Genomic DNA, 72,089 nt, shown 5'->3' with positions numbered 1-72,089 from the left:
AGAATGACAACTGAAGGTCTACATTTCATTTGTTCCAGGACTTTTTTAGCTTAGCTGTATTCCTTAATCTTTCCTCCCTCCCAGTCAGCTGAAAGAGCTGCAAGCCTTTCACACACGCTGTATCCTTTATAAGTTTAGCAGTGGACCTAACAATAGTGCCTCCTTGCAATGTCCTTGCAAGTGTCCCAGTACACACTGCCTAGTTTATCTGAATGTCAACACTTCGAGGCAGGACAGGAAGAAGGTTCCATTTACGTATCTGTTGTGGTTAATGATAGAGTGACTACAGCAGCTAACTAACATTGTGCTAAATGTGTTCCAAATACGTAAATCATATAAGGGGAAAATGTCACTATATTTTCAGGTAAATAAATTGGGCTTAGACTGTTAAGAAATTTCCAAAGTCACCCAAGTAGGAAGTGACAAGTCAAGGACTTAAACCCAGAAGTGTATGGTTTCAAAGTACAGACTTTTAATGCTCACTGTCCATTTCTGCCCATATCCCTGTGATATATCAACTGCTGTGCTGTACACTGGAAACATAAGAATGATTAAGATATCTCCTTGTCTTGTGAGATTTCAAACTAACCAGAGACACAAATATTAACATGTTGCAAAAGTATGTATTATAGTGTGATATTTGTTAATGATAAAAAGTATGTGTACAAATGGACCAAAGAATGATGATTAATTCTTTCAATAAGGAAGGAAGAAAGATTGGGGAAGGCTTCACACAGGAACATTCCAAAAATGGGATTTTATGATTCAACTTCTCATCTATTTTGAGTATGTATTCTTTAGCCATCATCTGTCCACACTAGTGTCTATTGAATGAGTCACCCATCATTTGGGCAAGACCCAGAAAAAGGGGCCCTGTCTCTGAGCCCATGGTTCAACAAGTATCACATATCACAAGCATAAAATAAATTATTATACTGAAGAACAAGAGAGTGCTTCTTTTGCTCAGGATCCAGAGCTCAGCATTGGTAACACAACTGGGAACCCTAATCATCCACCTTGTAACACCAACCAGGCCCCAGGAAAACACTTCTCTATATCTCATGTCTGTGTCTATGAATCAAAAGGAAATTGTACTCAGATGCCATGAAATTTTGTGAGTTGTACTGCTGCCAACATTGGAGATAGACACCACCCTTCAAAAGGTAGGTAGGATCTGAGCAGAAGACGCACTTATATAAGGATAAAAGTAAATTAATTAGCATATCATACTCTTACTGCAGTTAGCATGAATGCAACAGATTCATACAAAGTAGAGTATACTTTCCTAGCAGCACTGAGTGACTATTTCTTGCTTCTGTGTTCCAATTTGTGGTTCTGGAGGCACTCAAATTTAAAGCAGTATTTACAACAATTATATATGATTGCTACAAAATATATTGTAATATTAATTAAGACATAGTATTTTAAATTTGGGTATCTGCAGGTGAATCCATAACACATAGGAAACAAACTGATTCTTAATGTTGACTTTACAGCAGATCTTAAAGCTAAAATTGTAGTTGTGGTTTTTGTTGTTGTTGTTATTTTGTTTTGTTTTGTACTGGGATTGAACTCAGGGGCACTCGACCACTGAGCCACATCCCCAGCCCTAATTCATATTTTATTTATTTAGAGACAGGGTCTCACTGAGTTGCTTAGCACTTCACTTTTGCTGAGCCTGGCTTTGAACTTGTGATCCTCCTGCCTCAGCCTCTCAAGCTGCTGGGATTACAGGCATGAGCCACCATGCCCAGCTAGAACTATAGTTTTTGTTTTATAAAAATACTTTAAAGATTTATTTACATATTCAAAAGATTGTTTCAAAACAATTTTTATCCAAGTAATTGTTGATTTTTAAAGTTGATATGAACTTATTATAGTTTACATTCTATCTTTTAATTCCAACATTGTTTTGCAACTTAGTCATGTCAATATTTTAGTCATATAAATATTGTCATACGAAAACATTAGATAATGCAATTAACTGAATATTTGTGTCCTGTCAAAATTTATATGTTGAAACTTTAACCCCAAAGTGATGGTATTTGGTTGTGGGGGGCTTCAGGAAATAATTAGGTCATGAAGGTGGAAACTTCATGAGTGGGACAAGTACTCTTATAAGAAAAGGGCAGAGAACTAGCCAGCTCTTTCTGCCATGGGAAGGTGCAACCCAGAGTTAATAGCCTACAACCTGGAGGAATTCAACCTGCTTTCAGACTTCCTGCCTCCAGAAATGTGAGAAATTAATGTCTGTCATTTGTAAGCTGCTCATCTATGGTACTTGGTTATAGTAGCCCAAACTAAGGTGAATCTCATTCTCCACTCCAGTCATACCTCCCTGGAAACCCTTCCTGGGCCAGCAAACAGTAGGTCAGCCAGGTGTAGAGCCTGTCCTCAGTGCCTGGCTGAGCAGGAAGCATGTAAAGTTCTTCCTGGCTGGGGCAGGAAGACCCTCAGTTACAGGCTACCTTAGCTGCTGCTAGGTACACTGTGAATGTCCTCCCTCTGTCTTGCTTTGATTTTTTTTTTTTGTACTGGGGATTTAACTCAGAGGGGCTCAACCACTGAGCCACATACCCAACCCTATTTTGTGTTTTATTTAGAGACAGGGTCTCACTGAGTTGCTTAGCATCTTGCTTTTGCTGAGGCTGGCTTTGAACTTTAGATCCTCCTGCCTCAGCCTTCCAAGTTACTGGGATTACAGGCATGTGCCACCATGCCCAACCCTTGCTTTGATTTTGGTCTTTGGACTCTCTCCTAGTATCTAACTAATCACCAGGTTCTTGATCTGCCTTAACTGATTGCCTTAGTACTGTCCTCTTGATTCTGGTCAAGATTAACCTTATTTTGATGATCACAATGTCGGCTTCTTTCTTACCAAATGGCCCCTGACATCCATTGGCCTAGCATGATACAGTTCACTAATGTTGAATATACATTTCAAAAATCAAGGCATGGCTGAGAGTGTAGCTACATGGTAAAGCATGTGATTAGCATGTGCAAGCCCCCTCCCCCCTCCCCCAATTAAGGCTCTTCCCTGCTTCCCCTGAAGAATACACAGACTGGCATTTTCCCTTGCTCATTTCAGTAGCATGATCCTAGGCTTGCCCTGTGTCCTTCAAGGCAATTCATATAAATCATTAAACTTGGGAGATTATCAGTTCAACATATTCTTTTTATAATTGGGGAAACTAAGACACAAGGAATAGAAATTACTTGTCCTTGATCAGCCAGTAAGAGAACTGAGACTAGAGCCAATCTCTCAGCACTAAACCCATCATCCATTCTTTGACTCCACACCACCTATTGGGATAATTGTGTGACATTCCTGCACCACCCCACCCCAATAAATCTTCCGCTGACATCCCAAAGGACAGTTAATGGTGAATTGTTGGGCTCAGAAATTGAACGCTGAGTGTGCAAAGGAGAAGCAGGAAAGGTTATTTCATAATGACATGATGGCCCTCTCCAAAGTTGAACTGCAGGGCTCCTGCCGCCCAGAGAGTCTGCATGCCTTCCTGGAGACTAAACATTTTCACAGTTCCCTTAACCCAGGGGTTATTTTCTTGTTGGAAAAATGGGAAAATTCCCCATACAGATGGTAAGAAAAATAACTTCAGCTGGACTAATCCAGACACAAAGTTTTTTCCTGAAACTGAAGAACGATAGAAGAGTTGGGGATAGCAAACATTTATTTTAAATAAACACAGAATGTTTCTTCTGGGTTTCTTTTTACTTGTTCGTGCCTAAGAACTCCAACTGGCTCATTAGAGGGAGGCTGGGTCACATGGGGCATAGGAGGAGCTGCGTGGTCAGGAGCCTGCAGGAGAAGCTCTAGCTCACTGGGTCCCCTGTCTGGCCGGGGCTAGTAGACGCTGCACTCCACAGGCCCTGGGCTGAGAGGAAGACGTGTCTTCTAACCAAAGCCTCCATCACCCAGAGGAGCCCTCCTTAAAGATAGAACTGTCAGCTGGCTGAGACTCTATTTATTACTTATCTTCAAAACGTACCTCTTCTTCTTAATAAATTACTACTCTGAGCACTGAAATTCTTTGGTTACAGTTTGTTTCTTTTTTTAATATTTATTTTTTGTAGTTGGTCACAATACCTTTATTTTATTTATTTATATGTGGTGCTGAGGATGGAACCCAGGGCCTTGAACGTGCAAGGCGAGAGCTCTACCACTGAGCCATAACCCCAGCCCCCAGTTTGTTTCTTGATATCAAAATAATTTGTCATCAATCTTACAACATATTAATTTTTGAGTCTGAATTTTTTTCAGTTCTTGAGCTAAAGCAAAATCCAGGTTAGCATCTATATTTTAAATATTATGTCTATAATACAAACTTGAAAAGAAAATATGCAACTGTTGGAAAACACTGAAAATGTCAACTTCAGGAGTCATGGAAGAGAATTCTCCTGTGAGATTAAGGAAACTAGAATAGGTCTCTGACACCTATTCTGAGATTTTTTTTGTAGTTGTAGATGTACAGAATGCTTTTATTTATTTACTTTTATGTCTTTTATGTGGTATTAAGGATCAAACCCAGTGCCTCATGCATGCTAGGCAAGTGATCTACCACTGAGCTGCAGTCTCAGCCCTCCTATTGATTTTAAAGAATGCTTGCAGCTCTATTTTCACTTGTGACTCTGGATGTTAAATGGAAACTTAATTTCTTCTAGAACTTGATTTGGTTTGTTGAATGAAGTCACACATACATAGTTTTCACTTGGCAAAAGGGTCAGGAATTGTCCTGAAAGATCCAGAACAAGTAAGTGGCCTTAAGGCTCAAACAGCACTGGCTTCATAGTAAATCTGCCTTGTGACCATAAAAAGGGTTTGGTTGGCCCAGGCTCCCAAAGGTCATTTCATCTACACTTCAAAATACTCACTTCATAGCCAATGAGTATGGACAAAGTCCAGTGAACTGAGGTCACAACATGGTCATGTGATTAGAGTATGAAGAAAAGAACATCGGACTTGGGACTGTGTAACTTTGAGCACTGCCTCACATATTGACCATATGTTAATGCTTTTGAGAGCACTAATAATCCCAATCCTACATATTTCATAGGGGTAAGGGTCAAATTATATAAAGCCTGACAATTAATTTATAAACTATAAAGCATTTCTTGAAACTAATGGATATTATTCATTCAATCATATATCCACTACATATTTATTAAGTAACTATATGTCAGGCATTATTACAGCACTGAACCAAGAAGAACTTTTCAACACAGGATCTCTGGGCATAATCAGATGAAAATAATATACAAAATAATTTTTAAAAATCCTCAGGCTGAGGATGGTAGTTCAGAGGTAGAGAGCTTGCCTACCATTTATGAGGCCCTGGGTCCAATCCTCAACATGAAGAAGGAAGAAGAAGAAAAGAAAGAGGAGAAGAAGAAGCCCTCACTACCCACAGATATTCTCAACTTCTCCCAAGGCTGTGTCATGGCTTAGATCCAGATTCTCTCCTAACTGTACAGAAACTACCTGTGGTTTTGTATCATCTCCTACTTTTTAAAATACATCAAAAATATTTTTCCAGGCATTCACACCTAAAGTATATTCTTTCCCCAAAAAGTTTAACACCCAAAGATTAGGCAGCTGGATCCTGATCTCTTCCATGTTATTGTCAGCTCTCTCTCTTCTATCACCCCAATATGCAGGTCCTAGGACAAGGTTTGTATAGCAATTTCTCTACCTAATGTTCACCATTATGAAATGAACTGGCATGAATCTTTGCACTTTGCTTGAGGTGTAAGAATTGTTACTATTGCAAATGTTTCTGTACTAATCAAACCAGGCTTTAATTCCTCCAAGATAGTGTGAAGTCCCATGTGGGTCATCTTTTTTGTGACTCCCTGGCCCTCCCACTAAGGTTTTCATAAGCCATAGCAAGACTGGTAGTTGTAGTCCATCATGGTCACTGTTGAGGTTTCTGGTCCAAGCTTGTGGACTCCCTTCAAATGTGCAGGGCTCCACAAACATATCCAAAACCACTATCCACAAGCCCATTCATGGATAGAAGCCCAGTATGGAATTTGTCTTTATCCTTAAGCATCCAGGCAGTCATCCCACCCTGGCTTCTGCCACCCTCAGGATTGAAAGACTCCCATTGTCATCCCAAACCCAAGTCCCAAGCCCCAAGCTGCAAGACTTTGGCACTTTCTACAGGACACATAGTCAGGCCTTGACTCACTTTCTACAGGACACATAGTCAGGCCTCATAGTTAGGTCTAGACCTTCCAAAAAAGGCCCAGATGCTTTCCTCTTGTGTCTGGAATCCTATATGTACACATACGCACACACAAGCTGATTATCATCAGCCTCTCCAGTCCATCTACCAGGGCAAGGTGTGCAGAACTTAAGAATGGGAGGGCTGGCGGCCTTATCCCACCAGTCTCAAGAGAAAATGACTCTCCTTTGTTTTCTGATGATCCTGCAGGAGAATCAGGAAGGACAAGAACCTCATTTTTCAATAACATGGTCCCTTAAGTTATCATTACCTAAACAAATCTTATGTTCCAGATTCCAAAATAATTTACTCTACAATAGATTCTACAGTAGAATAGGTTCAATACAACTCACTCATGTCCAGGATTTATATAGGCAGGCACACAATGGGGACTCGATCTAGGTTTGTTTTACAAGTATCAAAGGACTGGGAGAAACCCATCTTGCTTCTATCAGCTCAATGATATCTGGCACCATGGGCAAAGGAACCTCAACTAGAATGTGTTTTTTGTTTGTTTGTTGAACCAGTGTGATGTGTATGTGTGTGTGTGTGTGTGTCACTGTCAAAGATTAAAAAGAAGTAGATGATAAGGCCCTACTCTTAAAGACTTTTATTTTCTAGATGGAAGGTATACACTCATGAGGAGGCTTAAGTTTAATGATAGTATAAAATAATGCCAGGTGCAGTGGCACACACATCTAATTCCAATAACATGGTGAGGCTGAGGCAGGAGGATTGCAAGTTCAAGTCCAGCCTCAAAACTTTGGAAGACCCTGTCTCAAAAAAATGGCTGGGGATATAGCTCAGTGGCAAAGCACTCCTGGGTTCAATCTCCAGTACCAAAAAATGGAAGTATAAAATAACAATGAAAGCAATGTCACAGGACACATTGACACATCTCACTGGATTCTCGCAGCAATCCTTGGCATAGGTATTATGCTCTTCCCGTTTGTGGATGAGATGAGATGAGGAAACTGAGGCTCAGAGAAGGGATGATATCCTCCCATAAGCCTTGCCCCTAAAGATGGGAAAGGAGGCCATGCCCAGGTGTCATTCCCTGACTGGCTTGCTCTCTACCCTCCCTGACCCACAAACATCAAAATGCACATGAAATGTGACTCCCCTTTAGTGGAGTCTGATTCTTTAATAGTCTATAAAAGTTTTATTGTTCCTTCTTTTTGAAGATTGCTGGATCTCCCCAGCGCTTGTAAACAATTGAGGCTCCAACTGCTACCTCCACCCTGTCCCTAAACAGTAAGGTGAGGGAGACAGCTAAGCAGACTTGGGAGTTCTTCTGAGGTTACAGGCCTCTACCTGTGCACTGTCAACCTATCACCTGTCTTCCCCAACCTGTCAAGGAGACAGCAGCGTAGCCCATGGACCAGTCTTACATCCTACTCCACCCATCGGTCTCCCTGGTGCATCGAATGACTTCCCACTATTTCCCCAACATACATCCCCTCCCCAACCTTTCAGTTATGTTGATCCCCCCTCCTGGACTGCTCTTATCCCAAATTACCCTTGTCCAATTACTGTCCATGTACAACTAGGCACCACTGTCACCTCCTCCTTTGATCCTTTCGCAAATTTTCTCCTGGGAATGTAAGGTCACCTTTCTTGGAAACACCATAGAATTTCACCTGGATCATATAAAGATATTACCATAATCTTCTATTTGCAGATTTTCCTTAGGGGATAGAAATCTGAGTTCTTAGTCTGTGTCCAATCTCTGGCACTCATGACCTGGACAAAGTTGGGAGACTAGTGGAATTCATATGTAAAGTGGCATTTCATAAGTATGAAATGAGATGATAAGAAGCAATCCACTTTCCAAATGATAATGAGTTTTACTTGTGTTATACTCAACTTTCTTTGCCTCAATCTGCACACCCATAAAAACCAAAGCAGTAATAGTGTCTCTCTTGAATTCACAGTGAAGATGAAGTGAGATCATGTTTGTAAAGCAAACTGAGCACAGTTCCCTGCTTCCATCTCTGGTCCCACACATCACAACCACAGTCTGGACAGTAGACCCAACATTATATTCTTCACCCTGACCACAATGTTGTATAGGATTCAGGATGCTGCTGCAAACTTTCCTACATGGGGGTGATTTTTGGAACCAGGGCAGGAATTCCAATGCTCTGTAATAATAATCATCATCATAAACAGTCAGTGGTCCCTGCATTCAGGAAATTAATTTTCAGGGGCCAAGTCTGTGCTGTGATGGAACATACCCACCCTCTAAGGGAGAGACTGGAGAGCATGTGTGTCTATAAAATCCCAGCTAATCCTCAGAGCCCTGTGAAAGAATTGCTTTTCTGAGTGGCCCTCGATGCATCACACCAGAAGAGTCCCACAAAGGCAGTTTGCGAAGCAGCAGGTTTAGTCACCATGAACCAAGTTATCTAATTGCTTTAGTTCAAAATTGGTGCATTGGGTGAATAATAAGTCAGTCTAGATATTGGGTCAAGTATCTGAATCAGAGAAGGAGAGGTATCATAGACTATTAGCCTGGAAGGGACAGTTCTGACTCATATCCCTACAGTAGACCCCCAAGTCCCGCCCCACTCTCTGTCTCAGCAGTTTATACTTTTCAGGGGTGGGTCCCATGGCCTGTTAGCATCATATGTTCATAAATCCTCTGCCATGGTTGACATAAGCAAGAGTAGACGTAGGCAGGCCAGCCAATTCTCTCTCCTGGAGTTCTGGAATTGAAGTGTTGGACACCCTGATCAGCTTCTGATGGGGTCTTTATCCAAGAACCCTGGCTTTCACAGATACAAGATAGATTGGAAGCCAGAAAAGAGAGAAGATGGAAAACTTGAACCTCATTCCAGAGAGACACAGCTCAAGGAGGCAGCCCCATGCGAAAAACACTAGCTGGAGACTCTGAACTTCTTTGACCTCATTGCTTGAGGTAATTCACAGGGTCCTTGTACATGGGAGCGGCTGGGTAAGTTTGTTGCCACTTGAATTAATTATCTCCCCTGTGGAAGCCTGGCCACAAGGGAGATTTGGGGGAAAAACAAAAGGTCACTGAGTTGCTTAAAATCAGAGGACAGATTTGTAAAAAGTTCAAAAATAAGAAAAAACAGTCAGGCATTCGTTACCCCTAGTGAAGATAGTATGTGGAAGGGAATACAAGGAGTTCTGGAATGTTCAGGTTCCTGGTCTGGATGTTGGTTACATGGGTCTGTTGCATTTGTAAAATTTCAGTGAGCTGCATGTGTGTGATATATATACATCTGTCATATATGGTCTCTGTCAGCAAAAAGTTCAAAAGTAAAACAAACAGGGGTCAGGTCTTGATTTGTCCCCAGAGCCTGCCTGTTATAGTCCTGGCAGGAATTCAAGGTTCCATCTCCCTAGCATTTCCATACATGTGGTATCTGGTTGAAATAAACAATTATCTGGGCATGGTGGCACACACCTATAATCCCAGCGGCTTAAGAAGCGAAGGCAAGAGGATCACGAGTTCAAAGTCAGCCTCAGCAATTTAGCAAGGCGCTAAGCAACTCAGTAAGACCCTGTCTCTAATAAAAAACAAAAATAGGGCTAGGGATGTAGCTCAGGGGTCAAGTGCCCCTGAGTTCAATCTCCAGTACCCCCTCCCCACAAAAAAAGAAAGAAAGTAAAATAGGAATCAGGAAGCCAAGTCACAGAAGGGCAGCATTTTTGGAATTCAAGAGGGGAGAGAGATCTCATTACCACAAAGACAACATAAATGGTATAATAACTGTAATGTGTTTGGGCTAATGTTTTATACATACACCCAAAGCATACAAATATGTGCATACACATGTATATTGCCTTGGACCTTTGAATAAATTTATGATAATTACAAAGGTAATATTTATTGAATCCTATTAATGGTAGGCACTGTGGTTTATATTCACTGAGTGGCTCAATTATGAGAATAACCTTATGAAGTGGGTAATATTATCATCCCTAGTTTTCAGATGAGGAAATTGAAGCTTAAAAAGGTTTAGTGACTCAGCTAATGTCACATGGCTACTAGGTGGAAAAATTCAACTTCCCAAAAAGGTAAGAAGGTTTGTATGCTTGACTCCTCTGTATGAAATATGACAGGAAATGTTCAGTTTCATTCATGGATAGTTTATACTGCAGACACAGCTGGTATAAAGACCAGTGAGCGTGTTTGTTTCAAGGGCTAAATAGAGAATAATTAATTTGCTGATCATTTTCCCATATGAAAATATTGGAGGGGAGGCAGCAAACGTGATAATTCTGTTACCACACTTCACCCTCTTAACCATTTTTTAAGTTAAATATTCTTATCCCTAGTCTACAGCAGACACTGAGGCTGGGAACATAAAGGGCCTTCACTAAACTCTTGCCTGGTGACTCCAAAGCCCAAGAAGGCATCTATGTCCTACTTTAGCCTCTGAACTGGCCCCGCTGGGCTATTGATTGGACAGAAGGACTCACATGTGACCTGGCCTGGCATGAGGACAGGGGCACTGAGTGCTTGAGCTTGTCTCTGGCCATTCCAGGGTGCTCAAACTCACCAGTTCCACAGACACCAAGAAATGATAACATCAAGGAGAAAACCCAAGTGGGGTTCCTTGATGGAGGAACCCAGGAACCCAAGAACAACCATCAGCACTTGTGCCTTGGAAGACTTTGGCTAATGATGGAGAAGTCAAAAGGCAAACCAGCTTCCCCAAAAGGCAGTGCATGAGTAATGGCTGCCTGGCTGCCACGTGCATGCAGAGAACATCATTCCCAGCTGCAGGGTCATTATCCATACTCAGGTTCATGCTGATGGAGGGAGTAGAGGTGAACACAGGCAGTAATGACCTTTGCTTTTTCCCTTCTCTAGCTGAAAAGATACAGGCTTCTGGCTTCCCTACTGCTGTCAGTGAAACTACAAGGTATAGGGGCTGCACTTTTTTAATGCATGTGGGGACATTCGCCCATTTGGTAAACAAGCATTGTGGGTCTACTCCCAGAACACATGAAGAGGGGTGATATAGTCCAGCGGTTAAGAATGTGAATTCTGGTGCCTGTCTGAATTGGGTTCAAGTCCAAGCCTTACACAAGCCTAGACCAGTGAGAGTTTGCTGCCATCATTACTTGAATTACACTCAGTGGGATTCCCAAGGTGGATGCCAAAAGCAGGGCACAATACTCAAGGAGCATTCCTTCTAGGAGAGGCCTTAGAGCAAGCACACTGTGCCTGTGCTTATAACCTAGGAAATATGAACGATGTGACTTGGAACCCCAGAGGCAATTCAGAGTTATAGGCTCTGCCCTTTTCAAAACATTTGGAAAGCCTCATCTTTACATAGGAATCATTGTGGATTAAAAGAGTCATTAAACAACACTTAAATAGTTTATTATTATAATAAAAATAAAACATGCTCATCTTTGAAATTTTTGAAAATATAGAAAGCTATTCTGAAATTACAATTCTATCATCCAAAAACAAGTCAACATTGTACCGCATGTTCTTTTATTCATATTTTCCCCACAGTATTTTTGATCTCCACATTCAGAACCTCCGTGACTTTAGACTATGTTGCACATTATCTGGACTTTGCTGGGTGAGGCAAATCTCCATCCTTTGAAGGTAGGCTGGAGTTTTGGAAACACCTGTAAGTCATCAGGAACCAGGTGTGGCAAATTTGAAACATGATCAAGCTGGGGGCATGTTGCTTTTAGTCCAAACATACGATGGCAAAATAATGAAGCTAATTTTACTGGGTGGGTTGTAAAAGAGCACTAATGACAGTTCCAGTAGGTAGTTTGAAACTAGAATTTGCCACAAGCACTAATTTAGTAATAAAGGATCTCACAGGAGGCCAGCATTCTGTTGCTCGCTTTTAAATTTCTGGTGCCCAGATTTATGCCTGACAGATAGTAGGCATTTTTAAAAAATCAAGCACGCTGAAGGAAATTGATCACTTTATTTTTAAATTAATTTTTCATTGCTGTGAGGCTTGGGCCAGTATACATGTTAACGTGGATTTTTCTTCCTTTAGGAGACTCAGGAAATTATAAACCTTATAAAATTTTCTGTAATAAACTCAAGAGTACATATTTAAATAATAAAGCAAAATTAAGAGGTGGTTAATACTTTAGTTATATAATTCATAAATATAGCCTCCTTTAAGAATTAAACTTTACTGATATGTCTGTACTCCCTTTTTGCCACCATATCTGATCCTCATACCCCTCCCACCCACCTCCCTAGAGGAAGTGAATTCAGTTGTCAGATTGATGTGCAACTTTCCAAATCTACGTTAGTATGTGTGGGTGTATAATCATACACATATATGAAATGTATATGTATATTTATTATTTTTTAAATTAAATTTGATCACCATATGTATGATTTGTCAATAACATTTTTATGGAACTAAAATGAAAACTTACCACTTTAAAGGAGATAAAACTTGTTTCAATATTTAATATTCTGGTTCACTTCCTTTTTTAAAAAATATTTTTGGTTGTAGATGGATACAATACCTTTATTTTATTTATTTTTATGCGGTGCTAAGGATTGAACCCAGTGCCTCACACATGCTAGGCAAGCTCTCCATCCCTGAGCCACAACCGCAGCTCCTGGTTCACTTCCTTTCAAAATAAGTTCTTGATTTCATTTCAATGGCATTTCATAGCAGAGCATTTGGAAGAATTTAAAGTTACCAGAGCGGGGGGGGGGGGGGGAACAAGGGAGAGAAATGAATTACAGTAGATGGGGTAGAGAGAGAAGATGGGAGGGGAGGGGAGGGGGGATAGTAGAGGATAGGAAAGATAGCAGAATACAACAGTCACTAGTATGGCAATATGTAAAAACGTGGATGTGTAACCGATGTGATTCTGCAATCTGTATACGGGGTAAAAATGGGAGTTCATAACCCACTTGAATCAAATGTATGAAATATGATATGTCAAGAGCTTTGTAATGTTTTGAACAACCAATAAAAAACAATAAAACAATTATTATTAAAAAATAAATAAATAAAGTTACCAGAGAAAAGCACATATATATTTCCACACTGGGTCAGCCCTAGAATTTATCAGCCCATATCATACTGACAGTGACACCAAGGAATGCTGTGGATGGTATGAACTGATGTCAAACTCCAGGATTAGAGACTTCCTAAGACATTCTCATTATGCTTCATGACCCTTGGTGCATCTGTCCTCCACAAACACACTGGGCTTCTTGAAAACACATTTCTATTTCCAGCTTGCACTGTCTTTAGGGGATCATGAGCTCCATGAGTTCTACCTGCTATGGGAAAGAGGTTTGCATTCCCTTTGCCAATATCTGATCTGAAACATTGCCTAGGCTTTGTCTCTCATCTTCACATATGTTCAGGTATCAAAAAAGCATTTTGCTTTATGTGTAGACATTCTCTTGGTGTTTCCATCTGGCATGCACAGTGGAGGGAAAGATTGAAGTTGAGAGCCAAGTAGTAGTGTCATCACAACTTTAGCCGAATCAAGTCGATGGTTTTCTCTGACCTCTTGGAAGGGCTGATGTTATACATCTCAACCAGGATTTGTAACAGCCCCACCGTTTAGGAAGGATCAAGAAAAGGAGAAGAGCTAGGCATGAAATGACTCCCATAAGAAAGCCTCCCCTGGGTGGTAATTTTAGGACATTAGCTCAGGCTGCCTTGTCCTCAGTCATCTTGCTGGCATTTAAGTAGCCCCTTGGGTTACAGATCATGGCAGGTGCTGGGAAGTGAAGAAGGCCATGCTAAAAATACCAGTCTCTTCTGGACCTTGGCTGACAGACTGGATGGAGCTTCCTCCTTCAGTGGCAGGTCCCCAGAAAAGGAGCAGAAAGTTTCCTCTGCCTCAAGTCATAAGAAAACTCTGACTCCCTCCTGCACTGAAGTTACTGGGGTGGAAATGGTTCTCAGGAGAAAACCCTAGAAGAAGCATTTACCCTGAGGAATTGATACCCTGAAGGGGAGGCCAGTGTCCCAGTAGAAAGTGCTTAGGGAAAAGGTTTTACTGGTCGGTAGAGAAAGAATCTTTACAAAAACAAAAAGCAAGTCCATTGCTTGCTTAATAACCTCATGCCGCTTACAGGCCTCCAAGCCAAATCATCTGCACTAAAAACTTAGCTGTTGGCAGTGGGTTTAACATGCATAGAAATAAAACTTTAGAAAAATAATTTTGAATTCATCTAATATGGCATCCCTCTAAAGCCTGAATTAGCTATAGTGAAACAAAAAATACAGCAAGAGGGCCCTCAGCCATCCCCTTCCACCTGAATGAGTTATAGTTAGCTGTCCAGTACAGCAAGATGCCCCTGGGGTTGTCTGCTCCTACCAGCATTTTGGGGTCAGGTTTCATGGTTTGCTGAATAAGAGTGGAGCTCTGCTTGCCATTCAGGAGTCTGCAAAGGTTACTTCCACATGTGTTCCTGTTAAGGACATCCATAGAAACTTGAGAACCAAATATAAAAACTTAAAAATGAACAGGTGGCATTCAATATAAAAAGAATGTGAAGTTTACTGGAATGTAATGATTAAAACCATTTCAAACCTCAGATGTGGCCCCTTAGGCTGGCTACAGTCTCTGGACTGCAAGATCTATAGGCCCTTTTATTGCTGTGCAAGCTGGGCTTGAGGAGGCAAGAGATGCTGTCCTAACCATAGGTCTTGTCTTCTTTTTTTCCTCAAATATACTACCTGAATTAACTGTAGTTCATTCCATTGCCCACCTAAGGATTTTGAAGGAAGCAGGTATAGATTTCTAATGATTGCCTCAAATTCTCCCTCGAAGCTCCTGGGAATAAAATTAATACATCCAGCCTTCAATCCTCATGAAGATGTCTGAATTATCCCATCTTCAGCCATAAGCATGACAATGGGAAAAGGTTTCATTTCTTTGCTAGGTTCTCCCATCAGCTGAAAGTGGGTAGGTGGGTTTAGAAGCCAGGGTGTGGTACTGAGCTGGCCCATGAAATTCAAGACGCCTGTTCAGCCTCAGCCTTATTATATCATGTTTTCACTATGTTCTATATTTAGACAAGACCTCTGGTAGTCCCCTCTCTTCTTATCATGACCTTATGTTTATTTTAAACACAAAATAAAATGTGAATATAAAAACAGACTTGGGAATGAATGAGTGAAACGAGCATTGTTGCTGGGTACTGAAACATTTGCATTCTTGTCCCTGAACTGCCACCTCCCAGATGGATAGTCTTAAACCAGTCACTGCCTTTGGTTTTCTAATCTACAGACTGGGAATTGCAGCACTCATACTGAAGTTGTGGAAAGTGGTTGTGAGGAAGTAATGAATTTGAAAGTTCTTTTTAAAATTTTGCATACATAAGAGACAATTTCTATTCCTTTTTTTAAAAAAAAATTTAGTTGTAGATGGAAACAATACCTTTATTTATTTATTTTTATGTGATGCTGAGGATTGAATCCAGTGCCTCACACAAACTAGGCAAGTGCTCTACCACTGAGCCACAACCCAGTCCCAATTTCTATTCTTGAGGTGGCTACATTCCATTGCAAATTGAATTTGATTAACCCTACACAGAGATGCTACTGTTGATAGAAAATAAGAGGAAATGCCTATGCTTGACTTACTTTTTTTTTTTTTTAATGTATTGGAAGAACTATTTCCCCCCATGCAACTCTCCAGGTAGCAAGCATTCTCAGCAGAATCAGAATAGTAGCCGGTGCCTTCTCAAGCCTAAGGGCCACATCTGAGCTTTGGGATGTTTAGTGACCAGGAATGTCACTAACTATGAGGACAGGCATCCAAATGGCCTAAAGACTTTTCTCAGAGCTCCAAACCCCTCCAGGAAGCAGAGGCTATTTTCCATGGGTTGCTGATGGGGTAGAATCTCAACAAGGATGAAATAGAAATGATTTGAATTAGGGGACCTGCCATGCTAACCCATCAGTCTAGGGATCAGGGAATTTAAAAAATTAGATTTGTGTGTAGCTCCATTTCTGTACTTGAATACTATAGGCTCTGAAATAACTTTAGGTGAGAGGGGAAGAAAGGGAAGAGATGGAAAGAACAGAAATCAATGGCTTCAAACCACACAATAAGGTCTGGACAGCTGAACTTGGAATTCTAAGCTCTTTATTATATGGCCCTATCCTATCTTTCCAGTCTTATGTCCAAAAAACCTATCATCCAACCACCATCAAACATTCCCTTTTCTTTCCTTAGTTCATACAATGGCCCCCCCTCTCTTTCTAATTGATACCCTTCCTCTAAAATCAGTTCAAAAGTCACCACCTTTTCAGAAAAGCTTTTTCTGTCTGCTCTGACCTTATCATTTCTAGTTCTTCATTCTCTGAATTCTTATACCTGTGCTCATGTTGAACACCTGGAGGACATGGATATATTTTACTTATTTTTGGATTCCAGAGCTTAATATACAGTAGGTGCTCAATAATGGTCTTTTTAATTAATTGTCTGTAGCACTGGCTCATTTAAGGAAGACTTAATGAGTTCCTCAGCTATGTTGGCTCAATGAAAGGAGAAAAGTCAGTAAAACATGGTCCCTTAAAGAAGGTCTCTAGATCAGATGTCTCATTATAGCAAAGAAACTACTAAGGCTCAGAGAGGTTGTAATATGTAATAAGGTACAAGTGGCCAGGCCAAGTTTGAGTCTCAAGGTCTAACTCCTGAGTTCTTATTCTTGCCTCCTCTGCTAAACTCCAAGCTGGGGAGTCAGCTCCCTGTCAGCCACACATTTGTGTAGTGCCCACAGGCCTGGAAATGTGTCAGTGCTGCAGTGGCTTTGTTGACAAGTGGTGAATTAAAAGACTCTGGTAAATTCCTGTGCCATGCAGCACCTATGCCCATAGCTCTGATGTTCTGACCAGTAGATCAGAGTACTTTTTCCCTCTCGGGCAGTGGGGTTAATGAAAGAACCTGATAAAATCCTGAAGGGGAACTTGATCATTCTCTGAAGGACTTACAAATTGTTTGGCCTGCCTAATCTGCTCAGATACCGTTCAGGGACTATTCAGTATCCATGTAGTACAGGCTGTGAATTATTCTGTGGGGATTGTTAACAAGACCCTTACCAACTCTGCCTCTGCTGGTTTCAGGAAAGGCCTTTCCTGCTCTTCCACTGAAGTTCTGGAAAGAGCAGAATTTTCTCCCTTGGGGGATGGAGAAATGAGAGTTTGAGAGGCACTAGGGGAAATTCTCCTGCTTTCAAGTTGAGCTCACAATGCAGAGCTGGCTCTATTCCCTCTTCACAGTTGTGACTGTGGATACAAAGACTTAACTAGGATATTGTTTATCCCATGTTTTGGCAACCTGGCACCTGAGTGCCTAGCATGGGAAGAGACTGATTCCCTAAAATCAGTGCAAGGAAAATTATGAAAAGGGAGATTTAGAGAGACTTCAGGAAATCAACTATCCTCTGGTTTTAATCTACAGCACAATGCTATCACTAGTCAAGGTCACACAGATGCTCCTGACTAAGTAGCAAACAAATACCAAGTTGTCTGAGTCTAAACTCAACATTTTTCCCCCTGAAACTCCTGCCCATCACCTACACACCAACACATGCCCTACCCTTTCCGGAAGCACCATACAATTGCACACTCAAAATTAAGCCAATTTGGTCCTGTCTCCCTATCGTATTTGTCCCTCCCTGATGTTCTGAGTAGTAGATCAGAGTACTTTTTCCCTCTTGGGCAGTGGGGTTAGTGAAAGAAACCTGATAAAATCCTGGAGGGGAACTTGATCATTCTCTGAAGGACTCACAAATTGTTTGGCCACCCCTGAGGGGGTCGGGGGATACTGCGTACTGTGGTTGTGCTACACCCTACCTTTCCAACCTGCACAAGCAAGAAATTCTCAGGAGTGATCCCAGACCTTTCTCTCAGCTCTCCCTTTGCTTCAGTTGAGTTTCCAGAAAGTTAGCGCCCTGAGTGAGCCTGAAAGGCTGCGAGCTGCCAAGAAGACCAGCTGGGTGCTCAGAGCTCATCTACTAGGACGAATCCCTGGGCCTTAAGTGGCCTTAAGTGCCAGGGTCTGGCGACCCAGTGGGTCCACGCGCACCGAACAATTGCTCCCAGGCCTCCGATGGTTCAGGTCGGGTTGGTTGAGGACCCTAAAGGGCAAGGTTGGCCCAGGGAGGAAGAGGTGCAGAGCGCAGAGGTTAGTGCCTTGAGCACGGCTCCACTCCAGCGAGGCTCGGCGCCCTCTCCCTAGCGCGCAGATTTGGAAACCCGGCGGCCTCGCCTGGCCGCCGCCTCCCCGGCTCGGGTCCCCATATATAGTCATATCCACCGTCAACTGAGAGGCCGGCGGGAGGTAGCGAATGGGCGAGCGGCCCCCGCGGGAGGAACGGGGAGGGGGCACGGGGCGGAGGCAGGAGAAGGGGAAAGGGGGCAGGAGAAAAAAGCTTTTCCAAAAAAGTATTGGCTGTCTTGAGGAATGCGGTCGTCCCCTTGGGAAAGTACATATCTGGGAGCAGCAGGAGGCTCCGCGATCGCACTCAGGATCCGCCGGCTCACCGCGCTCCTGCTCGCCTCTCAGCTCCCGCCGCAGCCCAAGGGCCCCTAGCCACCGCCACCATGGACGCCATCAAGAAGAAGATGCAGATGCTGAAGCTCGACAAGGAGAACGCCTTGGATCGAGCAGAGCAGGCAGAGGCCGACAAGAAGGCGGCAGAAGACAGGAGCAAACAGGTCTGCGCCTCCCCGGACCGCGTCCGCTAGTCGCCCGCGCTGCGCTTGCCCGCACGACCCCAGGGCCGGGGGATCAGAGCCTAGGATCCCTTCCTGCCCCCACCCCGAGGATTCTATTCCCATTCCACCCCAGGCCAAGGCGGCCGGGGCAAGCGTCTGGAAAAGAGGGAGGGCTAGCGCAAGACTGAGGCTTATTCTAACTTTTCAGTCTCGCTGGAGTGGGCTTATTTCCCTTCTTGGTTCCCATAGCTATCCGAGTCCTAAAGGCACTTAATTCTCTAGGCTGGGAATCAATATTGTTAAGATCGGAGGGCGGGGTGGGGGCGTCTTTTGAAGACGTTTGAAGAAAGGGCAGGAGAGAGGGAGCTTCAAATTCCAGAAAGTGCTTGCAGTTCTTTGGACTTTTGACTGGGGAGAAAGGAACCTCAACCTGGGATGGAGACTTTAGGGGAGGAGAACGGAGTCACGGGGATGTTTCCTAAGAACAAAGATGGGACAGAAGGTAGGATGCGGCCGGAAAGTCAGGCAAACAGGGTCATTTTTCTGCGCCCCCAAGTTGTGGACTTGAGCCAGCTGGGACCTCGGCTGGAGGCTTGTCCAGGGCGCGCGGAGTGGGGGTGGGGGGGTTGTTGAGACACCAGAGAATGGCTACAGCTTCTGGTGACAGGAGGTTACCTAGGGTCCCTTGAGCCCCAACTTGGTGGCGCCCCAAGCCCAGGGATTCCCCAGCCAATGTGGCGCCCATGTGTTGTGTGTATGTCTAACACCCGGTCCGTGCCGGTCGCCCGCGCCCGCCCGCCGCTGCCCCCTAGCTTGAGGAGGACATCGCGGCGAAGGAGAAGCTGCTGCGGGTGTCGGAGGACGAGCGGGACCGGGTGCTGGAGGAGCTGCACAAGGCGGAGGACAGCCTCCTGGCCGCCGACGAGGCCGCCGCCAAGGTACCTGGGGCGCGCGGCGCGGTGCGGCACGAATGGCTAACTCTTTCTTTCTCTTTTTCTCTCCCTCCCTGTCTTTCCCTCTTTCTTTCCCTCTGTCCCTGTCTGAATATCTGTGCACCCACACACCCCCCCCCCGCCTTGCGGGATCACGCTGCCTGCTGCACCCTCCCCCACCCCCCACCCCCACCCCATACCGCGCCACCGCCAACTCCCAGCTGGAAGATGAGCTGGTGTCGCTGCAAAAGAAACTCAAGGGCACTGAAGATGAACTGGACAAATACTCTGAGGCTCTCAAAGATGCCCAGGAGAAACTGGAGCTGGCGGAGAAAAAGGCCACTGATGTAAGTGCACGCTCACACTGCTTCCCTCACCTCCTGCCGCATAGCCACTCTGGAGTCACCACAGGGGCTAAAAAGTAATGGAGGAAGGTAACCTCCTGCTGGATGCCAGTACACAGCCCTACTATAGCCCAGAGCACTAGATGCTACCTCTGACTGCTACTGCACACGTTCATTTATATTTCATCCGTTCCTCTCTTTTTCTCCTCTTCTTTACCCCTCGGGTTGGATGTGGGTGGGTGAGAAGCTGGGAGAGCAGAGCCGCTGGATTGGACTCTGGAGGTGAAACTTCGCTACTAGTGGCAGAAAACCCAAGGTGGGTGTCATCATCAGGTTTAATTTTCTTCTATTTCTTTCCTTTTGCCATCCCCAGTGTGTGGGACAATCTAATCTGTCTTTTCATGGTGGTCCCAGTCAGGGTACAGAGAGGCTGGCCTCCAAACATAGTAATACTTTGGGCTGAGCTTGATGGTGGGGCACAGGAACACTCTGAGGCTTCCTTTCTCAGTAGCAAAGTCTTAACCCTGCCTTTAAGATCTGCCTGGGAAGATGATACTTGCTTGGGTAGGCAGTCTGAGGCCACTGGAGCCAGAAAATAAGTGGGAAGTTATATATAGCTCAGTGCTTTATATGGTATAGTGAGCTAGCTGCCCCCTGCCCCTCCTGCTTGCCCCACCCCCACCTGTCAGCCCTTTGACAACCACTGCATACTTTCAGGGGTGATACACACTAGCTAAATCTCACTAGCACTTTGTCCATTGCCCTTTGGAATCTTAATTGTAGAACTTGCCTCTTCTGCCTCCAAAAGTCAAGACAAGGATTAGATTTCCAAAGAACCGACTTCTTTTCACATTGTTGAATTCTATTCTAGAAGCCAATTAAGCCTAGTGGCCCAATTAGAAAAGAATTCCTTGGGAAGTTGGTAACTATTCCAAGAATGCATGAGCACCAGGGAAAGCTATGCCCAGAAGTTAACCTCCAAGTGCAATAGCAGAATTTTTTGTATGGGAGTAAAATGTGCATTACTGAAGGGTCTCAGGTCTTGAAATCTCCACAGGCTTTTGTAGCATAAAAAGCTTGCAATACATATGTGTTCTATAAATGAGAAATCCAGATGTACAACACTTAGAATCTTACAAAAAGAAAGTTTTGGTGAATATCAAGATTCCTAGATAGGGGGTTTAGGAAAGCACTGACATTTAAGCTAAAACATTTAAGTTAGAAACTACCTGGCTTAGAAAAAGAGTCATAAACAAACAAAAACAACCCACATGTAACTTCAAGCCTGTTTTTAAGGATCAAATGTCTGCTCTGTATATGGCTAAATGGAGGATGCCTGTCTCCCCCAAATTCTCCAACAGGACATTTCTTTAACTTTTTCAAAAGAGCCGCTGATAGATCAAGAAAGAGATATTCCTTATAAGGAAAAGAATGCAAAGAATTTGAAAATAGCCCAGTAAGACTGAAAGCAAGAGAAGGAGAAAAAATGCTACTACAATTCTTAAGGGGAAAAAAAAGATGATAATTATTGTAACTATGTAGTGCTATCATGTCTTTATTGAAAAGTCTTGTTTAGAGGGGCTTGGAATAAGGTGGGGCAGAAATGGAAAGAGACTACTCTAAACTCAGCTGTAGGGGCAGGATCAGCAGGGGAGAAGGTTATTTAATCCTGTTTTGGTTCTTTATCCTTCAGAAAACCCTAAATATGGTGTGTGTGTGTGGGGGGGGGTGTCTCCTTTTGGTGAATATATTGATCGTCTTCCCCTTTAAGACATTTTAGGTTGTTTGGAGACTGTAGGGATGTTGAAGAAGTTTGTGAAGAAATGCTATATTTAGAATAATTCCTGAACTAGTAAAAATAGTTAAAATTTGAGGAGAAAAAGAGAATGTCACTAGAGAAAAAGAGAGCTGGGAGAGAAATCAGTGTCCTAAGGAAGTGGGATTAAAAAATTTCACTGTCATTACTTCCCCACATAAAAACAATTTTTATATTTTTCGATTACTATTACTAAAAATGTTTTTCCAGTTTACCAACATGCTTTACAAATTCAATTCCAGAAGTGGGTTTTTCCTAGATTATAAGGGTCTCATTCAGGAGGTAGCACCCCTGATGATGATTTTGTTTTGAATCTTTGATTGGCTAAGTGAGCCTAAGGGAGTGTCAGGGCTCCATTGTCTCTGGCCCAGCTTTTTCCCCAATAATTGTGATCTAATATTTCCAGTGGGTCTTTATCCCTACTTAGGTCTTTATTGATTCTCAACCTTATTTAAGTAAAGCTTTACAACTCAGGGAAGTTGTAAAAATCAAGTCAGGTTGCACCTAGTCAATTAAGTCAGAATTGTTGGGGTTGGAACCCAGGAGGCAGAATCAGAATTTTTTTTTTTAATACTCAGGTTATTCCAACTTGCAGCCAAGGCTGAGAACAATTGTCCCAAACTCTTGTATAATGACATCAGTTTGAAAATGAACTCACCTGAAACTGAATTCCTCAGGTGTTTGAAAAGCAGGATATTAAGTCATTAGTTGGCTTAGAGCATCTGCAAGTGTCCAGCAGTTTCCCTGTCTGCCCCTGAAGGTTCTTAAATGCCCTCTTTCCCCATCCCCAATATCAGAGGCCCTCAGTGTCTGTGTTCTTAGAGGAGGAGCTGTAACCACTGGGCCTGTCCAGTTGAACTGTGTGGAAACAAAGCCAGAGGCTCCACCTACAGGATGAGAGGACCCAAGCTGGGATTTGTGAGCATCTCAGTAAATACTGAGGAACTCCACAGAAAGTGTTAGGAAAGCAAAGGAAGCTCACTGTTAGGACTTTGGAGGATGAGGATGTTGACAGGCATGTTTTCTTTTTCTTTCTATCTCTTCCTATCCTCCCCATCCCGGGCACTTTATCATTCTTTTTTTTTTTAAGAGAGAGAGAGAGAAAAATTTTTTTAATATTTATTTTTTAGTTTTCGGGGGACACAACATCTTTATTTTACGTGGTGCTGAGGATCGAACCCAGCGCCCCGCGCATTCCAGGCGAGCGCGTTACTGCTTGAGCCATATCCCCAGCCCCAACACTTTATCATTCTTAAAACATGTCAGAAATTGACTTCAATGGCCCTGTGACAAAGGTGAAGGGAAAAAGCCAAAAATGCAGCCCAAGAGGGGAACCTACAAAAGTCAGTCCCCAGAAATTGTGTTCCAGAATGGTTTTCTAGGTGGTAGACAGAGGTTCTTTCCTAGGGTTCTGTGACCTTCTTTGGGGTGCCTTTTAAAGGCATCCTAGTCCAGCCCAGAATCCATCTAATTCCAGCAGATTTCAGACCCTGGCTGGTCTAAAACTAGGGACGGTTGAAATTAGAAGCGACTCTTGGTTTGTCTGAGATTGCACAGCTAGTTATGGGTCCCAACCTGACTCTCAAAGCAGTGCTTGCATATTTATTAATTATAGCTATCATTCGAGTTTTTAACTACATATATGGTATTGTGAAAAGTGTTTTAATTATATCATAATTCTCATAACAACCTTATGAATACTATTACCTTTATTTTTACAGCTGAAGACCAGACAAGTCAAGAGAAATAGGAGCCAGATTCAAATATAGGAATACTGCATTTAGAACAGGAGGGCCAACCACACTATGCTTTATTAGTGGGTTTCGCTCGAGACTGGGGGTGAGATTGTGATTAGGAGGTTGTGTGTCTAGGGTTCTAAACATTTTCTTTAGGCCCCATTCAGGCTCAACCCTCGCTCTCAGGTCTCTTCCTTCTAGACGTGGTAATCTGGATTCCATCGCCCTTAGCGGCCTGGTCCGTTACCCTAGTTACCACCTCCCGGGTGCTAGGGAGGGGCACTGCCAGTCCAAGTAAAATACTTAGCTCTGTGGCCTCCTTCCCGCCTCCTTCTAGATCTCAGTGGGCTGCTAGCCACAAGCCGAGTCTCTGCGGCCGCGAGCATGCGCAATGCCTCCGGCGGGCCCCAAGTTCCCGGGGTCCGCGGCGCGCACCCAGCCCCGCCCTGCTCGTTGGTGGTGCCCGCCCCCGGCGCTCGCGCACCCGCCCGCGGTTCGTCGGCGCCTCCGGGGAGGCAGTGACTTCCGGGCTGCTCTTGGGCGGCTGGGGGCGCCGCCGTCGCGCGGAGCGGCCTGGGCGGGGCGGTCGGGCGCTTGGCTGCAGCAACACCCGCGGTGGCCTTAGCGCAGCAGCCGGCCTCTCCACCGCAACCCGCCGGCCGCCGCCGCCCTTGCGATGGCGGCGAGCAGCTCGCTGGAGGCGGTGCGTAGAAAGATCCGGAGCCTACAGGAGCAGGCGGACGCAGCGGAGGAGCGGGCGGGCAGCCTGCAGCACGAGCTGGACCTTGAAAGGAAGCTGAGGGAGACCGTAAGGCACCCACCATCACCCCGCAATCCCCTAGAGGCGCTACCTCTCCAGTCGATCCCGCAGCGCCCCCCGGGTCCCTCCGGGAGCTGGCGGACGCACGCCTCCGCTGCGCACCTGGCGCACCTGGGCCAGCTGGCGTCCGGCTCCGGGGAGGAGCCCTGCCCTTTCTCCTCAGCCCTTTCTATTTCCCTGGTTTAAAAGCCCACAGGGCAAGCCTAAACGGTGTTGTGAACGTTCTGGAAGCAGCACTTTCTCAGGAAGGGGTTCCATTTCTGGGGTGGTCGCGCTGTGTCCGGGTCTTTCGGGAGCCCGGGAACGTGCACTTTGCATTGCTGGCATTATTTACTCTTAACAATGGGGAAGAGGGAGATCCCTCCTTTGGAGAAGGGGTTAAGTTCTTGAAGCTCTGTCAGACTTTGGGGCCTGGATGCTAAACTCTGCTGTCCCCGTCGATCCTGTGGTTTTTCTGGAGGCGGTTTCTATGTGGTGGTTAAGACATTGACAGCTCTGGATTCTGATGGAAGAACCAACTTATATAGTATGCAGCCCTTTTATCTTTCCCTTAACCATCGCTCCTCCCAAGTTGTCTATACAAATAGATATTCCTTTGTTATCAAGTCTTGAAAGGGTTGGGTAAATGTCAAGGGTTGTTGGATGTATATTCTTTTGGCTGGCTTCCCCTCTTGTTGAATGTAATACCTGGCTTCCTTTCTTCTCCTAAGGCAAATGTATCAAACAGGAGCAGGATTTCATAGGGAGTTTAGTTTGGGGTATTTGTCCATTTTGAGAGTATGTTTTAAATCAAAATATTCAAAACACCTTGGGAATTTTATGACAAGAGATAATATGGTGACCAGCTGTTCGTCACATACTCGGGGACTTTTCTGAACTGAATAAATCCTTTAGGTTAAATGTTTGTATTGACTGTAGCTTACAACAGAAACTTGAAGACACGTTTTGCAGAAAGTACAGGAAAAAAAAAAAAGTCCTTTTCAAGTCCTAATTAGAGAAGTTTCCAGATGAAATACAGAAATAAGGAAATCAATAGGCAAGAGATAATTTTCAGTATTTGCTTTGAGGACAAGTCAACAGGGTGCCCCCACCCCACGAATGCCTCTGAACTTGGCTGGGTGATAGATTAATTCCAGCTCCCTCTCTGTTTTGCAGCTGTCCTTGAACCATTAGACCTAATAGAACATGATGAATAAGAACAAGAACTCTGGACCCACATTGCAAGAATTGAATCCTGACTTTACTACATACTAACTGGAGACAGTTAATCTTTTAGTTTTTGGGTTTCCTAAGTGTAAAATGTGGGTAACAATAACACCTGCTGGTTAAAGGGGTTGGTATGTAAAGAGATCACAGTGGGACTCAGCATAACAGAGGTTGTGCTATTTCCCCTGTTATTAACTCTGCACAATACTGCCTAACCCAGTGTTCCTTACCTGCATTTCACCACCTTGCAAGGGCTATTACAAATGGCCTGCTCATTTCACTACATCGTAAAACTTTTCATTTAATGCTTTTAATCAAACCTCAACCCCACCCCTGCCTTTTGGAATTTGAATAGAGAGGGGAAGTGAGCAGACTGGAATGAATTTTGGTGGGTTAATATATTGGTGATGTGAGTTGAACTACTCTCATCCTAACAAGAAAGGGAATATGTGATCATATGCAAGAGAGCCTTGATCAACTCCAGGCCTAGTGACTGATATTAGACACCAAAAAACCACCAGATCTTATGAAGGCTATGTCATGATTTTTATATTCACCTTCTGTTTTATGTATCATTTTTATAGCAGCATTCCTCCTTTGCTAGTTGACTGAGGACAAGGCTTTCTTTTTAAGATTTTATGTCAAAAGTGGCATAAATTGTTTTGAAAAATTTTTAAGACTTTTTTTTTCAAAAAACAGTCTATCTGGATGAGTAGACACAACACCTTATAAAACAGTAACTTAAACACTGGTTGAGGATTGTTCCTAACAGTTGGAGAATTTCCGGTAGAGAGTTGTTCCTAACTTCTAAAACTAGAACTTCAGTGTAGCTAATTTAGGTATCCATGAATCAAGCTAGCAGCAAGAGTTTCTCTTGGCAGCAAAGATAAAGGTTTAGCGACAAAATCATGAACCACTGCAGAAAATATTTGACTGGAGAGTTGGCTGAAGTTCAGATACTCAGAGGTTCAGACAGGCTCTCATTAATTGGCCCTACTAAACCAACACTTACCTTGGAAAAAGCAGCCATCCCTTATTTCCTCCTAGTTTGTTTTTCCAAGGTGTGTGGGCCCTTCAAAATGTTGGAATGAGGCTACTTTGCTTGATGTAATGGTTGACTGTAGGTCTTGTGATCTACAAGGGTTTTGTTTGTTATTATTATTTTTTAAAAAAAGATAACAAGAAAAAGATTTTCCTCCTTTCTGGATAGTACCCAGCAAATGAGGAGGCTTATAGTTGCAGCCAGTAAGTTCTTAGTTGGTAACTTTATTAAGTCATGGGAAATAACCAGTTTTCAAAAATGCCCGGCCCTTTCCCTCTGAAGAGTTGGTAAATAGTTCTGGGACCAGGAAACTGAGCGTGCTTTTTGTGCTTGCATTGGCACTCCCAGAGTGGCTGTAATTGGAATGTATACAGTACCCTCCATTTCCACTCTCTGTAGCACAGCAGAGGCACCACAATGCCTTGTTCAAGTCTGTTTTCCCTCATTATACAAATATGCCTCATAAATTACAGGCTTTGGCACAAATAGAAGAGGTTGTGTTTATCTGCTATCCATGGGAGTGGCCACTAATGTCATCAGTGTTTTGGGTCTCCCTCCCCCTTTTCCTTACCATATAAGGGCAGAAGTTTAACTTGGCTGTAGTCACTTGATCTTACACAGCAAGTTGGGAGAAACCTCTGTATAACTACAGTTGACATGAATAAAAAGATATGAACTTTGGTCATCCCATGCTCCACTCTGGTTCAGGCAGGACTTTGAAAATATATTCCAGAGGATTGATTTTAAGGATACAATATTATTCTCCTACCTCTATTTCTTGTGACTAGCCCTAACTGGGGCATTGTTTTTAAAGTAAAAATCATTGCAATTTTAAATTGTTGGTTTTGTATTGACGAAAACATCTGGATCTCTTCAAAATCCCAGGCCTTATAAAGATATTTTATTTTTTTTGATTTTTTCAAATCCTATTTGGAATAACATTTTGCTATATTGGGTGGGCATGCACTGATTTCTGTACTTTGTTGAGGTGGGATAACGGTATGTGTGCCTTTGTTTTCTGTGTAGGTGGACACAGAAGAGTGGGAATAGTGAGCAGGCGCTTGACTTCTGTATAGGTAGTTTGTACCTGCTGGGGTGAGGGGCATGTGCAACCCTAAGGACCTCACAAGTTCAGAGTGCTAGGTGGTAGTTTAACAATAGATCTGCAAGAAGACATTGGTAGCCTTACTAATGCAGCAGTCTGTTTCTGAGAAGTTTATCACATGTTGGGACACAATAGCACTTTTGAAATAAAAGAAACTAGCAACCCAAACTGAAAGTCTTCACTTGCAGTGTGGACACATAGGCCCTTGTTGGAAGAAAGCTAACTCAGTACTCTAAGGGTAACTTACATGCCTTGGGGAAAAAAAATTGTATCTAGGGTTTTGACCCTCCCCAGTGCCTTGTTATTTGACTGCTTTTAAATAGCAAATGATCATGTCTGTGAAATAGTATTAACAGGTAGCAGCAGATCCTTAAAACTACCCAGGCTATGATAAAAAGAACCTGAGAAAATATCTAGAGGAGACTCAAAATTCAGGGGAAAAAAAATACCAGAAATGAGAGAATAAGCCTTTGAACACAAAGCATAGTAAATAAGGGGAGGAAAAGTAAAAAGAAAGAAAGTACCTTGATTAAATTATGAAATTAAACTTTTCCTGAATTCCAAGGAACTGTACAAAATTTATTGGATCAGTATTATAGAGAGTTTAGTCCTGTCTTCCACTGAGGGCTATATAGGAGCTTGCTTCAGCACTCTAGGTCAGAGGTCCCTCTCTTCTTTTAAGCTGAGAGGTAGATGAATAGTCCTATTTGATCCACTGAATTTGACAGCTTCTTGGGGTGGTGCTGGAGGAGTGGAGGGGATTGCCTATTTACAGTGCAAATTCCTGCCCCGCCCCTCTGATCTCCTAAATCAGAATCTCTAGGGATGGGGAAGGGATGGGAAACTCTCTGGAAGTTTATATTTTTAATACACATTTTCTAGTTGATTCTGGCACCTAGCCAGTTGTGGGAGCTAGATGATGCTCATGGATTCTTCCAGCTAAAGAAAAAAAAAAATGAGATCCCCATTTTGTTTACTTATATCAGTTTCTCAGGAAGAGCCAGCTGTCCATAGGTAGGTTCTCTGTGTGTGCACCAGTCCCATCTTTGTGTCAAACTGGCTTCTACAGACAGGTCTCCATTCCATGCCATTGTGTGGACACCCTATGTAAGTCCCTGAAGACTAGTTTTGGAGGACATACCCTACTGTCAGAGAATCAGGGTTCTACAAAATGCTCCTGGGGCAGAAGTGTAAGTGATATTTTCAAAATAATATTCTTCTAAACAGAGTCAAGGGCTAAGGAAAAGAAAGGATAGAGCTGGTGGGGGCAGTAGGAAGTAGAGATTGATTGAGGTGAGCCTTTCATGTGGGGTAGTCTTGCATACCAGAGGCAAGCATGAACTCAAGGTGCCCGCTCCTTCCTCTCTGGGACTTCAACTGTGTGAGGAGCTGGGGCCATAGACCCAGTAGTCACCCAGAAGGTTCTTTCCCCAAAGAATAAACAGTCACCTTTTTGTGAGCACCAAGTCCTCAAGGTTTGGACCCAGATCTAAAGCAGATCAGGAAACTCAGACTTTGGTGTCTACAAAAATGTTTTTGAAAATCTTGTTGCCATTTATCTGATAAGCCACAGCATCTGTAATGGGGATATTTACCCTTATTATTTCAACATTCAGGATTGACTGCTTGTCCCTGTTCCCCACCTCTAGTCATAAAAGGAATAGAATTTTATTGGAAAAGGAAAATATAAAACAGTGAAGAAATTTAACTTGGCCCAAAATTGCACCTTTAATGTATATACATTCTTACAATTAAAAAAAAAAAAGGACTATGACTTTAAAAGGCAGTTCCCTGTACTTTGAAAATTCCCTACCTTATTGCCCTCACCCTTCAAAAACAAGCAGAAATCAAGGGTTACCTGCCAGTCATTCCTAGCTGTACCTAGTTGCTAGTTGAACAATGATAAGGATTGACTTTATGAGCCAGTTCAGTTGTAAATGTTCCTTTTAGGATTCATTTCACATTTGCTCTGCTCCCTGCCTCCATCTGTCAATTACCATATAGTTTTTTGTTGAGATAAAAGTATATTTAAATGTGTTTATGGTTGGAAGTGCATTTTTCACCTCTCTTCCCAGATAAAACTTGGCATTTAAAATCTTACAAATCTAAATGAGCAAAAAGCTGAATGTTCTTTCATATTCCTTTGACTCAAGGCCATGACCACAACCTCTCTCTAACTACATGTGCATTTCAAACTCTGTCATGGGGCCATGAGCTAAGAAAATTGCTATTGTTTAAATTAGAATGGTTTTACGTATTTGATTGAGTAGACATTTGTTGAGTCTATACTCTGCAGAGAATTGCATATTTACATATATGTGTGCGTGTGCGCATGTGTATTTTTATATATAAATAAAATATGAGTAGCTTATAGTTCAATAAAGACAGAGATGTATATAAAGAACTACTGTGGGTCCTGAGGTGTATATTGTAATATTTAGAAATCTACATGTCCTGAAAACCCATCACCCCTTGATAGATGTATATTCAAAGTGGATAAAGATGAATAAATAGTACCTAATTAGTAAGTTCCATCTTCACTTCCATGCAGTAAAAATTTGAATGGCCACCTTTACAACATTTCTAGTATTCTCAAATATAGTAACAAATGTGTATGACAGGAGGTAGTCTCTGTATCCAGGAAGGAAATTTTTATTTAAAATATAGATTTCAGCTGGGCAGGTGGCACATGCCTATAATCCCAGCGGCTCCGGAGGCTGAGGCCGGAGGATCGAGAGTTCAAAGCCAGCCTCAGCAAATAAGTGAGAAGCTAAGCAACTCAGTGAGACTTTGTCTCTAAATAAAATACAAAATAGGGCTGGGGATGTGGCTCAGTGGTCGAGTGCCCCAGAGTTCAGTCCCCAGTACCCAAAAAGAAGCATAGATTCCAAGTAAAAACATTATCTGTATTCCTTTTCTCCATAAGAGTTTGAAACCTTTTTTGTAGCAATCTTGAATTGTAAGAATATCCAGTAGGCTTAGGACAAAAACTCTTGGGAGATTTGTCTTGGCCTCGTTCTGGTGTGACCACTTATTTTGAAGGAGTTCCTGAAAAGGCGGGGGTGAGAGGAGGAAGCTTTCTAAAATTGTGTTAGGTCTCCATGTGGTATGTATTTTTAAACTACTGGATTTTTGAGTATTTAGTTCCTTTGTAAGGCTTCTTTGAGAAAGTGGTTTCATAAAAAAAGAGAATTTAATGAAACTGCTGATTCCAATTTCTGTGGTACTGCTGTTGTCTTAAGTGGCTGAATCTCTGGGTAAGTCTTGTTGTCTTTATCTACACCTCAGGCCCCTAGTGAATGAGGTGGCTGTGATAAAACTCTCCTTCAATGGACAAGTAATGCTAGGGTGAGAAATGGGCCATGTGAGTCTTTGCTAATGGAACATTTATTTGATAAAAATTGTGTGTAAATATGGATGCTCACTTTGTAATTCAACATGTGTACATTTCTGAGAACTCCAGAGTTGATGAGGGCTTGTAATGCACTTTTAATTGACCACTAGGACCACACGTCCTGTCTAAAATCAGCCACTTTCTGTAAGTGCCACCTTCACTTTCTCTCCAGCTCTGAAAGGCCTTCCACTCTCTCTGCCTAGGCTGAAGCTGATGTAGCTTCTCTGAACAGACGCATCCAGCTGGTTGAGGAAGAGTTGGATCGTGCTCAGGAGCGTCTGGCAACAGCTTTGCAGAAGCTGGAGGAGGCTGAAAAAGCAGCAGATGAAAGCGAGAGGTGAGAACGTCTCATCCAGCCATTTTAGCACAAGCCTTTCCTCCTGGCAGGATGAACAGGAAGCTCCTCTGATCTTTGAGGTTTAACAATTTTACAGCCCTCAGTGGAGTCATCTCTTCAGTTGATCACATGTGTAGTTTGATTTTGTTTCTTTAAAATAAGTAGAAAAGGGCTAGAGCTGGAGCTCAATGGTAGAGGTCTTGTCCAGCATGCAGAAGGCCCTGGGTTCAATTCCCAGCACCACCAAAAACAATAATAATAATAAAATAAATGGAATACTGAATGTGTGCAAAGCACTATTCTAAGCTCTAGAGTCATAGAGAAGAAACAGATACTGTTCTGGTCCTCACAGAGCACCACCCAACAAGGGAGACAGACTTGGAAATGAAGAGTTCCAGGGATATGCAGTGGTTCTTTCATTCCAACTGACCACAGAGCAATTGTGCATTTAAAAAAAATAATAATAACTACTTTATTTTAAAATACACCAAGGAGTCTTGGGACTGGGTCAGAAACTGTGGGCTCTTAGTTGTCAAATAGGTGGAAGAAAAAAGCCCAGATAAAACAGAAATGTGATCTGCAGAAGTAAATTGTTTTGGACTGGGATTAATTGCAGACAAGACACTGCCAAACATACAAATATAATCAGGAACTTGTGTGCTCTGAGCCCACCTCCATTGTAACATGACTCTACCTGGCTTATTACTGTAAGATGCCACCTGTGGTAGGAAAGGGAAACCATGGTTCGTATACAGCAACACAACTAACCTCATGCATCCCAGAAGGTTTTTTCTTCTGTGCTCAACTGTTCAAGTTAATGTATTTGCCACATTGCAAAGAAGAACTTCAGGAAAGACTCAATGAGGTAAGAGAGTTCTGCTTGAGGGATGATATGTTAGAACACTACAAGTGTGACTGCCTGTGTTGTAACCTGGGCAGGAGAATGTAGTCAGTCATTTGTCCATTTCTGCATCTTTACAGCAAGCCTCTGCTCCCTGCTACCATGTATAAAAGTGATTTCAGACTTTAGGGTTCAAGAAGGTTTTTAGCTTCAGTTGTCACCTTATTATTCACTACTACTGTTTTTTCACTGGCCAAGAGTTTTGAAATTCTTCATGATGACTAATTATCTCTTACAGTGTATATATAACAGTAATGTTGTAGCTAACTTCCTCCTGAAATATACCTGTTAGTGAACTGTAAATATGGTCTAATAATGTTAGACTGTGGAGTAAAAGGAACTTAGAGATCATTTACTCCAATCCCCTGGAGGAAAAATAAGAAAACTAAGGCTCAGAGACTGTCACTGCCCAAAGGCTGATAGCATATTTGCGTCTAAGCCAAAGCTGGACCTTGGGTCTCCTCAAGTATATTCTAGTACTAGATCAAAAAATAGTGGTTTATTTATTGCCTACTTAAATTTTGTAAATGAGTCCCATTTTAACATGACTCATTATTCCATAAATCTTTAATATTTAACATTTTCTGAAATGTAACACCATGCCATAGGACCCTAATATATACATCGATGTAGAAGCCAGTATCAATCCATCCCAACCTCCCTATTTAGAGAGGGTTCCATTAGAAGTAAAACTTGGTTTCTTATCTAAAGAATTCAGTTGACTCTACTAAAACTGCTACTTTTATAGGTCCAAAATGCTCAAACATCAGCAGTTTCTTATGGGCTAGTCTACTGTTTTTGTTTGTGGTTGATGGGTTAAGACCCTTTTTTTGTAGAAAGGTACACAAAAATAAATTTGCTTTGATTGTAGCTTTTGTTCATTTTCAAACAGACTTCCCTCAGGAAAGGAAAGAAATTCCTTTATTTATTTAACAAATAAAGAATCTTGGCTTTTCTTGTTTCCATGCCTTCCAGATTCAAATGGGACCCTAATATTATTCCTTTGATTTAACACAAAGTGCCTGGATAGGTTCTGCAGTACCCAAAGTATAAGCACAATGAGCAGAGAGAAATGTGTCTTTTTTCTGCCTTTAGCACTAGAAGGTCTTGCTTCATGGTTTTGGGGGAAAAAAAATAAAAAGTAGATCTGTGCTCTATTTTGATCTAAACCTCTCAGACCACAGCAGGACAGTATGATTCTAGGAAGGTCAAAGAAATTTGAGTCTAGGAAGGTCAACTCTAAATCTTGGGTTTTGTACTTGTCTTTCTTTCCAGAGGTATGAAAGTCATTGAAAGTAGAGCCCAAAAGGATGAAGAAAAAATGGAAATTCAGGAGATCCAACTGAAAGAGGCCAAGCACATTGCTGAAGATGCCGACCGAAAATATGAAGAGGTCAGATCCTAGCGCCCAAAGCCTCATTGATTCCTAGCAGTGGTCTTCTGGGGTTCAGGGAGCATACATAGCCTTGATTCCTGAGGGAAGCAGTCTGCTTCCTTGGTAGAAATGGGTAGTTTTGAGAAGCAAATTTCTTTGACTCCAGAAAATGGTTCTTATTTTGATCCAGCTAGGGGATCCCAGCCTTTATCAGGAAGCTAGTCAATGGCACTGGGAAGAAGAATTAAAACTCCCTTCCCTAATGACCAGGATAAAAGGTCTTTGGCCAGGAAATGGGAAAGGTGAACCCTTGGGAAAGGATGCTCAGGCTGTCCTTATGCAAGTATTTCTTTCAGTGTGATCCACCTAGCAGTCCAGTTCAGGCAACTGAGTAGCATCTACTTAATAGATTCATGAAGGCCTCTCTTCCCAGGTCTTGGAAGTCCTCTGTTAGCACAGGTTCTCAGGAGAATCAGCTCCTGGTCATATTACCATGACAGAGTCAACATGACTGTCAAAGTTTTAGTTTTTTCCTCATTGTATCACATCATGACTGCCTGAAACAGCACTGACCTTTCTTCAGATTATACTGTGCTTGCTAATTTTGAATTGCTTCGGAGGATCCCTTCTCTCAGGTTCTTTCTTCCACTGAATACAGATTTGACCTTGTTAGTCATCTCACCACCTCATCTCATGTTAATTTCTTTTGCCTTCTTAAATGGCCTCCACAAAAAGGAGGCTGTGGCACAGAACTCTGTATTGGTGGAATTCCTAGGTTTATTTTCATGGTTTCTTGGCAGTCCCTACTTTTTCAGTATTAAATGGGTTTCTTAGTGAGAAGTATGGTGAGCAGTATGTCTGCATACTAATAGCAGTTTGTTATTTTTTGAGACTGGATTTTATATTTCTCTCTCATTCCACACTCTGGTCTGGCTGCTATGTAATTATGTAGATTTCACCTGGGTCAGACTTCAGATTGATATTGCAAAATTGTAGCTGTCCATTCTGGGTCTTGGTGAGCAAAGACTCTGGCCTCCTGTCTGTCAGCACTCCTGAGGGAAAGTTGCTTCTCTTCAGTCTCCCCAAATGGGGAGGATCCTATATGTAGACAGGAATCTGTAGGGGCTGATGCAGCCTGATTCCCACCCAAACAACCCTTATACAAAATACCCAAGCCCCACAATGTGTGTGTGTACTGTGTTTGTCCTGCTGCAGGTAGCCCGTAAGCTGGTCATCATTGAAAGTGACCTGGAACGTGCAGAGGAGCGGGCTGAGCTCTCAGAAGGGTAAGTGGGCCCAGCAACAGGAGCGTGTGGGGTGCTGCAGAGCAGTGACTAAACAGCATGACCTTCTGGCAACTGCACATTTACCTATTTCAGCTCCGGGCTCCTTTTGTGCTCATTTGTTGTGGATGAGCCACAAGTATGGAACACGGAGGACTCGTGTGGGGTGTCTATGTATGAATGCGTGTATCACTGCATGCCTTACCTGCACACTGATTTTGTGAATGGCCTTGTGCATTTCCTGTGTCCACTAACAGCCAAGTTCGACAGCTGGAAGAACAATTAAGAATAATGGATCAGACCTTGAAAGCATTAATGGCTGCAGAGGATAAGGTACTGATGGCTCATGTGTGGTTTTTAGGTTTAACTGAAACCCAGGCGTCTTTCAGCTTCCAATGCCTACTGGTTGGTTTGATGTAACGACTGCACCTTCACTACACCCTCTGCTATTTATATCTTGCTTTAAGTGCTTTCTCTTGGTCCTTTATGCTCCTTTGTTTTTCCCTTTATAAATGCTCTTAGAGGCAGCCAAATAAGAAGCCAAATTATCACACTTCAGTTGCTCAATTTTGTGATCCTGCCTTTCCACTGTTGCAAAGTTGGGAGGCAATGTCCATGGCAAAATTGAGCATTTTCATACCTGATAGTTTGGCTACTTTAAGGCAGTCCTTCATCTCTAGGACTTGGTTTTCATTTTTTCCCATTCCTCTCCTTTTTCTCTCTTCCTTCCTTTGGCTTGTCTCCCACCCTTTCTGCCTCTGATCGAAAACGTTAGCAAATGTGCCGAGCTTGAAGAAGAATTGAAAACTGTGACCAACAACTTGAAGTCACTGGAGGCTCAGGCTGAGAAGGTAGGCCAGGAGCATGGTGTGGGGAAGGCATCTTTTAAGAGCTGCTCAAAAGAGGCCCTGCTGATGAAAGCACTGGCACAGTAGACCTTTTAATAAATGGCAAATTTTTTAGATGATTTCTAGTGGTTATTGGATACAGGGGGTATTTTTATAATTTTTTTCATAGAGAATATTTTATGTTGAGTATGTGAGTCATCAATTTAATTTAAACAGAGTGCCAGGTGGATAAGTTATCTTCTTCTTATCCCATGTAAAACAATAGGCTAGAAAGCAGAGAATGTATTATAGTATGCCATTTGATATTGGAGGTTCTGTTACTGCCTCAGAGATCCTTAACATCTGTTGGTTGAGCTGGCGAGTTCTTTTTGTTAGAAGGGATGAAAACAGCTACAGCCTGACATCTGGAATGCTCTTTCTAATTACAGTACTCTCAGAAGGAAGACAAATATGAGGAAGAGATCAAGGTCCTTTCTGACAAGCTGAAGGAGGTAATAATAACATGAGAATTTTGGGTGAAGTCAACCGGATTTTAATCACATTTATGTCCATGAAGCTGGTCAGGGATTTTTTGCTTTTAAAGTTACTGATTCAAGCCAGAGTTATTCAGAGGTAGTCTTGGAATTAACATACTATGCTAGTTCCCATTGCTCACAGTAGTGACTAAAACTGACAGATAGTTTTAAATCCATTTCATGGGTGAGATGCCTCATGTCCATTCTCTAGTTTTCCCTGTATTTGTGGCTACTAGAACTGTGAAACTTCTTAAACTTTGACTTAGATAAATTAAATCATTACAGGCTGAGACTCGAGCTGAGTTTGCGGAGAGGTCAGTAACTAAATTGGAGAAAAGCATTGATGACTTAGAAGGTAAGATCTTAAATATTGTTTTTCATTTAATCCTCATGGTTGAATACTGACATGGCATACAATTGTCCAATCCAAGTGCATCTACCTGGATAAACTTCTTTGCTCCTGCACTTTTTTCTAACTTCCTCTGGGATTTTCATCTGTGGCTCTTAAACTCTTGGACCTGAGTCCTTAGTTCTTCAGGTGACTGGTTAGCCACCAGGCAGCACATGTCTCTTTTTGAAATGGCAAATGCCCCCCAGCATTTTACACTCCTCAGAAGGTAGTGGGTTTAATTTTCATCGTGAGTGAGATGCTTATAGATCAGAGAGACTCTGGTATATTTTATTTCTTTAGTGATACCTCCTAATTGTCAGAATGATGTGCATTGGTTTTAGACACCACCCATCTTCTCCCAAGTATGAATTCAGTGGAAGGGCTTGGGTATTGTCAGTCATTCATTGGTACAATAATCTGTATCCTAAAAGGAAGATAGGAACCAATAGGGCATAATATTTTGAGATTATGCTTAAGCATTTCTCACCCAAGGCATGTAGGTTTTATTTGAGTGACACTGACTCTATCTCACAGAAATCCTAAATGTTGAACTCTGAGGCTTGTGAAGAAAAAAAATGTTTATTGTGGGCAGAAGGAGTTGGAGAAGGGACTGGAGGCTGGTACAGATAATAATAACCATAGTGGAGAAAAAGAATGACATATGGTCGCAAACAGTCTGCTGGTGTACAATTGAAAGTGTGGCTTTCTTTGCTTTTCAAGGCTCCTGGACTAAGGTACAAGCAGCTCTGGAGGGAAGACCACAGGAGTAGTTTAAATGACACTAAAAAATTAATACCCCATGGTCTAGTTTGGTCAGGAAGTCAGTGGTTTGAAGGTGGAGCTAGATAAGGATTATAGGCTTTAATCGAAAGTTGTTCTTCCAAAACACTGCCTTTGGATATTTTTTCCATTGTTTATAGCGACAGGTGGCTGACTACTCTGGTATAATTAAAATATAGCTCTATAAAAAGAAAGATGTTCCATTTCCCACCAGGAGAGACAGCCTTCTGTAGTTTTGTTTAGGATTTAGCATGGTTTACTGATGTGCCTACAGTATTTATGATTTTCATATCGAGTCTTTCTAATTTTAATTTCTAATGGGTTTTGTTCTCTTTGTTTTTGTTTCAATTTATTTAAAAACAAAACGCACGCCTCCTGCGTTGGCACCTGCTGCGGCACCAACCCCTTCATGCATTGCCCTTTCCTTGCTGCTGTGTTGGGATGGCGCCTGCGCCACCCTCGCTCACCCTCCATCTCTTGATCACTCTCCATGTCCTTGCACCTCTGCCTTCCACTTCCTGGTCCTAGACGAGCTGTATGCTCAGAAACTGAAGTACAAGGCCATCAGCGAGGAGCTGGACCACGCTCTCAACGATATGACTTCCATGTAAATGCTCATGCATCCGCCTGCTCGCACCTGTGCCCTCATGCTTATGTGATAGCCTCACCACCGCTCCCTTCCTGCTCTATGACCTCCATCTTTGCACTCTTCTGTTTGCTCTCTTGTATAACCATCGTACTAATAGAAAGGCCAAGAAGATTCATTTTGTGGAAACCATTCTCCTTTTAGAATCCTTTTCTTTGGTAAACACTGAATTAGATTGTCCCCATCAAGTGATGAACTGGAATATGAATGACCCTGAATACTATCCTTTCAAGAAATTAAACTAGATTTGAGTAAAACTAGGTAATTGTGCAGGGATTTTTCAAGAAATATCAAATTTAGTTTCCTGAGATTCCATGAAGTACAATATGATCATTTTCATAAAAGAAAAGTAAATTTAAGAAAACCCCAAAATATCAGATTATTGAGGATCTGAGGAAAAGGAAATGACCCAGTATAGCCTAAGGAGTGATTCTGAAAATGATCTTCTCTTCCTCACTTATAAAAGTTCTAGAGCAATGTGATTGCTCCAATATGTGACCACACCTTTAATTTCTATGTTTATGTGAAAAGGAATTAAAATGCCCACAGTAAACATTTGCTACAAGCTGTGACCTAAAAGGGGGGAGGTGGTAAATAAAACACAGCTTACACATTATGAATTTGGGGGTTAATGGCCCAGATTTTACTCTTGAGAGGCTATAAAGAGTTGGAGTAGGTAGCTTGTTCTCAGGAGAACCATAAGCATACACAACTGATTTGCATATCACTAACCAAACTTAAACATTAAACTTATCTGCCTCTTTAAATTCTAACCTGGAATGTTTCACAGAGGGCTCTTCATTCTAATATCACACTAGATTCCAGTAAAGCTGGACAAGTTGCTCTCTAGGCCCACCTGTCATTTCTTTACCCATGCAGAAAAGCAGTAACTTTAGGAGTGTGGCATGTGCCTGCTGCCTTAGAGGTATAGAATCTCCACACTGGGGTGGGGTTGGGGGGCAGGGGCACATCCCCCCCCTTATAGAATGGCTGTCACCATGGAAACTAGAAAGAAAACCTCCTCCCTCATTTGCAAATGAGGGGATGAGGCAGATCATTTTTCTCTGGGGTGCTCTCTAGTGCTAAAATGTGATTCTATGGGACAAACTTTAAATGTTAAAAATGAAGAAAAGTCCTGACAATAGGATTTAAATTCTGTTCATGGGTCTTCCCCAAAAGTTGACCCGAGATAGCCCCTAGTCTAGACTAGGGCCAGTACAGACTCCCACAGGGTGCAGCTGGCAGTGGGTTTTGCAAGCATGTCTGCCTCTTGCCTGTGATTCAAGTGCTGCTCTCCTCTGTAAGTTTTGTCTTCCTTTTTTCCATTATGCCACTTTTTTTTTCTCTTTCTCCCACCTTTTTTCTTCATGCAGATAAATTTCTTTGCTTCACTTCTCCCAAGACTCCTTCATCAAGCTGGATATCCCACCTCTCAGCTCTGCACTTATCTGTTCTCCAGCTGACCTGGTTCTTTCTCTTAGCACCTGCCTTAGGGCCAGGCACATACTGTGCTTTCTATTGTATAGAAGCTCTTCGTTCCAGTGTAAAATAAACACTGTGTAAGCTATTGCTGTTTGCTATTCTTTTTACTTCTTATTTATTGACGTTTTGGTTTCAACACTGAATAAAACTACAATTCTGCTTCATTCATATGAGGGTTGATTTTTGGCTGCTGCTTTTCTGTTTTTTGTTTTTGTTTTTGTTTTCTTTATTCTGAACATTTTTGTGTTAATATCAAGAGTTTCTAAACCAGTTAGTTCCTTCTGGAACTTTTATATTAAAAAAAAAAAAAAAAATACACGCGCCTGCATCCCTCTGAGGGTTTTGCTTTCCAGAAGTTAGAGTGAGGGCCAGGCCTCTGTGAGTTTTAGGAACTGAAATAGTTCTGGCATGAAGTGTGGGTTGAGAATCTCTGCACAGGGGACAGTGTTTGTTGGGAGTCAGAAGATCTGGCTTGAGCAGTGTCTTCCTCTGCCAGAGGTCTAGATTGGGCCATGGCAAGATACAGAGGACATGGCTCACTAATGAAAGGCTTATGATGAATGGCTACACAGCTGTCCCACTGAGCTAGGAATTTCCATAGTGGGAAAGTGGAAAGGAACTTGGATTCAAACAATGTAAATTGTGATTATTGTTGATTATCCTTTTATAACACAAAGACAAGTTCAAGGTTTTCTTAGTTTATTCCTTACTGAATCCTTCATTTTGATCATGAAATGACATGATAGGTTTTCTAAATATGGCAGCTGTGGTTGAGTCAAGGTTTATTTTTGTGTTCTTAAGCATATCATGTATTTCTTAGGGGATGTACTATATAATCTTCCTGTTTAGTAGCTGAGCTTTTTCTTCATTTATGAACATTTTTAAATTGTAGCCATTAGTTGATTATTATTATTCTTTTTAATCCCAAAAAAAGTAGTTGGTGGGAATTATTGAGAACACAGTTGTATTTTATTTGGGCTTCACTATTTTAATTCACAAACAGCAGTTAAGTGAATTTTTTTTTAATTACAAAATTAGAACTTTAAACAGATGGGAGACTTTGGCTCCTAAATGTTCAACATTTCTCCTTCCTTAACAGTCTGGCTCTATTTCTTCTGTGTTTTAAACATGGGTCATCTTCATCTATTTTTTGTATACTGTTTGGTAGCATTCAAGGACTCATATACCACTGTACTTAAAAATTTTTGGAAAACTCTGAAAATGGTGTCAGTCCCTTTACAAAGTCTTCAGAGCAAAGAGAGAGTACTTTTTTTTTAAGACTCCGAATTAAAGTATTTTAGTAATGGTACGGTAGACATTTTTAAATTTAGAATCTGGACAACGTCTTTCCCTTGGGAATACAAATGCCTCTGAATTTTTTTTTCTTTTGCTAAGGCTTCTTAGACCTGTTTCTGCCATGATTCCTGCCTTGTTCTTTTTTTAAATTCAGAATAATGAAAGTGACCCATCTCTGAGTAATCCTGCTATAGACAAAATGACAAGTCTGAAAGTTCTGCTGAGCAGATGTTCACTAAAGCCTGGAGGCACAACTCTTTATTGAAAAACCTACCAGAGATTTCACCCACATTTTTCAAGTATTGTCTACAAAGGAAATAGGAAGGCAATGGATCAAGAGAGCAGATCTTGTAGCCTAAGAAGGTGAGCAGAAGAAAGTTAAACCACAAGTTGAGTTAATCAAGAAATTGTTGAGGCCAGGCTTCTAGTTCAGAGGGTTAGGCCAAAGCTGCAGCTGCTGCAAGAGCCTCTATTGAACCAAACCAAAAGCATTACTGAGTCTGGGCATTGAAGTCCTCAGACATCTGGGAGTCCAATAGACAGGAGGGAAAGTACTTCCAAATGCATATGCCCTCAGGTCAGATAGGCACAAGAGCTCCATGACAGATAAGTGGAGCAAGCCCAAAAGAGGCTGAAACAGGGACCACTGTCATTGAAACTGAATTTACATTGGCCCTCCGGAATCTTTGGGGGTTTCTCTAAAGTTCTTCATTCCTGCTGGATCAAACATTTGGTTGGGCTCAGCAGCCTGTCTGCCTGTGGCGTCAGTTTCCCATAAAGATAGTGTGAACATAGTAATGGGGTTACACTTTGCAACCCCCCACTGGGTGTGGTGGCCCATCTCTGTAATCCCAGTGACTTGGGAGACTGAGGCAGAATTGCAAGTTTGAGGCTAACCTTGGCAACTTGGTGAGATTCTGTCTCAAACTATAAATAATGTCTGGGGATATAGTTCAGTGGTAGAGTGCCTCTGGGTTCAATCCCCAATACTGAGGGGGGTGCGGGGGATTGTACATTTTCGTAACTCGGAAGCACATGCTACATGCAGGACACTGGAAAGTAGTAGGGGTATGGAAAGATGAGCTGAAAGTGTTCTTTGCCCTCCATGAGCTAGCCATCTTGTGCAGAGATAGATGAGTGAGGTGAGTCCAATAGACTTTTTGTGTTTTGAGTCAGCAAGCAACAGTAAATGATTGTAACTGCGAGCTACCTGGAGGAGGTGACAATTAACTGTGAATATTCGGAAAATTTTAATTGGCAAAAGAGAAAAAAAGCAACAGATGTTGGGCATAGCGTCTCACAGTGAGCTAGTAAACAATGAGCATAACATCTTACCCATCTCCTGCTGTTTAGGAAAGAAAGTTAACAGGAAATCTGCTCAATTTCCCAATAGGCCTGGGGGCTATAGTCAGCACGTTTTCCCCAAGGAGTAAAACTATTAGCTTACAAGATGATTAAGTAGAATTTTTAGGTCCAGGTGATCGCCATCACTCTAATCATGTTTCTCAGTTTTAGACTGGTGGATACCAGTCTCTTGGTTGTCTTTGGGTATCCCTTATATCACCAGGTAACGGATTGTTATGCCACCTGAGCAGATTGCATCTCAGTATATAAAAATGGTATCACACAGGTCTCTGTGGCGATGTTTGAGGTTTTGTTCATTTTATACACGTACATTAGCACCAAACATAAATGCCATCCTCTTAAACATAACTCCTAAATCAATGTTGATTAGAGATAAATGCTTGTTATTTTGCTACTTGAATAGAGGAACACATTACCAAAGAGTTGAGAATGTGTACTCTGTATCCTGGTGATTGACCGAAGAACAGGAGCTCAGTTGTGCATTTCAAAAAGTTTCAATGCAGCAGAAGTAGTGGCACCTGCTTGCTATTACCTGAGGGAAAAGCCTGCACTGTGAGCAGAGAGGAAGGGGTCCTGGAAGAGTGGGCAGAAATGGGTAGGTCACAGTTCCGCCTAGGATCTCTGCTGAGCCCTAGCAAGGGGTGGATGACATGTGGACTTGCCTCCAGCCTGGTTTCATTTCCCAAATCTGTTGCCAGAAGCTGCACATGGATCAGTTCATAAGATGATTTTAGTAAGGTACAAGGGGAATATAACTCTTTTCTCCTCATTTCCTGTGCCTCCCTTTCCCTTCTCCCCACAAGAGAGAAATTCTGACCCTTCTGCCAGGCCTTTTACCAACCTGGACAGATGACAATGGGGTGAGGGTAGACTGCTCAGCAAGTGACCAGTTGCTGTCCTGCCTGAGGTATCTCTGTGTTCTCTATTAACTGTCTCTCACCAAGTCTGCCTAACCTCTCTTCTGCCTCTTCTTTTCTGCTAACCTACTTGCTGACCTGTACAGACCAGCTCTACCAGCAACTTGAGCAAAACCGCCGCCTAACTAATGAACTAAAGCTGGCCCTGAATGAGGATTAAAAAGTGTGAAAAAATCTTGGGCTGAATTCTAGGAATGGAGCCCATGTGCAGGAAATCTAAGACTGTCCAACCCTCAGCTAATAGGGTGGAAAACGGTACTTTCTTCTGCAGAAATGCAAATGAAAGGAATCGGCTGAAAGGCGCTGGCTTGGCCTGTCTTTTCCTCTATATATCAGGAATAATTGAGTTCTCTTTAATCCCAAAACAATTTTTTATGGTAAAATAAAATACATATATTATATATGTGGATAAATATTTATAACAATCAAGTCGGCACTCTTTTTGCAACAGCAGGTCCTCCTCTTTCAATAATGAGGACCAAAAAATTTTTGTTTTCTATTTCACAGAGACAACTGTGAGTCCTGCTTTAAGTATATATATAATTACATGTTTGTATTTCTAACTTATTCATATATGGTATAGTGTTTGAAATATAATTAAATGTACCTATGCTTGGGCAAAATAGCTTTTGAAAACAGGAGCTTATATCAGAAGTCCCTGGTTGTCTGAAAGGTATGCTTTATTCAGTTTAATAGTGTTGTTGGAATCTGATGAGAATGTCTTGCTACTACTAAATAGAATACTATAAAATATTAAGAGAATGTCCTAATGAAGTGTGCATGAAACATGTTGATAACTTTATGAGCAACAGAAATAAATCATTTTAAAAGTTGTCCAAAACCTATTATGTCATCTTTGTTTTCTGTGAGGCCGTGTTACAACACGTCTCTCAGACCTTTAACTGCCTGTAACTCAGAAGCATCTGCTGATATTAACTTCTCCAGTTTGTATAATAATGCTGCAAGCTGTATTTGGTTTTTGCCTCTCTGTGTTCCCACAGCATACAATCGGTGAACCTTCACCAAACCCACCCTGCATTTTATTCTCAGGGTGGATTATTGGTGCTGGTATCTCTGACCACACTAAGACTCTGCTGTGCCTGTGGTTCCTTTGGGTTAAAGATGTCTTCCCCATCTTAGGTTCTTGTCTAGAAATGAGTAATGTCTTAAAAGCATGCCTAGTTCTAATCATCTCATTCTGTGTGTGTGATTGATGTTTGCCTGCCTGAATGTACAAAGCACCACTGTGTCCAAAGTGCAGCTATTCATGACTTAATTTTCTAATCCCACCACAGAGAAAGTGGCTCATGCCAAAGAAGAAAACCTTAGTATGCATCAGATGCTGGATCAGACTTTACTGGAGTTAAACAACATGTGAAAACCTCCTTAGCTGCGGCCACATTCTTTTATTTTATTTTTTGTTGTTTTGTTTCTAAACACCTGCTTACCATGATACCCCTTAAATGCATTTTTATTTACTTTTACCACCATCACAGAAACATCCACAAAACACCAGCTAGGGCAGGAGGTAGGGAGAAAACACCAAAAAAGGCAAGCCCATGTTAGGGCAATAATGGTTTAAATGTGCCATTTCCCAGGTTGACATTGCCACACTTTACGTAGAGTTTAGCCACACAGTTTGCTTAGTCAGTGGAAGACTCCTCACTGAAGCAGAAAGATTTCCACTCAAAGTGCCAATGATAGGGGCAACAGGAAGATTGATGTCAGAGACAATCAGTTGTGGATTGGTGCTACTTTAAACAAAATGTCCCCTGTGGTCTTTTGTTCAATATTGTACAATTTAGAATTTTGAACAACACTATTTTGTCTTGAGTTTTACTGCAAGATAAGACTATGATCCAGTATGCCTGTGTTCACTGAAGCCAAGGGTTTGAAAGCCACACTGCTCTTCTAAGGCTTCCATTCCTTTCTGATTGGCACACTTGCAGCCCATTACAACTACTGTAGAATAGCATTCAGTGTGGATTTCCACTCTTTCCCATTGTCCATGTTAAAGTGAAAGGTTTAGGCACTACATACAATTGGTAAAGAAAATACATTTTCTTGAGGGTTATAACTATATGTAAACATTGTATAATGATATGAAATAAAATGCACATTGTAGGACATTTTCTAAATTTGGTGGTCCTGTCATTTGTATGTTCTTACTTTGTGAAGTTTAGACTGCATGATTGACCTTCAAGATTTCTTAAAATGATAAGCCAGAGGGAAGTGGGGTCTCATGTGTTATACTCTCAGAAGCAGTAAAGGCAGCATGATTTTGGTCTCTTAAAAGTTATAGCAAGCAGGCAGGGCTCTTTCCAGAAGTTGTTTTTCCATATTACTGGTATGTATCTGCATGGACATAGAGATCTTTTGCAGTGCTTTTACTGCTTTGGGAATTTCTTGCTCAAATATCAGCTAAGTCTTTAGCCCTAATATGTACACATCAACTAGTGGTGGGTTAATATACCAAACCTGCTATTGGCCCACACCCCTGTGATTCTACTTAATAGTTCTGCTTTCATGAGTCTTTATGATTTTCTGCTTTCTAGATTGAATGGGTTGCAAATTCCATTGCATCTTCCTTTCTTAGACTTGGAAACTGAAAATATCATTGGTTGTTTCCATAGCTTTTGTAGACACTAAGCCAATACACCCAGGTGATAAACAATAATACTTGGCTTAAGTTGTGCTATAGGAGAAAAAAAGAATGTTCTCACCAAAAGCAAACAGTCAAATGGAAATAAATGAAAACTCACTTGCATGTAAGTATAATATTTTCATTCAAAAGTACAAATATCTCTTTAGCGTCCTTCGTGATCTTTAATCAAGTAGCTCCTCTCTGCAGAAAGACATAGACTATAAAGTGAAAAAAAAAAAGGTCTGGAGGTCTGGCTTCTAAGTCCCACTTCCAAAAAGCTGTCTTCTGGTCCACAGTTTCACTCTGCCAGTCCTTAGCTACAAAAAAAAAAAAAAAAAAAAAAAGCTTCTACTTTACTATAGTCATGGAAACCTCTCTTAAACCTGGCACTCTTTCACTTTGGGAGCCAGCTCAGACTTCAGATCAGGATTTACTGTTACTAGCTGTCTACCTGTCAGGGACCTCAATCTAAAGTGCTCTCTGTGTAAAATGGAGGTGAGATTAACACTTAGCACACAGGTTTCTTTTGTAATGTGTAACCTAAGGAATGGTGGAGCACAGGTCTTGGCACTTAGGCAGGTTCATACTACTACTGCCCTCTACTTGCTATGTGTGCTCTAAAGACCACCTCAGGGACTTATACTACCTTTACCCTAAGTGAAGGTGATAGTTAATATTCTCAGATAGCATTTATATATGCAAGAGCATATATAAATATTTAAATTATCTCATTTCATATATATTTAAATTATTTCATTTAAACTTCACATCAGTCCTTATTTTACTAACAGGGGCTCCAGGAGGCCAAGTCAACTTTCTCAGTTCCATAGCTCACAGGTTCTGAGCTACTTGGTCTTTCAGACTCTAAAGTTCTATTTGGTTTGTACCACTTGTTGGAAACATTCAGTAGAAGAAAAGCAATGACTAGATACAGGTGAAGACAGTTGAAGCAGAATAGTTAGGAGAGGAGGCTCGGAAGATGTAGATAGTCTATTGTTTAGCAGCTGATGTGACCACAACTGGTTTAACATCAAACTTCCTCTATGGGTTTTATGTATCAGATGGGATCAATTAATTATGCATCATACCAATTCCAAGAATGATTACCTAATCTGCAAAATTAAACTTTAAAAACAGCCCTGTTTTTATATGGCACACGCCTTCACTGACTCAGTGTGATAACTTCTGAGCAGGCTGCCCTGTGCAGTCAGGTTCAGGAGATTAGGAGTCCATCATGGAAGGACCAAGGCTAACGTTGCTGATAGGGCCACCAGGTATAGAGACCCGTGAAGTATATAGAGAGATTTCAAGGTTCAACTCTGAATCTGAATTGCTGAAACTTACCAGGCCTAATTCCAGAATGAGTGGCTGTAGCAGTTGCCCTGTTCAGCGCAAAACAATAGAACCCACAGAGAAAAGGGTATAGGGGAGGATATAAACATCTTCAAAAAACATAAATTCCTTATGAGACTTCTATAATCCATTAGTAAGAGGAAAGCATTGGTGAATACATTCTGAACTTTTTTGCAATTAGCAGTGAAGAGAACAGTTCCCCTACTTTTCCTAGAGATTCATTAACAGAAACAAAATTCACCTTTTGTGTATGCTGGTATTTATACTCCATAATTTAACATTTTGGGCCTGAATTTTTTTTTCTTCTCCAGGAAAAAAAAAATCATTTTTTCTTAAACAAATATTTGAGTGTATCTTAACCATTTTCTCAACTTGTCAACAATATTTATAGATGTAATTTTAAAAAGTCTACAATCAGATGTGTATACAGGAAAAGAATATTCTGAATCCTCACTTCAAAACAAAAACCATTAGTTTTTGTCATCATTTCCCAAATTAGCAGGTGTTTAGAAAGAAATCAGAAATGTCAGGCAGTATGAGAAATGTTCCCTCCACTATATATACTTTTTGACATTGAGGGTTTTCAGAGCTACATTCCTCCAACAGATGTCATAAATTTTGTGTGTCACACAATGAATGAAGCTATGTTGAGAGTTCACTAATAAGAATGTAACTTTGCCAAATTTATGACAAATGGGCATCAACCCAGAGGATAAGGCTGGTTCTGGCTGCCTGTGAGAATTTTATTTCCATCTGTTTCCAAGGCCATGGAGAACAAAGAGTTGAGTCAGGGCCTTATCAGAGCCTGCCAATGCTGATGCCCTGAATGAAATGCTGATTCAGCAAAACATTGCCCCTTCTGACCACAAAGGCCAGAGGAAAAGGAGGCCTGGAGAGATTAAGTGGCTTGCTCCAAGACATTCAGCTGGTTGAGTTCAGCTCAGCAGCGGGGCTAGCTGAGAACTAGATGTGGCAATGTGTTCCTCAGCCCTGGGCTTTCTTCCCTTCTGCATTGTGCCCTTAGCCAAGCTGAAACTACTTTTTTCTTTTGAAATGAAAATCCCCAGTACCATTGACCTGGAGGCTATTCATTGTATGGCCAGGATGCCCCATACATGAAAGATATAATGTTTGTTGATTGGAAAAATAACCCAGAAACAAGCACCAGTAATAGCTTCAAAGTTGTTCATTTGTGCACAGGAGGTGAACGTCATAGGTTCATATTTCACTTTTAATCAAAACGCCTACCCTTGAGAATAGGTTTCTGTGACACCATTCTCAAACTATATTTGGATTTGCCGCTGATTGCAAGTAGACAGAACACAGGATACTGCGCCAAGGTCTGGCTTTGATGTAAAGGAAGGCAGTGCAGCCTTAATTCTTTCTGGAGGAGTCATCAGGGGACCACTGTGGAATCCATGCCCCTGTTCAGAGGAAAGCTGATGGCACAAAAGGTAAGGTGTCTTTTGTATGTGTGACAGAGGAGCAGCTCTCCCTCCATTTTCCCAGGGGCCTGCTGGGCATGGGTGGGCCAGAGGAATGAAAAGCCACCTCCTCTTAGTGGATGCTGCATGGGGAAGGGTACAGAGACACCAGCATACTGCATGATGGTGAGTCTCAATCTATTTCCAACTCTAAGGATTTGGAATACTGCCTTTCCAGTGGAACTCTCTTTTACACTCAAAAATTGAAAATCCACTCCCAGGTGCCTGGGGATGATAATGCCCTTCAGTGTTCCAGTGAGCTGAGTTTCAGTGGGTTTACTAGATCCTGCACCAGAACCCACACTCCATACCCGTCTCAAGTTCAGTTCCTCCGTGAAAACCATGGTTCGCATAAAACAATTGTCAAGGAACTACTTAAAAGATCATGCTTTGGTCAAGAGCATAATGTGAACGTCTTCACTATCTATCCCCCAAAAGGACTGAGTATTGCTAAAAGCTCAGTGATCCACACAAAAATTGGAACAATGCAATGGGATTGGTGGGGGAGAGGCAGGGCAGGGGGCGGGGTTAGGGAGGTGCTGGCATATCTGCCTCTTGGGAGACCAGGCAGTTCGAAAATGAGAACTGCTAGCTTGTTCCATGAGAACTGCTAGCTTGTTCTGCTTGAAGGCTCACTGCCATGTTTTGTTTTCCTGCTGTAGTCCACCAACACTCCTTTCCAGAACAACTCAGGACTGTCCAGCCCCTTCTCAACAAATTAGGGCCAGGTACGATGGCACACACCTGCAATCCCAGTGGCTCAGGAGGTTGAGGCAGGAGGATTGTGAATTCAAAGCCAGCCTCAGCAACTTGGTGAGGCCCTAAGCAACTCAGTGAGACCCTGTCTCTAAAATATTTAAAAGAGCTGGAGATGTGGTTCAGTGGTTAAGCACCCCTAGGTTTAAACCTCAGTGCCTGCCCTGCCCCCCAAATTAAGAAGAAACAAAGGCAGAGTAATTTGTCTAGTAATAAGAATATAATAAAGTAAAAAAAAAAAATGAGTCCCAATGAATTTTTTCTGGTGTCAAATCTTGGCAAAGTTGCTTACCTGTCTTGAGTTGCTAACCCCCTTCTTAAAAACTATCTGGAACATCTTCATTCCCCTACCATTTCCTGAAATTTTTTATTACTCTAACCTCTTATTCTACTCACTATCAGATGCAAAAGAGCTTCCATGTTGTCATTTATTAATTAGGGAATATATGGAAAGTAAGCTTTATAATTTGGTCTAAAAGACTAAGAATTAAATTCCATTTCTATTTTTAAAAGACATTATTTGAGGAACTGTACATTGGGAGTTGCAGGATGATACAGAAAAGGTATAAAATAGACTTCTTGGCATCAAGGAGTCTGTGAAATCCAGAGGAAGCAACTAAATATATGCACACACACTTAAAAAAATGATGACATGGCAAATTGAAAGTAGATGATACAGGAGTACAAGGGAAACGGACATACTCCCTTCTGGGAAGGTTTTTATACCCCTAAAACAAGACCCCTGGGGCATGCTGTGTGATTTCCTCAAAGGCACTCCAGTCCCAGGCAAATCATGACTCACCCTGGCCTCTAAAATCTTAGAAATGAGCTCTACTGGCTTAGAAAGGCTTTGGTTTTTACTAGTTACTTTGTCCACTAGGTTTTTGTTCATTGTTGTAGCTTTCTTCTCCCATAGTCTCATTTTAACACTCTCTCTTGCCTATTTCCCATTATTTGGTCTTACCTATCAAACCTTTTCTTTTGTCCTAAGGCAACTTTTAATCTTTAGAGGAAAGAATAGAATATAAACAAACAGTTGCATAAACTGTCCGAGACCATAAAATCAGCTTTCTACACCACTAGTTAGCCTTGGGTCTCTGGAAAAACCAAAAACAGAATGTTCACTAACATCCTCTTCCATGGGATATGTCCTAGCTCTATTTCTTGGAATAATGAAGATCTGATCCTCTTGGGTTACCTGACTTTAGAAGCCTCAGCCAAGTTCAGAGCCTCCCTAACAGGTTAGGAGTGCTGGGTGTCTCCAGATAACCCATTTCCCAGTCTTTCAAGAGAGATGAAAAGTAGGGCAGTGTGCTGGGTTTCACTGCTGCCTTAGCAGGAACTGCTGGGCTGGGGTGGGAGCTCGCCATTTGCTTTTCTAATTTTGATTATTCCTATCCAAAACAGAAAAGAAAAGAAAATTTTACTGATAAACATGGATAATTAAATTTGATTGGAAAAGATGCCAACCTAAAGAATTAATCCCAATTTGTATAACAGGAATAGATGTGTGTTGTTTATTTAAAGGAATATGTAAATTTCATGCAATACTTTGCAAGTTCAAATGAAAAGCTATTTGGTTACAGAGTTGCAAGGTAAATAAGCAAAATGTGAGCCTAAAGTAAAAGCTACCATATACTATACCATATGTATACATTTTGAGTTTTTTATTTGCTATAAATCATACAATAGAGAAAATCTACAAAGCAAAAAAGATTACCTGTAATCTTAACACTTTTAAAAAGAAGGATTTTCTGTTTTCCATGTAGTTTGCTAGTGTGTGTATGTCTTTTTATTCAAATTTTTGTATTCAAAAACGTTTGCATAAGTACTTTCCTATATTGCTAAGCTGGTCTTCATGATATCATTATACGATATTCATCTAGCTAATGTGCCATAATTTGTTCTCTCATATTTGATCATTTGGGTCTTTTCTAATTTTTCGTAACTAGGGCTGATTAGAGATTCTTTGTAATGCGGATATTTTATGACTTGTGGGAAATAAACATGCACTTTGAAAAAAAAACTTTCTTTTAAGTTGCAGACATAATGTAAAATATAGAATTAAGCTGCTTCTCAACTGTGTGTGATTTCTGCTTCAACCTGGACTAGACAGCCTTTTCTTGAGCCGCGCCCCGGCCCCCCCAACTTTGGGTTCTTAAGAAAGAAACAAAACACTGTTCTCAAACTGGTTGGGGTAGAGAAATCTAGCTCCACAGGTTATTCTCTGTTTCTCTCTTCATCTCTATGAAACACAAATATGAAAAATGGAACTTTAAGCCACGTGTTCACCACAGCTACCTATTCTTCTTGCCTGTAACCTTGTCTAGACCCATAACTGATATGAGTAAATAATGGGTATGTGCTATGTGGACTCAGAAGCACTGCCCAGGTACTCAGTTTGGGGAGAACCCTCAAGTGCTAGGTAATAAACATTGATAGTGGGAGGAAGCAGTCATAAAGGAAGCCAGTACCTAGGCTGAGGAGGCAGCCTAGGTACTGGGTAAAATCCAGGCTTTGAAAAAGACCAGAATTTGAAAGCCACCTCTACTGTATACTGGTTTTGTGACTTTAAGTAAGCTACTTAATTTCTCTGTGATTGATTCCCCATCTGCCAAATGGAAAGATAATAGTATCTGCATCATAAAATTTGGGACATGGTTAAATATGTTATTGCATATGAAGTTTTTAGTATAATCCCCGACACAGCAAACTCAACAAGGAACAACTCCCATTGGTGTGTTGTTATTGAAACGCACCTGAATCTTGCATCCCTACAATCATCCTGTATAGTCCCTCCCTGGGCTTCAAAGGAAAGGCTGCCCTTTGCCTCTTCCCTACTCACTGTGAGGCTGTGATATTTTGCTCTCCTCTTCAGGACCACCATTGACATTCATTTCCTCAGGAAAATCATGATGGGTCAGGGCAGTGGCCAGATAGCTTCATAGATCTTTCCCCTGAAATCACAAGGAAGCAAGGCTTCTAAAATCCAGCACAGGTAAACAGCATTAAGAGCCCCCCTCCAGGAAAGAGAGGAGGAGCCTGAATAGACCCTGAATGAGCAACCATCAGCATCTGTCCAGGGAGTTATCTCTCCTTGTGGCATCCAGAACAGAGTGCCCAGGTCCAGTGTCTCCTCCAGGTGATAGGGGTTTTCTTTCCAGGTTAGGTTTCCTGGGGACTTCTCAATGACACTATGAAAACCCAGCTCACCTGCTTGTTGATTCTACTCTCTGACTCTAAAGCACTTGAAAGCTGACATCAGATAGCAACATCCTGGTCCTCCTCTGGTGAAATCCTCAGCATATAAAATGCTGCTTCATGGTCCCCTATCTTGGACTTACAGCTCCTACCTCCATATCTTTAGCCTTTAAACAGGAGGGTTAGCAGGAGGAGGCAGGCTGTTCTCACTGGATCAGATTGTGGCATTCTGGAGGAGGCAGGAGCTTGAAGTCCTTAGTTGGCTATGACTTTTGCCTAGAGAGTAGTTCTGGTATGGGGCAGGACATAGGGACCCAGCCAGCACCAGGAATAAAGCCAAGCATCTGCTCTGTGCTTTTAGGTTTGGCTGGCCAAGGTATTTGACACCAGGGGACATCTTTCCTTTCACACTCTATTGTCATAGGGCTTCAATTACATTCTTGACTGGGAGCCCAGGAATGGGGATAGTGGACACTCCAGAAATCCTTAGAGCAGTGACTACATAAGTTTGTACCCTATCTGCCACCCTAACAATGGTGCACATCCCTGGTCTTCTAGATGGAGGGGTCACTGCAACCTCCAGATAGCAGAAGGAACCAGTTGCCACCTCAGATTTGACATTAAAGAGAAGTGGGAGGTCAGTTTGCGCACCTCAGAGCTGGATTATCCTATAGGACTGGGTACTGAGTGAGCTGGCACAATCAGGGCACCCAAAAGAATGAGAAAAAAGTATGATGGAATTTAATAGTTAATGCAAATTAATATTTATATTTTATATTTCAAAATGATGTATTAACAAAGCCATCATTGAAAAATAGAAATTTGCTGTCTTATAAATATTTTCTAGTTTAGTGATAGTGTATCTGGAATTATGAATGCCTTTCATGAAAATGCTGTCTTGAACTGACTGCATATCTCATCAGTGTCACAGTTCACCATCAAGAAGTGCTGGGCTCTTCCACAAGCTTCTCACCCAGGCCCTAACTCTCCCGAGGACCCACCTCATTTCCCCTCAACATATGGCCACATATCTATACACAGAGCCATTGTCATCACTGCCACCACTAATCACCTACAGGAAACACCGACCACATTTATACATTATGTGTCTGTTTTTTGAATCTGTAATAGTAGGCTTCAATCCCTAATGCTTCCCAGTTAACCACTGGGGAATGTAAGGCAAGTTACTTGGCTCTGACTTTTGGTTTTCTCCTCTATAAAAGCATGCCTCGGTAGGGCTGGTGGTGCACGCCTGTAATCCCAGCTATTCTGGAGACTGAAGCAGAAGAATCACAAGTTCAAGGTCAGCCTGTTCAATGACCCTATCTCAACATTTTTAAAAAGGGCTGGGGATGTGGCTCAGAGATAGAGCACCCCTGGGCTTCATCCCCAGTACCAGGGAAAAAAAAGACTGCACCTGCCTCTTATGGTTATATTAAAGAATAAAAGATAAATCATGAACAGGGCCTATATGGTGAAATTTACAAATGTTAGGGTTGTTTCCTGGAGCATGGCTCACACCTGTAATCCCAACAGCTCAGGGGAGTGAGGCAGGAAGATCGCAAGTTCAAAGCCAGGTTCAGTGACCTTAGTGAGGCCCTAAACAACTCTGTGAAACTGTATCTCTAAATAAAATACAAAAAAGGGCTGAGATATGGCTCAGTGCTTAAGCACCCTTGGGTTCAATCCCTGGTACAAAAAAATAAAAAATAAAAATAGGGTTGTCAATGTTCTCTCTTCACTCCTAGCCCCTTATAGAGGAAATAAGCACATAACCATCACATCTTAGCCTGATGGACTTTGTGGGGAAACTTAATCTTCATAAGTTTCAGCCTTCATTGTTTCAAATATTTGAAGTAGAGGGGCTTTTCTGGAGAGAGGTTTGCTTAAAGGTAATTCTCTGAAATAATTTTGGGTTTTTTTTGAGTCAGCCATCAATGGGGCATCAGATGATTGTGTCTAAGAAGCACTTAGCTGAGGATTCCTGAACAAGCAGGGCCAGCCTTGAGCCTCCCTGAGTTTCAGTGAGTTGTGCATTTCAGGGCAGGCCCCTGTCCAAGATCCCATGATCCCCAAAACTGTGATCAGTGAGAAGGAAGCACTTCCTCAATTCCTCTTTCTCTCTTTTGCTTCCTGGCAATGAGGTTTGCTCTCTCACGTGCTCCCACCATGGTGTGATGCCTTGCCACAGGCCCAAAATCAACAGCACCAACAGGTCATGGACTGGAACCTCCAAAAATGTAAGTCAAATGAAACCTGTCTGTTTATAATTATCTCAGACAGAAAGCTGATTACCACAGGATCCTTCATTATTTAACAGCAGTTGCCCTCTCAGAGGGCAGAGATTGTTTTTTCATCACTTTTACAATTAGTGTATCCCTAAAATATAATAGAAATCAACAGAAGTCTGCTAGATTTGATAGAGGTGAAACTCATTCTGCCTGAAGGTGAAGTTGGTAGTTAATTACAATGTATCAATTGAGGGACCTTCTTCAAAATGCCCTTTCCCTCACTCTTCTTGAAATTCCTTTATTAATAAATTTTCTACAGGTGCAGTGGTGCATTCCTATAATCCTGGAGACTAGGGAGGCTGATGCAGTAGAATCACAAGTTTGAGGCCAGTCTCAGCAATTTAGCAAGACCCTCAGCAATTAAGCAAGAACCTGTCTGCAAATAAAAAAATAAAATAAAAAAGGATTGGGGATGTACTCATCCCCAGTGGTAAAGTACCCCTGGTTCCACCTCTAGTACAGATGATGATGATGATGATACTTTTTATTTTACTTTAACTTTTCTTACCCAGTTGTTTTATTTTAAACATCAGTGCCATTAGGGAAATGGGATACTAATAAAAACAAAATATTAACTTCTTCATGTTTTTGCCCTGGAAACCCTGTAAACCAGAGTTTGGCAAACTATGGTCAATAGGTCAAATTCAGCCTACCATGTACAACCTAAGAGTAAAGAATGGTTTTTCAATTTTTAAATGGCTGAAAAAAAACTCAAAATAAAAAAACTCAAAATAGTTTATAATATATGAAAATTATCTTTCTTTTAGCTGTAGATGGACACAATATTTTTATTTTTATTTATTTATTTATTTGTTTATTTTTATGTGGTGCTGAGGATGAAACCCAGTGCCTCATGCTTTCAAGGCTAGCACTCTACCACTGAGCTACAACCCCACCCCTTATTTGTGTTCTTGATAATTGCCATTCTGACTGGAGTGTGAGGAAATTTCAGTGTAATTTTGATTTACATTTCCCTGATTGCTAGAGATGCTGAATATTTTTTCATGTATTTGGCCATTTGTGTTTCTTCTTTTGATAAATGACATTTAGTTCTTTTGCTCATTTATTAATTGAGTTATTTGGATTGGTTTCTTTGTCTATGGGGTATGAATCATGGTGTTAAGTTTTTTGAGTTCTTTATATATTTGGATATCAATCCCCTCTCTGAGGAGCAGGTGGCAAAGATCTCTCATTCTGTAGACTTTCTCTTCACACTCTTAATTGTTTCCTTTGCTGTGCAGAAACCTTTTAATTTGATGCTATTGTACTTTTTGATTCTTGACTTTATTTCTTGTGCTTTAGGAGTCTTGTTAAGGAAGTCAGTGTCTGTGCCAGCATGTTGGAGTGTTGGCTTATATTTTCTTCTAGTAGTTGCAGAGTGTGTGGTCTAATTCCTAGGGTTTTTATCTACTTTGAGTTGACTTTTGTGTATAATCTCTTTTTAGTGGGGAAATGGTTCTTTAAGAGGTACATTGATTTCCAGAAATTCTATGTAAATAGAAGTCTTATTAATAAAATAGTATTTTAAAAATAGTTTTATACTTCTATTTAAAAATAATTACTTAGGTTTAGAGGATAAAAACATTAGCTTGAATTTTGGGAGACAGGTTGGTCAGAAGCAGTGACTATGCTAGCCCAGGATACCTCCTCTTCATCTTGTCTTTTCACTGCTCCTAATTCTTGGAGACCAGGTCCATTAGTGATGGTGCACTTCTTACTCAATCTCTGAGTCTCAGCTCAGTGGAAGCAGACTGTTTGAATTATGACCCAAGCAAAGAGAGATTTTTCCCAGGAGTAGAAAAGGAAGTGATTTACTCTGGGTAGTCCCGACTACATGCCTGGGAAATCATCGCTCTGCAGCTAAATGGTTTCCATACTGCAAAGAGCAGGGGAAAAGAACAGGCAAGGATAGGAATTCCAGAAGTGGGTTTTCTTCCATCCTCCCCACCCCAAGTTTATTGGTAAATGTGTGGTTGTTGTGTTAGTCACCCCATTTCCCCACATGAACTCTTTCCCCAAACTCCTGCTTTTGCAGCTAGTCAACTTCAAGGACAGTAAATTTGGGCTGAGTTGCCAGCTCAAGGATTTTCAAGTCAGACATCACCTCTCAGTGAGGAAAGCTGATGAAGTCTGATCCAGTGTGATTTCCCCAGGCTCCATGGAATTGTAGATTTTCGTGGATTTGCCAGAGGAATTTTATTGGTCTCACCGGGAAGATGAAGCTCCATTTTCCCTTCTCACATTAGACTGTCCCAGCAGGGGAATGTAAGAGAATTCTTGGGTCTGTAACAGCATGTGAGCCTTCTAGTGGTACACAGAATTGCTGGTGGGCAATTTAAAAATCAATTCCACCTTCAACTGTGAGATGCAGAGAATTCATGGAAGGCAGCAAATGTTCATTCTTTCTGCCCCATCTAGTTTGGTGGAATACAGGGTACAATCTCTGCTTTCAAAGCATGATAGAACATATGCATGAAATACCTTTAGACAAAGAATCTTTTCCTAACATGAAGAAACTTCAAATTTGCCCAGAGTCAAAAAAAAAAAAAAAAAAAGTTCAAGATGTCAGAACTGGAAGGGAGAAGTAATTTTACAGATATGGAGGAGGAGACCAAATTGTTGAGGCAGGTCATTCAAAATCCCATAGCTAAGGGACAGCAGGGTGCACATTATGATGTAGGGTGCCTGACAAGATACCCAGAGCATTTCCCATGAGGCTGCACTGTCTTCCCTTCCTGGCTGATGGAGATGGGTTGTGGATAGAATGGTAGAACTAGGAAGGCAGATAACTGGTGAATGGAGAAATAGAAAAAGAAGACAGGAGCTACCTACATGCCAGGAAATACTAATGTCAATCCCTTCCCATCTTTGATATAAGCTATTGCTATTTCTTTATATTATATAAAGCATGAAAACCCAGCTCCAAGAAGCATGCCCTGGACCCTGCTTTCAGACTGCCAGTCCTAAACTCCCACTGGTTCTATGGGCTTTGTATAGCTTCTTATTTAATACAACAATGATATGAGTAGGCAATTTACCCCCATTTTAATTGATAACAATATTAAAGCTCAAAAAGAACACAGAGCTGGGGGATGGTAGAGCTGGGGGTGCAAAGCTCACATCCTTTTTGCTATTTAGTGCTCTTCTCTTCTGAGAATGCAGGTGAGCTGCAAGGAAGAGTGAGGGGAAGGGCCCAGTGGGGGTGGCCAGTATGAGGATGAGCTATGCCTTGGATGGACTGCCAGTCTATTCTTCAGAGAGCCCTGGGCTGAGCAGTCACTGTGTAGAATTCGAAGGACAAAGTAAACTTCCCAGAGCAAAGATGCCAGTTCCTGCAGAGCATGGCCTCTGGTTTCACTTCTGTCACCTGTGATGCTTAGAGCACAACATTGTACCCATACCTGCTTCCTTGATATGAGATGAGGAACCAATTTGATCCCAAACTACAACAAAGCTTTATGCTATTTTCCTTTTATAGGAAGAAAAACAACTTCTATATACTCTGTATGGTATCTCTTTTAAGGAAAATTCCCTGAGAGCATTGGACATCTAGACCCAATGCATGCAGATCATACTGGCAGAACTGGCCTTATAATTAGTTCATCTACTAGAGGCTATTTGTCACTCATAGACCAGGAGGTGCCAGCTCTGTCACCTCCATAGCATAACTATCCATTAAATAGACCCTCACATGAAAAATACATAGAGAAGACACTTGCTCACTAGGATCATATTATGACATTATAGACCATGGGTACTTTTTTCCTTTGTGGGTCTCTTCCTTCATAAAATATACCTCCCTCCCCACACACATACATATATAAATTATATTTTATACTGCATTGGTAAGAAAACAAATAAATCAATATCATATAGTAGAATATTTTTAAACTTTTTCTTTAACCTAAAAGGTTTTTTTCCTCCTGACTTTAAAAGAACCTAAAATATTTCCAAGAGTATGATAGGCCCCAGACACAGTGCTTCCTGGAGCAAATGGAGAAGCTGCCCTGCTCCCTTCCCTTTTGCTTCCTCCTGCACTCATGGCACTATTGACTTCAACAAGTAAAGAGCCTGTGTTGGCTGAAGGAAATTCACAATGCAGTGTGTTCCCAAAGAAAGCCCAGTAATAAAAGGAGTGGGGTGGGGCTGCGGTTAGGGAGAACCTGAGAGAGCCCAGGCCTGGGGACCAGAGGCCTGAATCTCAGTGGGCTTTACCACTTGACTCTTCAGCTGCCCCACAGGGACACAGCTCTGGCTCACAGGGTAGGATGAACATCAAAGGAGCCCAGAGACCAGATTAGGAGCAGACGAAAATGAAGCCAGAATTCAGATTTATCTTACTTTCTATCAGTGAGAACAGGCCAGAGGGCAAGTAAAATCCTTGTCCTGATAGATGATGAGGTCTCCATTCTGGGAAGTGTCCAGATGCAGCTCCTACCCTGGAGATAAGATGTATCAGCAAATTCTTATGAAAGGAGATGGAGACAATGTCATTCTGCAGGTTCAAGAGAGGGAGGTAATGCAGGTGTTCCTGGAAGGTCTGCTGTTTGAGAAAGAAGCAGCCAAAAAATGGAAGAGGACACTGTGGTGCAGGCTCCCTGCAGAGCTGCCCTGGGCAGGGTGGCCATGCTGCAGGCAGAGGCAGTTTGGAGGGTGCAGAATGAGAGAAGGTGGACACTGGTTGGAAAGGATGGAGCCAACAAGATGGTAGAAGGTCACAAGGTACCTAAGTGACTGCCCTCCATGGCCCTCAGAATTTGCTATTAACCTTATAATACAATGTAACAATGGTTATTACAGTTTTACCAGCTGCAACAAAATACAGGCAGGTAATCAGGAGCAAGGACTTAGAAAAGGTGCTGCAAGGGAGGTAAGGGACAGTCCAAAATCTTGGCAAGGGCTCTCAATTAACCACAAGCAGAGTCATCTGGTCAATAGACCTCCCTGGCACAGAGCTCCCAGCTGACAAGCTTTATTCAAAGGCCTGTGAGAACATGTGAGACATGTGCAAAAAAAGGTTTTGGGCTCCAAAACACAAAAATAATAAAAAAATGAATCAATACATTTTAATTAAATGTCTATAAAACATAATCATGTCAATCTTGTTCATTTGTAAATTCAGCATTTCTAAATTCTATGTTTGGAAATAAGGCTAAGGTTTGATTTTCTCACTGTATAAACTTTCCAGTGCATGTACAATGGTAACCCAGAGTAGCTAAATAATTCCAAAAGCAGGAATAGTGAAAATCCTTTGGATTCTTTCCAAAACACAAACACACACACACGAACACACACACACACACTATATTTAATGTGAAATATGTGTATTTGCTGGTGTGTTAATGTGCTATGAAATGTGGAGTTTATAATTAGAAGACTCTGGGGCCTATAATGGTCTCAAGACATTTGATCTTAGCCAAAAAGCTAAGAAACACTTGTAGAGGTCTTAATAAATCAGCCCTGGTCACAGACCCTGGAATTGGGGTTCAGTCTAAATTGAACCAGATCTCTGAGGGGTGAGATGGGGACCCTATATCTGTGTAATAACTGGATTAGATGAACCTCAGAACATTCCAACTCAGAGTCTGAACACAGCTTTCCCCCATGAAGAGCATTCAGAGGGATAAGCGGCAGATGTGAAATTCTCCGGAAGGAAGAAATGCCTTTCAGGTATAATGAAAAGTTATGTTAAGTCCCCTCTGGGGGCTGATGTACCCATAAAAGAGAGTGAACCAGAATGAGTGAATAGTGCTTCACTGCGTGGCTGGTGGCAAGTGACCTGGGTGTGAGGTCAGGCACCAGCGCGCTGGCTGGCAGCGACCCCTAGCGATGGTAGGTCCCTGACTGCAGCTGGAATGTCTGCTACCCATTCAAGTCTGACACTGATGCTAGTTTTCCTTTGAAGGGCTTCTTTTTCTTCCTTTAATGATTTCACTCTTATATTTGAGAAAAGGGAAAAGGAAAAAAAAAAACAGTGTTCTCCAAGCATCTCTCTTCCAACCTCACTTTTTGTCTTTGATGTGGTTCCAGGCTTATACCATCACCTGCCCTCCCTGTCACGCCCAACTGTGTTCTCTTCCCCTGCCCTCACCAGCCAGGTTTCCTCAGGGTGTCAAGAAACTTCTTTCTGTGCAGCATGGAAGGTGACATGCAGATGGCCCTTCAGCCCCCCTCAAAGGCTGGGTACAGAGCTGTGAGGGGTAGTGAGGACAGGCCAGATGAAAGAAGCTGCCCCCTAACCTGGCTGCCACAGAAACCAGGTTTCCTTCCTCCCATCAACCCCAAATGGCTCCTGGCCTGACCTCACCGATGAAATGGCCAGTGAGGAGGTGTTTGTAGGGCCACTGGTGTTGGCCTGCTCCTCACTGGCAGAAGTGGGGGCGGGGATAGTTTATGGCTATGTTTGTCTCTCTGTTATGGATGTCAATGACCAGAAAGGTAGAGACTGAAGAGCAAAGGTGGTGACAAGTAACCCTCTCCCAGGGAACAGGCCCAGCTGTTCTTCCTGAGGAACCCCCTCCCTCCACTGCACAAAGCATACAGGTCACTTTGGTTTTCACAATAATGAACTAACATTCATCTAGCACTTTCCTGCTCACTGAGAACATTTGCATATTTTATTTGGTATTTGTAGCAATGCTGGAAATAAAATAGGGCAGACACCAGAATTGTAAGTGTGGCGAGCCAGCCATGGGCTGTGTGTGTGAGCTGTGAGCATTTTGAGCACACAAAGTGGACTGGACTGATGATGTTACTCTGTCCGGGCTGTGCACATATGTGTCCTTTCGCTTGCTCTGCCTTTGATCACCATACAGCACATGAGATGGGCGTGGCCTTCCAAGATGTCAGTCAACCTGCTGACCCACAAGACATCACAAAGCTAGACTCAACGCCCTGAAACCTGACCCCTTGCCTCATTTGAATGGCTTTTCCCCAATAAAAGGGTTCAGAACATGCTCCTGGCTCTCCTTCTTGCCTGCCTTGCCTCGCTTGTGGGAGTTGTGGCTGAGGAGCGGTCACTGAACCCAAAGAAAAGTATTTTCTGTGTCTGTGTCTTTATTTAGTCAGCCCAGATTCACATGGAGTGACCCTGACTGGTCGTGTGTCATGACGTATTAGCTCAAAGATGAACTGACCATGCTCTGGGGCCAGTGAGCATATAAGCCAAGCTTGGGTCCTCTGACTCCAAGCCCTTCTGGGAATGGACTTCAATCCTGAGAAGCAACAAGGAAGCACCACTCTAAGTGTAGCTGAGTGAGCAATGAGTGGATTTGGAGTAGGGGTTCACATGCAGTGAGTATTCATGAACCTAAACCAGAATAACTGTCTCAGGAAGTTTTCAGGGTTCTTAAAATGCTGACGTCATATAGCAACTTGGGAGGCTGAGGCAGAAGTATTGCAAGTTTGAGGCCAGCCTCAGTAACTGAATGAAACCCTGTTTCAAAAAATAAAAAGGGCTGGGATGTAGCTTAGTGGTAAAGCACCTATGGGTTTAATCCCCAGTTTAAAAAAGAAAAGTGCTGACATCATGTAAAGTCATTGATTTTTTTTTAAAGAGAGAGAGAGAGAATTTTTAATATTTATTTTTTAGTTTTCAGTGGACACAACATCTTTATTTTATTTTATTTTATTTTATCTTTATGTGGTGCTGAGGATGGAATCCAGCACCGCGCATGCCAGGTGAGCGCGCTACCGCTTGAGCCACATCCCCAGCCCCAAAGACATTGATTTTTAGATGGAAAGATGATTCTGTTTATGGCAAGATTCCACAATCCATCCATTCTTCTATAAATTTAACAAATGTATAAGCATATTGAGCACCATTTCATGTCCAATAAATATAAGCCAATCCGCTAAAAAAATCAGTATAACACCCAATCCACTGAATTGTCAATTTAATAAAATTGTCAACTGATTAATTCACCCGGATTTTTACAAGGTTTACCCATTGTAGTTGTAAATGCTTGAACAGTAATGTTTTAACAATTAAAATGTTGGCTAAATAAATATATGTAGAAATTAAAAATATTTTTCCACTCAAAACACTGTTTTCTGGACAAAATTCCAGCCTTTAACTATATAGCTACTTCTGGTTTCTTTACATGCTTTTGAAGTGCGTATTCTCACATTTTAAAGGCCAAGTATTTTTTTTTATCAATTTCTCAAAAGGCATTTAAGCTTAACTTAATCGAGGCATCATATAGCAGGAAGAGCCTAGTCCTGGAGACAGCTATCCTGATTGGTAAGCCCAGATCTGCCACTTGCACAGCTGCAACACCTTGGTCAATTTACCTGATCATGTGTGTTGCAATCTCAGCCATGTCACTTACAAATTCCAGGTAAGGAGTGGGGACACACCACAATAATGACAAGGTTATTTCTGGGTGATAGGATTGTAAGTAATTTTACTTGCCTTCCTTATAAATTTTGTTTTAAGACATTCTTGTAGCAATTTTAAGTGATCATTATATGAAAGGAACAACACCAGATGGCTTCGCATATGTGGTTTTATTTAATCCTTGTAATAAACTCACAAGATAACTAATAGTATTGCTGTTTTACAGATGAAGAAACTGAGGCTCCAAAGCATTAAGTAATTTGTATAAACACCTCAAAGGAGTCTGACTTCCAGTCTGCCTGACTTCAAAGATGGTACTTATTTTTACTTCCTCTGGCCCAACCTAAGTGTCATTCTCTTTTAATGGGTATAATAATTGCATCTCAAAATATGGTGGGAGAATGGAATGAAATGATAAGAATGAAATTCCACTGCAAATAATAAAGCCTCTATAAAGAAGAAGAACAACAAGTAATGTGTATTGTGTGCAGAGTGTGTGCCAGGCACTGTGCTATTTCTAGAACTTTGGTTTATCATCTCAATGACCCTTTGAGTCAGGTAGCCATTATTATCCCCATTTTACATTAAAGAATATGAAGGAATAGAGAAGGTACATACCATGCCAAGGTCACAAAACTGTGTATTACGTAAGTATCTAGAGGAGACTTTCCATTGTACATGTCAACTGAATCATCTTTCCCAGTCTTCTTCCCTGAACTGCAGAGGGTACACTGCAGAGAATGAAAAACACCTTTCTAGAATGAACCTGGTTCAGCTGGTGAATGAGGGGTGAGAGGTCAGAGATGAGAGGTCAAGTATTATTCATGCCTTCGCTGGTGCATACATATTGATCTTGCTTTCCAAGGACTGTGGGGGACAACCCTGAATTCCAAAGACACTGCTGCCACCTGCTGTTCACACATTCTCCATCCAACCACTTCTCTCCAACACTTTCACACATGATCCTCTCAAGATCTTCACACTCTTTTTCCCAGATCTGTTCTGCAGCCTAAGTACAACAATTTCAAGGCCAGGTGGGGTGGCACATGGCTGTAAGTGGGAGGCTGCAACAGGAGGATCATAAGTTCAAAGCCAGCCTTAGCAAAAGCAAGGCGCTAAGCAACTCAATGAGACCCTGTCTCTAAATAAAATACAAAATAGGGCTGGAGATGTGGCTCAGTGGTCAAGTGCCCCTGAGTTCAATTCCCAGTACCCCCCACCCCCAGAAAAAAAAAGAATTCTGACCTTTGCTCAAATTCAAAAGCAGAAAGGGTAAACCTTTAGCCAAAAAAGGGCTTGAATAAGAGTCAAGATATACCTTCTGACCAGGCGACCTTGGCCTTCAGTCTCTCTGTTGGTTTCTTCATTTGTAAGATGAAAACCACGGTAATAATCTCGACCTCATACTACTATTAAGATGAAATGAACACAGTTTCCCACCTATATCCACATTTCTACCAAAAACAAAGAGTTAAATATGTAAAGGACAACCCAGGATGGGGCACAAATCTCCCTGAATGTCCAAAATGTTGACTTCTGCTTACATGACCATTTTTTTAGCAATTTTTACCAATTTTTCTCTCAATAAATTATTTCCTTTTGTATTTTTCCACTGACTTTACATTTATCAAAATTAAGTCTCTTTCATTTTCTTTGCATTTAATTAAGAGTATCTGAACCAGAATATGAAATAGTGGAAAGGGGATCTGATTTTTCTTTTTAAGGAAGAAAGCTTCCCCAATTATAGTTGTCCCCTCCACCTGAGATTATCAGAATATGTTCAGGATTCAGATTTTCAAAATTCACATCACTTTTTTCAGGCAAATGGGCAACCTAAAACTGAGAAAACTGGAGTGGGCTGTTGCCACTCAAGTTCCCTAGGGAACTGATGCAAATGGTAATGCTAAGAGACCTGGCTCCCTCTAAGCAGCTCTAAACATCACACCAGATTGTTTGCCTGAAAATTCCTTCTGACTGAGACTAGATGCCAGTCGTTGGATGGTAATCAATTTGCATGTTGCCAATCTTATATTCCTTCCTGGATTCTTAACTTATGTTGGTGGTCTAAAAGTTCAACACTCAAACTCTCTATCAGTGAGTTGCAGCAAGTATATGTATAAATTATGTATCATATTACATATATATAATATGTATATATATTATATATATAAACATATATAATATATATATATATATAAACTATATATAAACATTCAATACTATCCACTCTACTAGATATTTCAGGCCTCCATGTGAGGGAGATGAGAGAGCCAACATGCTTGTTCTTACCCTCTAAAAAGAGGTTGAATACCAACCTGCTTTCCCACCTCCTTGGTCAAGACAAAAAAGCTAAGTGAAGATATTTTTCTGCTACCTGGATTTATCTTTGTGTTACCAAAGTTTGCTCCCTAAAAAGTAGCCCTTGAAGATTTTCTATCCTTTGTGGAAATAAAAATAGCATTTTTTTAAAGATAGCATTTTATACCTATTAAATTAGTAAAATTTCATTATAAATCACTCATCGCTGGAATGTTTGTAGTGAAATCAAATATGTCTGATGGTATTATAATTTATAAGATCCTTTTGGAAAACAGTTGAAACATTTGTGAGAACACTAAAAAATTTTCAGACCCTTTCATGGTAAAGGGTCTAATATCAAACTAAAAAGCTTCTTCACTGCAAAGGAAACAATCAAGAACATGAGAGAGGGCTGTGGCTGTGGCTGTGGCTCAGCAGTACAGCGCTCGTCTAGCATGTGTGAGGCCCTGGGTTCGATCCTCAGTACCACATAAATAAAAAATAAAGGTATTGTGTCCACCTACAACTAAAAACAAAACAAAAAAAAGAACAGAGAACCTACAGAATGGGAGAAAATTTTTACCACACGTAACTCAGAGCATTAATCTCCAGGATATATAAAGACCTCAAAACAACCTACCATCAATAAAACAAATAACCCAATTAATAAATGGGCAAAGGAACCGAACAGACACTTCACATAAGAAATACAAATGGTCAACAAATATATGAAAAAATGTTCAAAAACTCTAGCAATTAGAGAAATGCAAATCAGAATGGCAATCATCAAAAATACAGGAAACAATAAATGTTGGTGAGGATGTGGGGGAAAGGTACACTCATATATTGCTGGTGGGACTGCAGATTAGTGCAACCACACCAGAAAGCAGGATAGAGATTCCTCAGAAAATTTGGAATGGAACCACCATTTGATCCAGTTATTCCACTTCTCAGTATATACCCATAGGATTTTTTATAATTATTTTTTTATTTGTAGTTAGACACAATACCTTTATTTTATTTATCTTTATGTGGTGCTGAGGATCAAACCCAGGGCTTCCCATGTGCTAGGCGAGAGCTCTACCACTGAGCCACAACCCCAGCCCCTACCCATAGGATTTCAAATCAGCATACTAAGGTGATGCAGCCACATCAGTATTTATAGCAGCTCAATTCAGAATAGCCATGCTATGGAACCAACCTAGGTACCCTTCAACTGATGAATGAATAAAGAAAACGTGGTATATATACACAATGGAATATTACTTGGCCATAATAAATGAAATTAAGGCATTTTCCAGTAAATGGATGGAACTGGAGACTATTGTGCTAAATGAAATAAGCTAATTCCAAAAAACCAAAGGCCGAATGTTCTCTCGGCCAAATGTGGTTGCAAACACACAATAAAGCTGGGGAGGGGAATGAATAGAAGTTCACTGGATTAGACAAAGAGTATTGAAGAGAAGGGAGGAGAGATGAGAATAGGAAAGACAGTAGAATGCATTGAACTTAATTTTCCTATGTTCATATATGAATACACAACCAGGGTAACTCGACACCATGTACAATCACAAGAATGGAATCCTAATTTGAATAAGTTATACTCCATGTATGTATAATATGTCAAAATATACTCTGCTGTCATGTATATCTTAAAAAAGCAAACAATTTTTTTTCAAACCCTTTGAGCTAATGAATCCACCATTGAGAATTTATCATTCAACAAAGGCAAAAAAAAAAAATTGTATATAAGAAACTGTCACAACAGAATTAATACCATAGTAGCAAAAGGAAAACCTGGAGACAACCTAAATCCTGACCCAAAGGGAATCATGATTAAGTTCAAGGAATATTAATTTTCCATTAAGATGATAAACATGGAGGCCATATGGAAATGTGGAGCAATGTTTGCTATAATATTAAATTTTAAAAAAGGGTAGAAAATCAAATGATAAGTCCATTGGCATCACAGTCATCTTAAGCTATCTATGCCCAATTCTAACAATTTAATAAGAGAAAGCATCACATGTCAGAATGGGAAGTTATGTTCTTTCAGAGAGAAGCTAAGTCTTGAATCCACTGATATAAAACAACAACTCAAGAAAACAGTTTAATTCTGAACCAAATATGAGCAATCATGACTTGGAAACAAGGATTCAAGTTACCTGGACAAAAGAAAGTCATGAATTGATATATTTACCAATTACATTGGTGGAAGCATTAGGTTGAAGGCTACCACAAGGTGGGGAAATCAGTTCTATAGGTTTCAGATGTTGTAATATTCTTAGAATGAGGGTTGGCAGAGGCTAGAGGTGTGCTAAGCTTAGTGATACATTCCTAGAAATTTACATAATAGTCATGAGAATGTTAGGCCAGATACAAAAGTTAAGGTAAATATCTACTAAAGACCCTAAGATAACATAAGATAAGGTTGGCTCTCAACCTATAACATTGTATCTCTCTATGATCATGATGTTTTAGTCAGTCAAGGTCAAGCAGTCTGCAGTATCTTCAATATAGTTCCACCTTCTTCAGAGAACTTCACAAACCTCAAACTGTGGAGGATGCATTTGGAGATCGTTACTATCACTGGGATGAATCTTACAAGCCTTTACTTGGAATCTTTTTTCCAACATCCTCTTCACCTATAGCTCTGGGAATAAGAAAACCTGCCTTGCAATTTGGTTTTTCCCTTTTCTTAAGGTGACAAGATTGGCTAAGCCAAGAGAGGTTTTATTCCTGAGTGGAAACCACTATCTTTAGAATTGGGGATTTGGGGAGAGGAATCCCTGAATCATTTTCATGTGTGTGAGAAACCAAACCAACCTGAAGAGAACTTTGAAAGGAATAATTGAAGCTGTTTTGGATAGCCTTTCCTGGGGCCCAAGTGCAGATTCTAGACACAAAGGTGGCTCTGCCCTCCCACCCACTTGGACCATCTTCAGGAAAGAGGCTGAGCAGAGATATAGTTACTGGGAGGAATGTGCAAATAAAATGATGATCTTTGTGTTCTTTTTCAATTCTGAGATTTAGTGATTTCTCTAGAAATGTGCTATTGGATTTACAGGACTTGTGTCATGTAAAATTCATGTGCTGAAGTGATAATCTCCAGTATGCCTATATGTAGAGATAAAGCCTATAAGAAGGCAATTAAGGATTAAGGCTAAATGAGGTTACTAGGGAAGGGCCTGATGTGAGAGGATGAGAGTTTTTATCAGAAGAAATACACAGAGCTCCAACAAGCTCTCTCTCCTCCTCCCTTCCCTCTGCCATGGTGAGGATACAGGGAGATGGTGGTTGTCTGGAAGCTCAGAAAAAGGCCCTCACCAGAACCTGACCATGCTGGCACCCTGATCTCAGACTACCAGCCTCTGTAACTGTGAGAAAGTAACTGGTTTTTGTTCAAGCCATCCAATCTGTGGTGTTTCCTTAGGGCAGCCCAAGGTGATGAATAAAAACCTTTGGGGCAGTATCTGATACCCCCAATTTACTTCATTGACTCACAATAACTCCAGCCATATTTATTGTAATTTCATTAATTTTGCATCCATTGGCTTTTTTTTTTTTTTTTGGGGGGGGGGGGGAGAAGCGTACTGGGGATTGAACTCAGGGGCACTCAACCACTGAGCCACATCCCCAGCCCTATTTTGTATTTTATTTAGAGACAGGGTCTCACTGAGTTGCTTTGCACCTCGCTTTTGCTGAGGCTGGCTTTGAACTCATGATCCTCCTGCTTTAGCCTCCGTAGCCACTGGGATTATAAGTGTGTGCCACCAGGCCACACATCTATGTTTCTTTAATCCTTACCACCCAAGTAAATTGATGACAATTTTTGCTGGGTTTTGCTAAAATTAGAATAATGGATTCTCCAGATAACAAGATCAAAAGCAGTAAACTCCAGAGTCTTCTAAGAATCACTTAATCTTTCTGGGCATTGATGACCTCAACTAAAAAACAGGAATAGTATTTGTTCTATTTCACAGATTGCTTATAAGGATCAACATCTACCCACGGTCCCCTATGGGAAGTGTAGGTGCTGAGCAAGCATTGCAGAGCCCAGATCTTATTCCTGGAGCCCAGAATTAGGGGAGGCCAGAAAGGAAAGAGCAGAGGGTAAGGGTCCATAATTTTTATGTAATTTTTTAATTTAATTATGACAGTGGAATGCATTACAATTCTTAGTACATATATAGAGCACAATTTTTCATATCTCTGGTTGTATGCATAGTATATTCGCACCAATTCATATCTTCATACCTGTACTTTGGATAGTAATGATCATCACATTCCACCATCAGTAATTACCCCATACCCCCTCCCTTCCCTTCCAACCCCTCTGCCCTATCTAGAGTTCCTCTATTCCTCCCATACTCCTGCTCCCTATCCTGCTATGAGTCAGCCTCCTTCTATCAAAGAAAACATTCAGTAAACAAACACAAAGGTTCAGGGTTCCAGTGCTAAGATAACATGTAGGCACTGACCTCAAATACTGCCAGTGTCTTGTGGTGGAGGTATGTACTGGGCAAGCTGAACAAATGACAAAATGGAGCAGAAGTGGCCACAACTTGCCTTATAGACAGACCACCAGGTAAAGTGCAAATGGAGTTAAGTTGGGGTGACTCAAATAGCATGGTATTAAATAAAGTCATTACCATGGGAATTTGTTATTTTTAAAAACAAACCTCCCAACTCCACTCCTTCAGTGAATCAAGGTGCAGACAAGCCTGAGAATCATAGACATTAATGATGAAGTAGGGGGAGTGGTATCAGGACTTGGGTATGAGGTTCTGGAAACTTCCTTGGATGTGCATTGGATAAAATAGTTATCAAGCATTGATTTGTTTTCTTCATCCTTTCCCCTTCCCATAATGCACAGCTGAATGAAAATAACCAGCAGGTTCAGCACCCACTGGTCAGGCTCCCTGGTTGTGGACCTTTTCCCAAGGCACATTTATACTCCAATGTCCCCACCCAATGCCCCTCTACTGAGCTGGGAGGCCAGGTCTCTGACCCTTGGGTAGCAGAATCTGACTGGACATTCCACAGGGCCCACTTGCTTTAACAAGTCACTTTAATTAGGACATCGAAGTAGTGTCACCAGGATGCTTAGAATCAGAGACTCAAATTTGAGATCATAGAAATTTTACACCCTCAGGGTTATACAAAATTACATACAAGAGGAAGTGAGGGGAAAGGGAAAAATAATACAAGGGGGAGAAATGGATGACAGTAGAGGGGGTAGAGAGAGAAGAGGGGAGGGGAGGGGAGGGGAGGGGGGATAGCAGAGGATAGGAAAGGCAGCAGAATACAACAGACACTAGTGTGGCAATATGTAAATCAATGGATGTGTACCTGATGTGATTCTGCAATCTGTATACGGGGTAAAAATGGGAGTTCATAACCCACTTGAATCAAAGTGTGAAATATGATATATCAAGAACTATGTAATGTTTTGAACAACCAACAATAAAAATTTTAAATAAAATAAAATAAATTTTCTCCTAATAAAGCAACTAAACATTTAGTTATAGTAAAGTATGTTGAAAAAACAAAAATGTCTGTGTAGATTCTCATTTTACCAAAGAATCTGTTCCAACTGAAAATGGAAAAGGACAAGAATTCTAAGACCAGCCCATTAGAGACACCTAGTCTGAAGCAGGGAGGCAGATTGTTCTGAACTCCATTGACCCTTGCACTCAGAGTTATTTGGTTTGACTGACTGCCAAATTCTGAAATTCAAAAGAGTATCACAAGTTGGGAAAAGGGGCCAGCATTCCTGGGGTTGAATTCCCAGAATTCTCTAATTTATTGTAAGCCTCTCTCTATAAGGTCAGCCCCTCTCCATGGTGGTTTGGTTTTAGAGACAGTTCCTCTTCTTGCTACAAAGAATGTTAGGGGGATTCTGATAATAGAGGCATCAACAATGTTGACCACCCACAGACTTGAATTTGGAAATATAAACTTCTCCCAAAAGTCACCACCACAGTCATGTCTGAAGCTTCCAGGATGGAGCAACCCCCACATGCCAGAGGCAGCTTTGCTCATAGGCCTGTTGTGAAATACATGAGAGCTGGCATTTCCTTCTTTTAAAAATGTTTCATTGCAATCCAGTGTAAACATCAATCTGGTTAACAGTAACTTACAACGCCATGAAGCTGGATTTCATCTTTGAAACTTCCACTTTTTTTTACCCCATATTCAAACTTTTACCATGTCCTGTTATATTTTTACTTCTAAATTACCCACCAAGAAACAAACTACTTCTCTCCTCCACTGC

At 41.5% G+C, this 72,089-nt stretch overlaps 1 protein-coding gene and 1 long non-coding RNA gene across 28 annotated transcripts; one reads left to right on the top strand and one right to left on the bottom strand.

Moving 5' to 3' along the window:
- The first annotated feature begins 18,653 nt into the window (after positions 1-18,653).
- Tpm1 (tropomyosin 1) lies at positions 18,654-45,585 on the top strand. Of its 27 annotated transcripts, none has more exons than XM_058573328.1 (10): positions 18,658-18,916; positions 19,729-19,854; positions 20,070-20,195; positions 31,515-31,648; positions 33,825-33,942; positions 35,140-35,210; positions 35,465-35,540; positions 36,484-36,546; positions 36,856-36,925; positions 38,270-38,352. In XM_058573328.1, exons 1-10 carry the CDS (start codon positions 18,803-18,805, stop codon positions 38,350-38,352), a joined length of 981 nt encoding a protein of 326 aa, XP_058429311.1. In that variant the 5' UTR covers positions 18,658-18,802. The 27 variants fall into 27 exon arrangements, with proteins under 27 accessions (XP_058429309.1, XP_046282587.1, XP_058429306.1 ...); XM_046426638.2 differs by lacking the exons at positions 35,465-35,540; positions 38,270-38,352 and adding exons at positions 35,983-36,058; positions 44,743-45,585 and having other exon boundaries at positions 18,663-18,916; XM_058573329.1 differs by lacking the exon at positions 35,465-35,540 and adding an exon at positions 35,983-36,058 and having other exon boundaries at positions 18,663-18,916.
- Positions 45,586-46,329: 744 nt separating this feature from the next.
- On the bottom strand, positions 46,330-53,099 carry LOC124080621 (uncharacterized). Its single transcript, XR_006847745.1, has 3 exons — positions 52,898-53,099; positions 52,530-52,641; positions 46,330-46,408 (listed from the first exon to the last, which is right to left on the bottom strand). It is a non-coding gene; the product is annotated as an uncharacterized LOC124080621 (long non-coding RNA).
- Between the last annotated feature and the right edge of the window lie 18,990 nt (positions 53,100-72,089).

Source organism: Marmota monax, unplaced genomic scaffold (assembly GCF_021218885.2).
Source record: "Marmota monax isolate L192 unplaced genomic scaffold, Marmota_monax_Labrador192_F-V1.1 WCK01_AAM20220418_F8-fsc00078, whole genome shotgun sequence".
In the NCBI taxonomy this organism is placed as follows: domain Eukaryota; kingdom Metazoa; phylum Chordata; class Mammalia; order Rodentia; family Sciuridae; genus Marmota; species Marmota monax.
The sequence above is the reverse complement of the archived record's forward strand: the minus strand, read 5'-3'. Positions and strand labels throughout refer to the sequence as shown.

Coding starts and splice junctions, on each gene's coding strand:
- Tpm1 (XM_046426638.2), top strand. CDS start 18,803: ATGGACGCCATCAAGAAGAAGATGCAGATGCTGAAGCTCGACAAGGAG. Junction 31,649..33,824: donor GCAGCAGATGAAAGCGAGAG/GTGAGAACGTCT, acceptor CTTTCTTTCCAG/AGGTATGAAAGTCATTGAAA. Junction 36,547..36,855: donor TTTCTGACAAGCTGAAGGAG/GTAATAATAACA, acceptor AAATCATTACAG/GCTGAGACTCGAGCTGAGTT.